Source organism: Pleurodeles waltl, chromosome 6, assembly GCF_031143425.1.
Source record: "Pleurodeles waltl isolate 20211129_DDA chromosome 6, aPleWal1.hap1.20221129, whole genome shotgun sequence".
NCBI classification, from domain to species: Eukaryota; Metazoa; Chordata; class Amphibia; order Caudata; family Salamandridae; genus Pleurodeles; species Pleurodeles waltl.
The window spans coordinates 416878099-416950187 of record NC_090445.1 but is presented as its reverse complement, the minus strand read 5'-3'; the positions used below and the strand labels follow the sequence as shown (position 1 = coordinate 416950187).

At 44.5% G+C, this 72089-nt stretch overlaps 1 protein-coding gene across 1 annotated transcript; it reads left to right on the top strand.

Annotated features, from left to right (window-relative positions):
- Nucleotides 1–20200: 20200 nt before the first annotated feature.
- On the top strand, nt 20201–61374 carry LOC138299813 (triggering receptor expressed on myeloid cells 2-like). Its single transcript, XM_069238398.1, has 6 exons — nt 20201–20860; nt 25091–25435; nt 26847–26901; nt 41622–41770; nt 46313–46481; nt 60565–61374. Exons 1-5 carry the CDS (start codon nt 20812–20814, stop codon nt 46444–46446), a joined length of 732 nt encoding a protein of 243 aa, XP_069094499.1. The 5' UTR covers nt 20201–20811; the 3' UTR covers nt 46447–46481; nt 60565–61374.
- The last annotated feature ends 10715 nt before the right edge of the window (nt 61375–72089 follow it).

Here is a 72089-nt window from a genome sequence, read left to right as displayed (position 1 = left end):
ATTCTACAATCAGCCATTTTGCCTTTGAAATAAAAAGAAAATAGGACTAGCCTATGTCCCTGTCACAGAAGTAGCTAACCTGTATAGCTTACTAACATAAAGCCCTTTCTCCCAACAAAAAGAAAACAAATTAAGCCCCCTAATTGGTTATTTTGAAGACACCTGGGTAGGCATACTGTATCACTCTGCACACAGACGCCAACCCAAATTCCAAATACCATGGTGGAATGTCTCTGGCAGCACCTTGCCACAGGAAGCCAAAACAAACAAAAGGAAGGGTTTACAATACCTTCCAATCCACACTATGAAGAACCCAACCTACACTCTATACACAAAAACTACAAATGGAGCAAAATGACCTAAAATTAGCAACCCAACCAAAAGAATGCATAAAATGCTACAATTTAACACCTTCAACGCCATGGACGTAATGGTTAAGTCCGCTGGTGCAGCACTGAGGCACCACAGACATAACCATGACGTCCTGGTACCGGCGTCGGGGAAGCACAAGCGCTCCCCCTGAGGGCCTTCCAACCCCTCCCATAGGCAGGGATGGAAGGGGAATCGCTTCCCCTTCCACCCTGGCCCCCCGACTCCACCAGTGACATCTGATGACGTCAGCACATCAGAGGTCGCCCCCATTTTCCAGCGCGTTCGGAAAAGAAATAAAAGCATTTCTCTTCTTATCAGGGGTGGAGGCGGGCAGAGAGACATGAAAGGAAAGGAAAGGCCTTTATTTTCCATTAATATCTTTCTGAGCATTTCTGCAGCCCGATCTTAAAGCAGATCGGCCTAATTTTATTAGGCACCAGGGATTGGTGTGTATGTTTTTTTTGGGGTGGGGCAGCCCCTTGGGCAAGAGTTGCTCCCCATAGGTGCACAGTACTGTTGGCCATTTCTGCCTCCCTTGGAGCAGATCAGCCTATTTTTGTAAGCCATGAGGGGAGAAAGACCACCAAACACCAGGGAAGATTTTTTTTTTTTTTAAAGATGGTGAGGGTATGGCCATACCCCCACCTCAAATAAATGGGGACAAAGTTGTTCTACCCACCAGTGGGCAGATGGCACAATTACCCCTGATCCACTCCCCGGGGGCGGGGGATAAAGCCTACCAGATGCCAGGGAATTAAAAAAAAATAGTGATGTGATGGCTACCGACCAGTATGGGCATGAAGATGTCCCCACCCCAACTGAAGGGGGTAACAGTCTTTCAGCTCCCCCCGCACACTAAAAGATCTTATCCCAACGGCAAGCAAGAGGACATTTGATTATTTGGGGTTTTGGTTTTACATTTGGGCCATGAGAGCTTGTCTAACTCTCAAAATCGTCCCACTTGGAATGGTGAGGGCTGCATTTTTTGGACTTTGGAACGCTGCCATGTAGAAAAATCTACGAGACCTAGACACGTCTGAAAACTAAACATCTGGATGAGCCCATGGTGGTGTGCTTCACATGCACCCGCACCATTTTCTTAGCCACCATGCCCTGCAAACCTCCGACTTTGCTTGGAATCACACATTTTTCCCACATTTTGGAACCTTCCGGAATCTGCAGGAATCCACAAAATTCCTACCACCCAGCATTTGTTGCATCTATATTGATAAATGGTTTTTTTCAAACTTCCCTTTTGGACCCGCTTTGGTTCCCCCTCAATTTCAACATGTTTTTGGCTCTTCCCTGTCACAGCCACTTGGCCCACCTACACAAGTGAGGTATCATTTTTATCGGTGGGAGGTAAGAAATTTTTGCCAGTGCTGTGATCCCACACAGAAATGTAGGGAAAATGTGATTTTGTAGCGAAAGTTAAGGTTTGCTCAGGATTCTGTGTAAAAAAACACTGGGGGATCCACGCAAGTCACACCTTCCTGGACTCCCTCGGGTGTCTAGTTTTCAGAAATGTCTGGGTTGGGTAGGTTTCCGTAGATGGCTGCTGAGTTCAGGACCAAAAACGCAGGTCTCCTCCCCGGCAAAAACAGGTGGTTTTGTTTTTGATAATTTTGATGTGTTCACGTAGTGTTTTGGGGCATTTACAGTCACGGGCACTAGGCCTACCCACACAAGTGAGGTACCATTTTTATCAGGAGACCTGGGGGAGCACTGAGTAGAAGGACGTTTGTGGCTCCCCTGAGATTCTGGAACTTTGCAGCACCGAAATGTGAGGAAAAGGTGTTTTATTTGCCAAATTTTTAGGTTTGCTAAGGATTCTGGGTAACAGAACCTGGTGAGAGCACCACAAATTACCCCATCCTGGGTTTCCCTAGGTGTCTAGTTTTCGGAAATGTCCAGGTTTGCTAGGTTTTCCTAGGTGCCGGATAAGTTAGAGGCCAAAATCCACAGCTAGGAACATTTAAAAAAACACAATGTTTGGGAAATGTGATGTGTCCATGCTGTGTTTTGGTACATATCCTGTAGTGGGCACTAGGCCTACTCACACAAGTGAGGTACCATTTTTATTGGGAGACTTGGGGGAATGTTGGGTGGAAGGAAATTTGTGGCTCCTCTCAGATTCCAGAACTTTCTATCACTGTAATGTGAGGAAAAAGAGTTTTTTTGCCAAATGTTTAGGTTTACAAAGGATTCTGGGTAACAGAACCTAGTGACAGCCCCACAAGTCACCCCATCCTGGATTCCCCTAGGTGTCTAGTTTTCAAAACTGTGCACGTTTGCTAGGTTTCCCTGAGTGCCGGCTGAGCTACAGGCAAAAATCCACTGCTAGGCACTTTCCAAAAAACATGTCAGATTTCAAAATAAAAATGTGATGTGTCCATGTTGCGTTTCCTGTTGCGGGCATTAGGCCTACCTACACAAGTGAGGTACCATTTTTATCGGGAGAATTGAGGGAACCCAGAATATTTTTTTTATTTTAGTTGTTACTTTCTGTAGGAAAACCTTGAAGGATCTACACAAATGGCCACTTGCTGAATTCATAATTTCTTCTACTTTTCAGAAATGATCCAGCATTGGTTTCACACCCATTTCTGTCACTAACTGGAAGGAGGCTGAAAGCACAAAAAAATGAAAAAATGGGTTATGTCCCAGTAAAATGCCAAAATCGTGTTGAAAAATGTGTTTTTCTGATTCAAGTCTGCCTGTTCTTGAAAGCTGGGATAATGGTGATTTTAGCACAACAAAACATTTGTTGATGCCATTTTCAGGGAAAAAAAACACAAGCTTTCTTCTGCATCCCTTTTTCCAATTTTCTTTTAATAAAATGAGATTTTAGCTGTATTTTGGCTAATTTCTTGGTCTCCTCCAGGGGAATCAACAAACCCTGGGTACCTCTAGAATGCCTAGGATGTTGGAGGTAGAAAAAAAAGATGCAAATTTGGGATGGGTAGCTTATGACAAAAGGTTATGAAGGCCTAAGCTCAAGCTACCTCAAGTAGCCAAAAAAAGGCTTGGCACAGGAGGGGGAATAGGCCTGGCAGCGAAGGGTTTAAAGGCAAACTCTTTATAAATAACAAAGGAGCCGATTACTTAAAAATAATAGCCAAAAGCATATTATAAAATAAATGGTATCCTACCAAAGCCCTAAAAAACTGTCATAAAATCTAAACCAACATGAAAAATAATTTGTTATCAATAATAAACATATTGTTTTATTACATCAGTCTACAAATTAAATAAAACTCCAGTTTATTAAGAATTAAGAGTGACATAATAAAATAATATATAAAGTAGTTAAACAAAAAGAATTAACCCTCATCAACTAAAAGACTAAAAAACAAACTCAACCCATCACATAACATAAATACAACAGATAAACCACACAATGCCAAATAACAATCACTTAATATTTAGTCAAACAATAAAACATAACATGTCCCACCCAAAAGAAATTAAATAAATACGACTTACTTTTTTGCAGTTGCAGATCTTCCTCTGTATCTATGTAGTACAAAATAATAATCTGCCAGAAATGGGAAAAACATTGTCCAAAAAGCCTAAAAATAATGCAAAAACAAAATGAATCCAATAGAGATCCCTCAAATCATTCCAAAGTATCAAGGAAGTATACAAAACCTGAAAAAGTATTTTCAATACAAGAAATGTTCCAGAATACCCCCAAAAATCAGGAAACCAAAGTAAAAAGCACACTCACCTAAAGACCGCCAGGACCTTGGCCAGCTTCTGCAGCGCCATCCCCAATTTCATTGCCCCACTTGCCATCAACTCCCAGCACTACTTCTTCTTCAAAAACCTCAACGACCACCGCAATGATCATGACAATACCTACACCACCAAACTCCTTGAAAGCAGGAACACCCCCAGCCTCACTCAACTAGTCACCAAGCCCATGCACATTGCAGGGCACTCACTCAACACCATCTTCATGGCCAGCGATAGTCAAGTACAGTCATGTCATCGAACCTACCTGGACAGACCACACCATTGTTCACTTCACCATCACTGGTCCCCCCCGGCACCACCGCCAAGCCACCCAGAGCATCTCACTGAAGCTTGGACAAGGTATAAGAGGCCAATGGACCAATGCCCTCCACTCCTCCCACCGAGAAACCTCAACCAACCTAGAACAGGCTGTCAAGAACTTCTCAGCCCCCGTCACTGATTGTGCCAACAGAGTAGCCCCCGTCAAGCCCACAAAAGTGAAGAGAACCTCCAGCAGGTCAGTTGGTACATGATGGATCTAAGAACTACAAAACACAGATGCAGTCAACTTGAAAGAAGGTGGCGCACCAGCAAAGACACCACAGACTGATCAGCCTACAAAACCTCACTAAACCAATACAACCAACTGCTGAAAAAGACCAAAAGAAGCGCTCTTTCTAACCACATTGAGGCCAGTGCCAACCGCAGTAAAGAACTATTCAAAATTGTCAGAGAGTTCCCCAACACCTTAGCTTTTGAAAATGGCATAATTGCCTCCCAAGAAATCTGTGACATCCTGCTGGACTACTTCCACAAGAAGATCTCCAACATCTACAAAAACTTCGAGCCCCGACCTACCATCACCGACATCCTCAGCCTCATTGCCCCCACAGAAGCAAACCTCGACCACTTGCCAACCACCAGGGACCAGTTCACCACCCAAAACACCACTGCCATCCTAATTACGGATCACTTGAGGAACAACAACCTTCTGGACATCTCCCAATCTGGATTCCGTGCCAACCACAGTACTGAAACCGCCCTGATCTATGCCACTGACAACATCAAAACCCTTTTTGACCAAGGGGTAATGTTCCTCGTCCTCTCAGCAGCATTCAACCACACCCATATCAATACAGTCAACCACATCAGAATTCAAGGAGACGCCCTCAGATGGATCACCTCCTTTCTCACAAGAAGAACCCAGAGAATCTGCCTCCCTCCCTACACCACTAAACACCAGAGCAACATCTAAATCATCCCTCAAGTTCATCCCTCAGCCCCACTCTGTTCAACACCTACATGACCTCCCTGGCAAACATCATCAGAACCAATAGACTAAACATAATTTCCTATGCTGACACCCAGCTCATCCTCTCACTGTCAAAAGAGCCACCCTCCACAAGGTCCATCTTCCACAGGTGTGTGATGAGCATCGCTGAGTGCATGAAACAACACAGAAAAAAAGGAAGAACTATTCTTCTGGAGCAGCACCTCCCTCTGGAATGACTTCCAGTGGTCTGCATAACTAGCACCTATACCCACACCAACAGACCATGCCCACAACATAGGCATTACCCTGCACAGCAACCTCACTTTTAGGCCTGACATACTTGGTGTGATTTCCCTAGACTATTTTGCCTTCTGACCTCCCATTTTGCTGACTTTGTTTTTGCTGGCTTTGGGATCCTGGGAACTTTACCACTGCTGATCAGTGCTAAAGCACATGAGCTCTTTCCCTAAAACATGGTAACATTGGCTTAACCACAATTGGCTTATTTAATTTACTTATAAGTTGATAGTAAAGTGCACTATCGGTGCCCAGGACCTATAAATTAAATGCTATTGGTGGGCCTGTAGCACTGATTATGTCACCCACTTCGGTAGTCCTTCAAACATGACTCAGGCCTGCCACTGCAAAGCATGTGTGTGCAGTTTTCAACTGCCATGTTGACCTGGCTCGTTAACCTTCTTGCCAGCCCCAAACCTTCCTTTTATATACATATGCCACCCCTAAGGTAGGCCTGGAACAGCTCTAAGGCAGGGTGCAATGTATTCAAAATGTTGGGCATCTACTGTTGAGTTTTACACAGCCATACTACAAGGCCTACCTCTCCCATAGTTTAACATTGGGATTGCTTTATTACATTTTATAAGTGTAATATCCATATGGGACCAGATAGATATTTCGATTTTGGTGCCTCTGGACTCAAAATTTTAAATCACATCTTATGGTAAAGTTGGATTTTAAGTTTGGGGGCAGCTCCACTGTTTGGCTGGAGGAGCATCGCCCCACTAATTAAAATACCCCCAGATAAAAAACAATCACAATAAACTTTATTACCATTTTGTTTTTCATTAACTTACCAAACCCGCCCCTGCGGTGTTAGGACAGTTTGGGGACACTGCTGAGTGGCCACAGCAGAGCAATGGGCTGGGCACTTTAAGTTTAAAGTGTGCATGTCACTTTGGCCGTCTGTCTTGCGATGGCCAGCCAGACATGCATACTTTAAACCTCTCAACCCAGCTGAGTTGGGAGCAAACAAAGGCTTCCAGTGCCCTTTGGAGTGCTGAGAGAGCCTGCTCCATCCAATTCTGGTGCTTTTGTCATGCCTGTTGTAGGAAAATGGCTCCCTGTTGCAGTCCCCCCCCCACTTTTTGCCTAATATTGATGCCGACTTGACTAAGAAGTGTGCTGGGGCCCTGCTAACACAGGCCCTAGCACCAGTGTTCTTTCACTAAAAATTTACCATTGTTTCCACAATTGGCACACCCCTAGCACACAGTTTGGTCCCTTGTAAAAGGTACCAGTGGTACCAAGGGCCCTGTGACCAGGTAAGGTCCCCAAGGGCTGCAGCATGTGTTGTGCCACCCTAAGGGACCCCTCACCTAACACATGCACACTGCCATTGCAGATTGTGTGTGCTGGTGGGGAGAAAAAAGCAAAGTCGACATGGCATCCCCCTCGGGATGCCATGCACACAAAATACTGCCTGTGGCATAGGTAAGTCACCCCTCTAGCAGACCTTACAGCCCTAAGGCAGGGTGCACTATACCACAGGTGAGGGCATAGCTACATGAGCAATATGCCTTTACAGTGTCTAAGTCTATTCTTAGACATTGAAAGTACAGTGTGGCCATATTAAGTATATGGTCTGGGAGTTTGTCAAATCAAACTCCACAGCTCCATCATGGCTACACTGAATACTGGGAACTTTGGTATCAAACTTCTCAGAATAATAAACCCACACTGATGCCAGTGCTTGACTTATTAAAAAATGCACCCAGATGGCATCTTAGAAGATGCCCCCTGTATTTTACCCAATCCTTCAGTGCAGGACTGACTGGTCTGTGTCAGCCTGCCACTGAGATGAGTTTCTGACCCCCTGGGGTGAGGGCCTTTGTGCTCTCTGAGGCCAGAAACAAAGCCTGCACTGGGTGGAGGTGCTTAACACCCCCCTCCATGAACTGTAACACCTATCAGTGATCCGCAAAGGCTCAGGCTTCGTGATACAATGCTCCAGGGCACTCCTGCTAGTGGAGATGCCCGCCACCTAGACACAGCCCCCACTTCTGGTGGCAAGTCCGGAGGAAATAATGAGAAAAACAAGGAGAAGTCACCTACCAGTCAGGACAGCCCCTATGGTGCCCTGAGCTAAGGTAATCCCTGCCTTCCGGAATCCTCAATCTTGAGTTTGGAGGATTCCCCCAATAGGAATAGGGATGTGCCCCCACCCCTCAGGGAGGAGGCACAAGGAGGGTGTAGCCACCTTCAAGGAGAGTAGCCATTGGCTACTGCCCCCCCAGCCCTAAACACACCCCTAAATTTAGTAGATAGGGGTGACCCTGAACCCAGGAAATCAGATTCCTGCAACCTGACGAAAGAAGAAGGACTGCTGACCTGAAAGCCCCGCAGACATGACGGAGACGCCAACTGACTTGGCCCCAATCCTACCGGCCTGTCTCCAGACTCAAAGAACCTGCACAGTGACGCATCCGGCGGGACCAGCGACCTCTGAGGACTCAGAGGACTGCCCTGCACCTAAAGGACCAAGAAACTCCAGAGAACAGCGGCACTGTTCAGAAACTGCAACAACTTTGCCACTTTGAAGCAACTTTAAAGAGACTCTCACTTCCCGTCAGAAGCGTGTGTCTTCACACTCTTTACTCGACGCCCCCGGCTCGAGTCCTGGACAACAAACACCACAGAGAGGACTCCAAGGTGACTCCAATGATGTGGACACCCTGAGTCGATCCCCCTGCACCCCTACAGCGATGCCTGTAGAGAGGATCCAGAGGCTCCCCATGACCGCGACTGCCTGGTAACAAAGGAACCCGACGCCTGGACCAAGCACTGCACCCGCAGCCCCCAAGACCGAGAGGAGCCACCTACCAGTGCAGGAGTGACCAGCAGGCGGCCCTCATCCTAGCCCAGTTGGTGGCTGGCCCAAGAAGCCCCCCTGTGCCCTGCCTGCATCGCTTAAGTGAACCCCAGGTGCCTCCAATGCTTCCTGTAGCAAACCCGACGCCTACTATGCCTACTGCACCCAGCCGCCCCACTGCCACTGAAGGTGTGTTTTGTGGGCTTGTGTGTCCCCCCCCCAGTGCTCTACAAAACCCCCCTGGTCTGCTCCCCGAGGACGCAGGCACTTACCTGTAAGAAGACTAGGACCGGATCACCCCTGTTCTTCATAGGCGCCTATGTGTTTTGGGCCCTCCTTTGAACTCTGCACCTCACTGGCCCTGTGTTGCTGGTGCGGTGGCTTTGGGGTTGACTTGAACCCCCAACGGTGGGCTGCCTATGCCAAGTACACTGACTGTGTAAGTGCTTTCCTTACCTGAGAAACCTAACCAAACTCTCCTCCCCCAGGAACTGTTGATTTTTGCACTGTGTTCAATTTTTAAATAGTTTATTGCCATTTTAACCAAAAACTGTGTGTACTACTGTTTTAAATCAATATTCTATACTTACCTGTGTGAAGTACCTTGCATTTTATGTACTTACCTCAAATCTTGAATCCTGTGGTCCTCAAATAAATTAAGAAAATATATTTTTCTATATAAAACCTATTGGCCTGGAGTTGAGTCTTTGAGTGTGCGTCCTCATTTATTGCCTGTGTGTTTACATCAATATGCTTAACACTACCCTCTGATAAGTCTACTGCTCGACCACACTACCAGAAAATAGAGCACTAGTATTATCTAATTTTGCCACTATCAACCCCTAAAGGGAACCCTTGTACTTTGTGCACGCTATCTCTCACTTTGAGATACTATATACAGAGACAACTTCCTACACTGGTTAACAGCATGAGAGCAACGGCGGAATTTGGTTAGGAGAGCTGGCTGCGGCCCGCGCTGGAGGAGAGAAGAACACTGGGTTGAGAGAGGACGTGCAGAAAGGTAAATGACTTGTATTTCCTTTTTATGTATTGTCTGTGTTTATATGTGTATCATATGTATTTATATGTGTATTTTATGTGTGTATGTATGCCCTAAATACCCGACGAGCACTAAATTACCGTTTTAAAGTTAAACATTTTAACAAAAAAATTATAAAGTAATGTATGATGGCATTAATTTAGTTAATATAATTTTGCCCGTGTTTCACCCATTTGCCCGCCCTACCACTCTCCCTAGTTGGCAGCCACCACTGTTGAAATTGATAGTCAGAAAATGCCACTTTTGAAAAATTGGCTTTTTTTTTTTTTTACTTTAACCATTCTGTGCCTCTGCCTGTCTCTGAATACACATCTGGGAGGGTGACAGCTGGGGTCTTGTGCATTCCCACTAGATAACCACACACAAAGGGGCCATAGGTATGCCTGATGGCCCATCCACATCCTGATGGGTCATCTTGGGCTCGATGGGAGGGAAGAGCTGACACTTCCACCTGAATAGGCTGGGTCCTAAGCCCTCAAAAAGGGCCCTTAGTGTGTCTGGAGCAAGGGAAGGAAAGACAGGGACTTTATGCACTTCAAAGGCCTCTTTTTGAAGTATCCCCTACTTCAAAGGCATAACTGTGTATACGTACTGGACCCCAAGCCCCTCCAAATCAGTACACTTCTAGACCTGAGGACATTCTGCCAGGGAGAAGGACTGCTGTGTTGCTGAAGGGACTGTCACTCTACTTGAACTCTACTGGACTTTGCTGGACTCCTGCTTTGCTGTGCCCGCCCTGCTGCCTGCTGTCCTCCTTCTCTAGGAGTGAGATGGACTGGACCTGCATCTCTACATTCCCAGACCAAAGTGACTCAAACGGCTTGCTGCCTTGCATCCTGTTCTGAAGTCTCAGGGACATCAAAGACTTCATTCAGCTCTGCTACAGCTTATGACCTCTGTCAACTGTGAATTCTACCCTGCCAATCGGTTCAAACCCAGTCCAGGGCCCTTGAAAGGGGGTTCTGTAGCTGTGTTCTGAGAAAATCCATGCATCGCTGTCACTGTGCCAATGGGAACTGCTGCACCTCTCCTTGACGCTGGCACATCGCCACGGCCACTGAGGAGGAGGACATTGCATCGCTGATCAGCTCCAGTGCATCACCTTTGCATCGCCAGCTTCGCAGCTTGATGATGACGCATTTCCTTCATTACAAAGGGGTTCAACGTCGCACCACTGCTCGAGGATCGATGACTGCACTGCTCAACGTCCACACATTCTGGACTGCACGGATCAGAACTGACGCATCACCTTCGCATTGTTTCCTCTGCTTCTTGCTTTGGATTCTTGACATTGACGCAACCCTCCAACCATGGTACAGTTTCAGTGAAACAAGATTGGTCCTTGTAGTCGGCCTGCGGCCCATTGCGGTCAGCCTGATCCTTAGATTTCACCCAGGCTAGTGCGAACATTTAGCCCCAGTTGGCACTTTACTTTTTTAAGCACTACAAATGCTGATATTGTTTTATAAATTCATATCTTGAATTCTTCTGATTGGATTTTTGTCAGTTTGGTCTTGTTTTGTTCATTATATAAGGATCTATTTTCTTTACTTGGTGTGGATTACTTTTGTGTGGTGTTTTCTCTATTTTACTGTTTTAAGTGTTGCACAAATACTCTACACATTGCCTCTTAAGTTAAGCTTGCCTGCTCTGTGCCAAGCTACAAGAGGGTGTGCACAGGTTCATTTATAGTGTGCATCTGACTTACCCTGACAGGACTGTGTTTCCTGCTTGGACAGGGTGCATACCTCTGCCAACCAGAAACCTAATTTCCAACACTCACCATGAAAAACCAGAGCAACGCAGTCTCCTCTGCCTGCTTCCTCACTCTTCACATGCTCCATAAGATGGCTCCCGATCAACACCAGATGCACCGTCACCCAAGCCCTAGTCACCAGCCGGATGGACTACAGCAACACACTCTACGCAGGAATCACCTTGCACCTACTGAAGAGACCACATACCATACAGAACTCTGCGGCCAGACTCATCCTAGTCATCCATAAGCGGACTCACCTCAGTAAGCTCCTCTGCCTCCCCCTGCAGTAGAGATGCCACTTCAAGATGATGATCCACACATACAAAGCCCTACATAGCCAAGGGCCAGCATATATCAACCACCACCCTTAACTTCCACCAACCCTTCAGACACATGCGTCGTGCCTCCCTTCACCTCACACACCCCTCACATATGGCAAAGCCACAGGAGAGGTCGTTCCTTCTTCTACCATGCGGCCAGGGCCTGGAACGACATCTCTCTCCACCTCCGGACCTCTCTCTCACTGCTGAAATTCAGGAAAGGACTCAAGACCTGGTGGTTCGAGTGAGCCTCCGCAATAAGTTCTTCAGTGCCTGGCTACCCTTACTGGTAAGTAGGACACGTTTGTGGACAAAAACCTGTAAAGTAGACAAGAAAACCCACGCACAAAAACATCATTACATTCCCAAAAATACATATCAATAACTTAATCATTCAAATATAAGTAGCATAACACAATTTAACATAACATAACAATACATTGCTAAAACAGTGTACGGAAATCCAAAGTCTACAAACTAGTGAACAACAATACTATTAATATAATTAAATGTACAAAAAAACACAAGCAACACTATAAACTAACCTCTAGACCTGCCCCTAAACTCTCCCTATCATCAAAACCCTTACAAAATCCTTACAAAAGGATGTTCAAATGAACAGCAACATTACTGCAATTTGAATCCAGAAAAACAGGCTAAAATTGCACAATAGAGTGCAAAATAGAAGGCAGCAGTAAAACAATGGCCACCAAATGAAACTTAGGTTATCAATCCTTAGAAATGAATGGAAAATAATTTTAAAATGTTGAATAAATGTATACAAAAATGCACAAAATTATTCAACAAGTGAAACAAGTCAAAAAAATATATACAAAATGTTAAGAAATTGTAAAATATCAATTAAAAATAATATAAACTATGTACAATTATTTAATACTTATTTAAAAAACATGTTAAAATGGTGTTTGAAATATGGATGCAAAACAATTTAAAAAATGTTTAAAAAATTAAAAAGTAAAAAAGTGAGTGATGTACTTACAACATACAACACTATTTAAATATAATGTACATATTATTTAATAATATAAATGTGAAAAAATGGTTTATTTAATTATATACGTGTATATTTTTAAGTTCAAATCTATATGTTTATAAAAGTAAAAGTACACATTAAGTATACCCCAGAAATATAAATAGAACAAGAAAAATGTGTTACATGCCTTTATTCTACAACAAATGAGATTACACACAGGCCCCCATTATGACTTTGGTGGGTGGCGGAGGCCGCTCGCCAAAGTCATCCCGCCATCAGGCCACACCGGTGGGGAACAGGGCGTTAACATTGCAGCCGGCTCCTAATGGTGCCGGCGGCAATGTGGCAGTGCAGAGGGTGCAGCAGCATCGGTTGTGCATTCCACTGCCCGTAATTCGGACAGTGGCATGTGCGACGGGGCTGTGCATGGGGGCCCCTGCATGGCTCATGCCAAGTGCATGGGCAGTGCAGGGGCCCCCAGAGGCCCCTCGTGTCCTCCATTCCACCAGCCCTTCCCTGGTGGTATGAACCGCCAGGGAAAGGCTGGCAGATGTAGACTCGTAATTCCTAGTGAAGTACAACCGCCTGGACCGCCATGCTGCAGGCTGGCAGCAGCGTAGCGGTGTCAGCGGTTGGACCGTGGCTGCTCCACCACAGTCATAATGTGCCAGTCGGACCGCCATGACTGCGGCGGTCCGACCGCCACCGTGACCCTAGCGGTCTGGTGACTGCCAGGGTCATAATGACCCCCATAGTATTGATTACAAACATAGAACGTTGTTATTATGTTTCTAAACAATAAGAGTTAAATAAACAAACTATTTCTACTACATTATAGCAATGTATTATGTATTTCTGACTAAAATTATACATTTAAGCAATCACACGCCAACATAAACCATTTTTGAGAAAGAGTTCAACACTATGGTGATATTTGCACTTCAGTCTAAACCAACTTGGGGCAATGTTGGACACTAAAAGGGTAACATTCACTCTTATCACTCCAATCTAAACCAATTTGGGTAAGACGTTGGACACTAAAGGGGTGATAAATACTAATTCCACTCCAATCTAAACCAATTTGGGGACAGTGTTGGACACTAAAGGGGTGATATTTACTATTCCCAATCCAATCTAAATCAATTTGGGGAAGATGTTGGACACTAAAAGGGTGTTATTTACTATTCCCACTCCAACCTAAACCAATTTGGGAAAGGTGTCGGACACTTAAAGGATAAAATATACTATTTCCGCTGGAATTTATACCATTTTGAAGAAGGTGTTGGACACTAAAGGAGTGACATTTACTATCTCCACTCCAAACTAAACTAGTTAGTGTAAGGGGGTGGACACAAAAAGGCTGATATTTACTATTCCCACTCCAAACTAGACCAATTTGCGGACGGTGTTAGACACTAAAGGGGTAACATTTACTATTCCCATTCCAATATAAATCAATTTAGGGAAGGTGATGAACACAAAGGTGCAGAAAATACTATTCTCGCTCCAATCTAAATCAATTTGGGGACAGTCTTTGACACTAAAAGGGTATCATTCACTACTCCAACTCCAATCTATACCAATTTGGGAAAGGTATTAGACACTAAAAAGGTACAATTTACTATTCTCACTCCAATTTATATGAATTTGAACACGGTGTTGGACACTACAGGGGGAAACATACTATCCTCACTCCAACACAAACCATGTTTATGAAAGTGTTGGGCACTAAAGAGGAGATGTTAACTATTTGCACTCCAGTTTAAACCAATTTGGGTGCGGTGTTGGACGCTAAATGGGTGATACTTACTATTCTCACCTCAACCTTAGCTAATTTGGGTAAAATGTTAGACACTAAAAGGATGTCATTTACTATTCTCACTGCAACCTACACCAATTTGGGGAAGGTGTTGGTCACTAAAAGGGTAAAATGTAAAATTCCCATTACAATCTAGACAAACCTGAAGAAGGTGTTGGACACTAAAGAGGTGGAAAATACTAATCCCACTCCAATTTAAACCCATTTGGGGACAGTGGGTGACATTTACTATTCCCACTTCAATCCAAACCAATGTGGGGAAGGTGTTGGACACTAAAAGGGAATTATTTACTATTCCCACTCCAACCTATATTAATTTGGCAAAGGTGCTGGACATTAAAAGGGAATAATTTACTATTCCCATTCTAATCTATACAAATGTCAAGAAGGTCTTAGACACCTATTACCACTCCATTCTAAACCAATTTGAGGGGTGTGTCAGACACTAAAATGTTAACATTTGCTACTTCCACTCCAATCTATACCAATTTGAAAATGGTGTTGGACACTAACGGGGTGAAAAATACTATTCCCACTTCAATATATAACAATTTTGGGAAGGTGTTGGACACTAAAAGGGTGACATTTACTAAACCCAATCCAATCTAATCTAGTTAGTGGAAGGTGTTGAGTATTAAATGGGTGCTATTTACTATTCCCACTCCATTCTAAACCACTTTGTGGATCGTGCTGGACACTAAAAGGGTGACATTTGTTATTCCTACCTCAATCTAAATAGGTCATTTGGAGTTTGGTGGATGGAAACATCTGTCCGCAAAACTCCCGACAAGGAGACCGTGGTGCTGGCAGCCTCCCCACCGGCCCCATTAAAACTTTCCCACTGACTGACAGGCGGAAACCAAGATTCACGCTCATCAGCCCAGTGGGAAAGATGTGGCAGCATTGCCGCCGACTCATAATAGAGCTGGCGGCAATGCGCCAGCACCCTTGAAATTCTTACTGTCTGCAGAGCAGACAGTGCGCCTTTAAAGGGTGCTGGACATGGGAGAGCCCTGCACTGGCCATGCCACAGACACGGGCAGTGCAGGGGCCCACCTGTGGTGCCCCACACTTGTTCTCCACCAGCCTTTTCATGGTGGTGGTACCGCTATGAAAAGGCTGGTGGAGAACAAGGTTGTAGTCAGCGCTGAGTTCCAGGCCGCCCTGGCTGATAACAACCAGGACTGCCATCGGCCGTCTGGATCCTAGATCCTGGCGGGGATAGCAGTAAGTTGGCGGGTCTGCCCACCAACCTTGTAATGGGAAGGTCGGACCGCCACAGCTGCGGCGGTCTGACTGCCACCACGAGTCTGGCGGTCTTGTGACCACCAGACTCGTAATCTCCCCAAACCAATTTGGGGAAGCATTGGACATAAAGTGTGTTTTTTACTATTCCCACTCCAACCTATACCAAGTTGCAGAAGGTGTTTGATGCTAAACGGGTAAGATGTACAATTCCCAGTCCAATCTATACCAATTTGAAGGTGGTGTTGGACACTAAAGGGGTAAAAAATACTATTCCCCCGGAAATATATACCCCTTTGGGAAAGGTGTTGGACACTAAAGGGTTGGCATTTACTATTTCCACTGCAATCTAAACTAATTAGTGGAAGGTGTTGGACACTAAAAGGGTGATATTTACTATTCACACTGCAATCTAAACCAATTTGGGAGGCAGTGTTGGTCACTACAGAGGTGACCTTTACTATTAGCACTTCAATCTAAACCAGTTTAGAGAAGGTGTTGGACACTAAAAGGGTGTAATTTACTATTCCCACTCTAATCTATACCAATTTGAAGAAGGTGTTGGACCCTAAAAGGGTGAAAAATTCGATTTCCACTCCAATCTAAATCAATTTGGGGACGGTGTGGGACACTAAAGGGGCAGGATTTGCTATTCCGACTACAGTCTAAACCAATTTGAGCAAGATGTTGGGAACTCAAAGGGTGTAATGTACTATTCTCAGTCCAATATAAACCACTTTGTGAAAAGTGCTGGACAGCAAGTGTATGATATTTATGCCCACTTCAGCCTAGCCCATTTTGGGGACGGTGCTGGACACTAGGGTCCTTATTTCGAGTCTGACAGTCAACAGACCACCAGACTCACAGTGCCGGATATGACCGCCACAGCTTTGGCGGTCTGACCATCAAATTAAGAGTTCGGCGGTCGGACCCCCAAAAGATCACCGTCCCTGCCAGGATCACTGACCCCAATGGGATGACGGCAGTCCTGGTTGTGATCAGCCAGGGCGGCGCTGAACTCAGGGCCGCCCTGCTGATACAATCTTGTTCTCCACCAGCCTTTTCATGGCAGTTCCATAGGTTTCTATGGGTGAGTCATTTTAATGGCTGCTTTGAGCAGCAGTTAAAAATGATGCCAAAAATAGAGCAGTGAAATCTTGTAAATTTCACTGCGGCTTTTTTGCGGGCCTTCTAACATTAGAACGCCCCCTTGCATACATAATGCCTGGCACAGGCATAATGTGGGGCAATGGGGGGTAAAGTGGCGCAATGTGATCATTGCGCCACTTTACATATAGAGCACAACAAAAAAAGCCTTCCGAATGTCACATTCCCATAAAAAATTATGCTAATGTGACGCAGGAAGGCACTAGGGGCTTGTAAATATGCCCCTTTGTATCCACAAAATAATCTAAATTTTAACTTACAAACACACTAACCAAAACTACAAACCTATTATATTGACATTTAAAAATTAACATATACCAATCTGTAATATATATTATAATATATTTACTACCATTCCTAAACTTAAAACCATCAAATAAAAAATACATTTATAGTCCAAAATGAACAATCATAAAATAAAAAATAAATATAACAAATTTTTAGATTAAAAAATAATAACATTTATTTTAGCATAGAATTATAATTTTAAATTTAAAAAAAAGTTATATTATGAAAATATAGTTTTCACAACAAGTATAAAAGTTGAAGCATTTATATAAAATATGTTCAATTATGTTAAAATATTAAAATCAATTTTTATATATTTTTATCTTTTTTTCTTTTATTTTTTAATTAAAAATATTTTTTAAATGTAATACCTTTAATATATTTAATAATTCGATATTATAATTTATTACATAATTAATTTAACAATATAATGGTAACAATTGAACAATATTAATTTGCATGTCTTTAAAATAATTAACATAACATTTACTTTACAATTTACACTTGTTAAAAATCTCCCCACCTCTAGCCCCTAAAAACCCAATATCTCACTTCTACAAAAAATTGAAAACTATTAGTTTTATACATTAATACTAAAAACACATATTTTACCAAATGTATAACTAACAAATTATCTTAATAAAAACACAAATAAAAAAATAATAAACATACAGAATGAAACACACTACAGTAAATTACATACTAATTAACCATATTACATACAACTATATTTTCTCAATCAATATTTGTTATAATGATATTAAAAACACTTCAAACAATATTTTCACCTGTGATATTTCTGTCGATGATATTTTTGACATCCCAATATTCTTGATGCAATACTTTTTCATCACAGTGTTCTTTTCTCAAAATTGTGTCCAAACCCCTTTTTTCGGGTGCAGGAGGATGCCCAGTATTCATGCTGATATCCGTGAGCTAGGCTGATGGGCAGAATACAAGTTGGTTCCAAGGACACATGCTGAGTAGGAGCGAGGTGAAGGGTGATGGTCAATGTTCAGCCCTCGTGCAGTCCAAAGTTGGTGACAAAAGCTGGTGCCAAGGTGAAAAGCGATGTTCGTGGCACAGGAAGCTGGAAGATGCCCAGATGCAAACTGATGCTCAGGGAAAATTCTTATTTTCAGAACACAGAGTATGCTCACGCTGCAGACTGATGCCAAGGGTGCAGGACAATAGCACAGGTTGCAGACTGACACCAAAGTGCAAGTACTTATCCAGGGTGCAGGCTCCCAGTGCAGAGACGCATTGGTTTTAGACCACTCTGCATCTTTCAACGTGTGATCTATAATCCCCTGGCCTGTGTATCTGACGCTGAGATGTCATCCTTACTGTCCAGTTCAGGCTCTCCGCTCGTGTTCAGCCAGCCTCTTAGTGGTTCACAGTGGTTCATGGTCCCTTTGCAGTCGCTTCGACGGCCGCGCATTCTTGACTCCCAGGCTCTGGAATTCACCATCCGCCACACACTTACCCTCAATCACTCCCAATTCAGGAAACAGTTAATTAAAACCCTGTGTTGCACCTCTTCCCTTACAGCGCCAGTATGTCCTTCAGTGACTATGTGTTCGCTTTAAAAATCCTCGTTCATTCATTCGCGCAATGGATGTCAATTAACCCCTTAATGCAATGTGAATGTGCATGCTGATGGTCGTATTGCAGACTGACACACAGGATGCCACTGAGGTGTGCAATGATGCCCAGTGCCTTGGATGTTACTTACAGCTCAGGGTTTAAGTAGGATGGAGGTTGATGTAGCCTGATATCCAGGACACACAGGCCAAACACCAAATGTGCAGATTGTTCAGGTGCAGGCTGGTGCCCAGGTGCAGGGCGATGCTCAGGGTAGAGGCAGATTCCCAACTGCAGACCGATGCCCAGGTGCAGGCCAATGTTCAGGGAGCTAGCTGATGCCCAGTTGTGAAGGACCGTGTTGACGGACAGGAGCAGGCCGTTTTTTGGGAGCAGGCTGGTGTCAAGGTGCAGGCCAATGTTCAGGATGCAGGCTGGTGCCCAGGTGCCCAGGTGCAAGGAGATGCTCAGAGTGCAGGCTGGTGTCCACATGCAACGATATCCTCAGAGTGCAGGATGATGCCCAGGGTACAGGATGACGTGCAAGTGCAGGGAGATGCTCAGGGCGCAGGCTGATGTTCAGGGCGCAGGCTGGTCCCCAGGTGCAGGGAGATGCTCAGAGTTCAGGCCGATGTGCAAGGGTTCAGGCAGATGCCCAGGTACAGGGAGATGTTCAGAGTGCAAGAAGGTGTCCAGGGTGCAGGATGATACTCAGGGTGCAGGCTGGAGCCCAGGTTCAGGGGGATGTTCAGGATGCAGGCGGGTACCCATGTGCAGGTCACTGTCCAGTGTGCAGGCTGGTGCCCAGGTGCAGGGAGATGCTCAGATAGCAGGCTGGTGCCCAAGTTCAGAGAGATGCTCAGAGTGCAGCATGATGCCCAGGGTACAGAATGATGCCCAGAGTACAGGATGATGCCCAGGGTACAGAATGATGCCCAGAGTACTCTGGATGATGTCCAGGGTACAGGATGATGCCCAGATGCAGGTAAATGCACAGGTGCTGAGCGATGTTCAGGGTTCAGGTTGGTGCCCAGGTGCATGCTGGCGCCCAGGTGCAGCAAGATGCTCAAAGTGCAGGCTGGTCCCCAGGTGCAAGGAGATGCTCAGAGTGCAGGCAAATGCCCAGGGTGCCGGCAGATGCACAGGTGGAGGCCAATGTTCAGGGGGCAGGATCGTGCCCAGGTGCAAGGAGATGCTCAGAGTGCAGCATGATGCCCAGGCTACAGAATGCCGCTCAGAGTGCAGGCTGCCACCCAGGTGCAGAGCGATGATCAGGGTTCAGGTCAGCACCCAGGTGCAGGCCGATGCTGTGTGACTAAGGGCAGGTTTTGTGCTTAGTGTGCAGATGTTTTGTTTACTGCAGCAGCTGATGTCAGTTTCCTTCCAGACTAATACGGGACTCTGAATTGCTCAATCCTTCGCAGCAAGCATAAGTCAGAGCCCAGGACATGTGTTTCCTCTCTGCAGAGGTTACTTTTCCCTTTCTCTTGTCAGAAGGAGCTGCCATTGAGTTTCTGCTCTCCTCGGCCACGTCCTTTCCTGACTACCAGGTCTTCGGCTCCCTTTAACCGCGTCCTTCACTGATTGCTGGATCTTCGGTTGTTACTCTACCAGCTTCTCTGACTGCCGGGAGTTTAGTTGTATCGTGGACACCGCCTTCCATTGCTGCCAAGTCATTGGTCGTCTGCTCTATTAAATCATCTCCCATTGTTGTGCAATCATCGGTTGTATTCAGCGGTTTTCTACCACCAACTTTGATGGCCAGGTCTTTGTCTTCTCTGTTATCCTGGTTGTCCTTTGACTCCTTCGACTGGCGGATCTTCAGCCCTTGCCAGCTACTTTCTTTGTTTAATACTGGGTGGTCTGCTGTCCTCAATCACGTCCGTTCCCAATTTATCAGGTCTTTGATTTTCCTTAGCCGTCTGCTTGCCTGGCAGGCACATTTTTAATTCTCTGCAACCACTCTTTGCCTAGGAAGCAGGTCATTAATGCTCTTCAAGTACGTCTTTCATTGACACCTGGGTCTTCCAACCACAACCTTTCCGCTCTCCAGTGGGCAGCAATCACTTTCTTCCTTAGAGAGATGGCACCAGTGTGGCTCCTACTCATCCTTTCCAGTATCTCTCCGACTGGTAAGTTGCTTCAGTCCAACCTGCAGGATTCAAGGTAGATATAAGGGGACCGCGGGAGGGATACAAGAGGGCCGGGGGACCAGGACGGGTACAAGAGGTGAGCGGGAGGCGAGGAGGGATTCAAGAGGGCCGCGGGGGCCATGGGGGCCAGGAGGGATATACGAGGAGAGCGGGAGGCGAGGAGGTATACAAGAGGACCACAGAATGCAAGAAGTCCGCTTGAAACAAGCAGGGGTAGAAGACAGCAATGGGAGGCGAGGAGGTATACAAGAGGACCAAAGGATGCAGGAGGGCTACAGGACTCGGACAGGAGGACTACGAGGGGCGGGGAGGGATACTAGAGGACCAAAGGATGCGAGGAGGGATACAAGACTCGGACAGGAGGACTACGAGGGGCGAGGAGGGATACAAGAGGACCGCGGGACTGCAGGAGGCTAGGAGAGATGGAGGAGTATTATGGAAGGTAGGTAGGGTTACAAAAGGACATTTAGAGATGGGGAAAAGGACCACAGGAGGTGGGGAGAAGTACAAAAGAGTCACGGGAGGCCAGGAGGGATGCACTAGCACTACAGGAGGTAGGGAGGCATACGAGAGGACCTAGGAAGGCTGTGAGGGAGTTAAGGGGAATACAGGAGACGGAGAGGGATACAGGAGTACCCCAGGTTGCAGGGAGGGATACAAAGAGTACCAGGAGTTGGGAATGGAGTTAAGAGGACCATTGGAATTCAATCAGGATGTCCTTCCGCAGATGGTACACGGAGATACTCAGTGCACGGGCAGGGAAACACTGTGTCAGACTGCTGGTGACAACACAACAGTAAGCGCACCACACAAGGTACCACACAGCACACAACCTAATGCTAGTGGTGACCTTTGCATTATGCAGCATTGCACACTGAATCCGCTCTAGTCATCTCCTGAAAGTGGGTCTGGTTGGTAGAAAAGGTGGGTGATCTGCTTTCTAAAGAGCAAGGGGTTTCCCTCAGAGTGGATGAAACCAGCAGATGCGGTCAGTCTGCATTCCTGAATTGAGAGTACTTGACTATTGATGTACCACTTGCTCTAAAGATGTGAAGTAGACGAGACCCCGTATCCCTTCAGCCCTCTACCTACTGCCCTGTACGCAGTCTTAAGTACTTCCTATCCTCCTATTGTGCACAGTGCACTGCTGTGGTCCAGTTAGATCGCTATGTACAGAGAGGCAACTACTGTAAGGAAAGGATATGACGTGGTATTCAGGAAAGATGGGAATTGTGAGAAAGTCCAGCACCAGGACCTGCTCTTCAGGGCCCTGACCGAAGGGACGTGGGGCAAGTGTAACCCCATGGCTACTTTCTTTCATGTCGTAACAACCTGTTTAAGAGTTTGAAGTGTTGATATGCTAAAGGCTAAGTTTTGTAAGTTACCTTTTCTGGTGATCGACCTCACAGGTGTGGCCTGTCCTCTCTATACTCCATCTTTAGATTGTCCGTTCCAGATGCAGAGAGACAGAATCCACCCTGTATGGACAGGAGCATGCCTGCCCTCTCTCTGTCCCTGTCCCTCTCTGTCCCTGTCCTAGTGCTGTCTACACCAAATGGAAAGGGGATTCATCTAATGTGGACAGGGGCTTGACCTGTCCTCACCAGTAACCACTCAGGGGCTACCTGTCCAAGACAGAGGGAAGGATGAGGACAGGAGCACGAGCTACCCTGCCTTTCACTCTGCCCCAAGAGCTGTCTGGCTCAAAGCAGGAAGTGCCACTATTTGACATTCTCCTTTTTATTACTGCCTGGTTTGTGATCTGCGCCCCCTCGACCTTAGGTAACAAGCTGTGCACTGAAGGTAAGGTAAAGTGAGAGGGTTTTAGTAGGTGTTTACAATACTTGGGTGCCTAATATCCACATATGCATGTCGACCTCTAATTTCCTTATTAAAGGTGATTTGTGACATCTCGTGTGAAATGCTGGTGCTGGTCATCTGTAATAAAATATTACAGTTAAGTTGCCATATCATTAGGATTACTGCCAGTTGCCAAGTTGAAAGGCATGTCTTGGGGTATCAATGCAGCTGCAGTTTAATTAAAGCAATGAAAAGGAAAACTGGGTTTTCCTTCTCCTGGTCTTTTTTCTCAAATGCACATCGATGACCAGAAAAGAGGTACTTATAGGAGCATGTTTAATTTTTGCATGCCCAAATTCATTGCAGGAAAAATGAAATATCTCTGCATTTATCTACATACAGTGAGCCTCATAATTTCTGCTTACAATAAACTGAACCCAAGATTTTTTTTGCAACAAATTTCAGTTTTTTGATGCCTGTAATTTTGCACTAGATTCTGCTTTTATTCTTAATGTCAGCAACTATACCATCTCTTTCATATGGAAGAGCAACACACCAAGGGGCATATTTATGAATGAATTTTCTTGGAATTTGCACCATGCAGTGTGGTACATGCACAACACAAACCCCAAGTGCTATTTATGAAGCCACGCAAGGCGACTTTGCAAGGCCCTTAGTGGCTTCATAAGTCTGGAGTAAAGCAACACAGCACAAATTGCAATGTTGTATTACTCTGCCTTGGGAAGGCATTTCTTGGGTGTTGTGTGAGTATTCCCATGCAACTCCCATGGATTTGGACGTATTCCCAGATTTACCAGAACTGGCAAATCTGGGAATGCACCAAAATGCTAGGCCTTCCAAGGGGAGGCATAACATGGAGGAATATTTTTATGTCTCCTCGTTGCTTCCTCTTGATAGAAGCTTCGGGAAATTGTTTTTGAGCAGGAAGGTGCCCCTTCCCGCAAGAAACAATCCTGCATGCAGCATAGGTACTGGTGCAAGGGTCCCTATGTAGGCGCTAGGCTGCCTCAAGGGCACCATCGCAGAGGAAAAGGCAGGAATGTGCCATATTGATTTAATTATGCTGCAGTCCGACCCTTTCCCGTATATTAGGTCTGTCGTTTTTCCCTCCCTCCTTGATGTATACATGAATGGGTAGCAAGAAGAAAACTAGATCAAGATGCCTCGAGAAGTACTGCAGAGCAATGCTTTAGCAATGACATTGTTTTAACGTGAAGGAGCATTGCCCCTTGCAGGAAAAAAGAAAAGGAGCTGCCCCCTCCACCCCCCACCACACAGCAGCACAGCGTGGTATATGCCGACTGTGTCAATAACCAATGTACCCCTTGCGGGTGCCAGGTGAGTTTCTCAAGTCAAGCTGGCGTCGGGCTCGGCTGCTCATCTTTCTTCGATCGGTAACAGGAGTACCTTTAAACTGGTCAGTATTTGCTATCATGTGGCATTTGCGAAGCTTCAATGCCAGAAGACGTGTGAACATGAGGGCTCTTTAAGAAACGTTCCTTCGTGTGGGATGAGGGCAGGGAAAAGGCCATGATATCAGCATTAAAGAGGCCACCAGGCACTAGCGCTTAGAGTCTCTTTCCTTCCCCATTTCTCCCTGCACTCATTTTTACTCTGCCCCTCACGTCATGTATTCCCTTTTCTCTCGGTGTTTACTTCTCTTCTCGGTTGGCACCTGGATCCCTCTCCCTTCCTTCCTCCGCGCCCTCCACCTGCGCACTATGGTGCGTCCCTGCCACCTGACTCTCCGCCTCATCCAGACACAAGCCCCCTCTCTGCCTTTGTTAATTCTTTGCTTCGCCCCCAGTTTATGACTGGTCGTTCATACCCCTCACACATCCTCTCCTCGTGCACTCTCCCTTCCTCTCCGGATTGCTCCTCTTTACTTCCAGCCTTTTACCTCTCCTTGCATTACTTTGGCCCTCAGTTCCTGCCACCCTGACATAAACTCCCTCACCCCACTCCTTCTTCCTCCTCCTCCTCGCCTCCTCCTCTCCCTTTTCCCTCTCTCAACTATGCTCCTTCCTCCCAGGTTCCCCCACTAGCCCCACCTTGACTAATTCATGCTCCGTTCCTTTTATTTCTACCCTCTGTCCTAAGCGACCCTGTGTCACTTCCTTTGTTCCTTCTGCACTCCTCATGTCACCATCTACAAACCCTCTCTTCCACTCCCTCTTCTGGACCTATTTCTCACCCGTCTGCCCCATCTCCCTTTTATATTTATCTCTTCTTTCACTATACATCCTCTGACTATGTTCATCCCTTCCTTCTGTCCAGTCCTTCCTTCGTCTTCTCCCTTCATCCCTCTTTCACCAGTGCTCCCATCCGTCTACTCTCCTCCTGTCCCACCTCACACAATGACTTGTGTCTGCTCCCTTCTCTCCCCAGCCGTGGCCTCAGCAGACCCTAACTCCACCGTGTCAGGCCTAGTGGGTGGCTCCTTGACCATAGACTGCCCCTACAGCAGCAGGGCTGACCTGTGGAAGCAGAAAGTTTGGTGCAAGGAGGTCGGTACAGGCCAGTGTGAGAAGATAGCCCGGACCAGACGGTTCTACCTGCCCTTTGTCCGAAGGAACAACGGAAACACATCTATCACTGACTATATCCGTGAGCATCGAGTCTCCGTGACCATAAAGTACCTCAGAAAGGAAGACACTGGTGTGTATCGCTGCGAGACACACATTGGGGACGAAATACACACCCTGAGGGTGATCAAGTTGGAGGTGCTCGAAGGTAAGTGCCTGGGACCACTCTTCAACATAGTGCCTTTAGTGGGCACTGGCAATACTTGACTTCTCTTTGGCAATAGACGGAGGTGAAGAGAATGGAACTTGGCCCATAGTCAACCCTTGTAATGCAAGACTCCTCGGAGATGGGGTTGGGCCCAGATCCACGGTGAGAGGTTTGGGCCCATATTTGTATGTGCAATGCTAGGATCCTCAGTGGGGGAGTGCAGGTTTGATCCCATATATTTATGTGCAATGCTAGGATCCTCAGTGAGGGAGTTTGGGCCTCTATTTGTATGTGCAATGCTAGGATCCTCAGTGAGGGGGTTCAAACCCACATTTTTATGTACAATGTTTGATTCTCAGTGAGGGTGCTTTGGCCCATATTTCTATGTGCAATGCCCGGATCCTCAGTGAGGAAGCTTAGATCCATATTTCTATGTGTAATGCTCGGATCCTCAGTGAGGAAGCTTAGGCCCATATTTGATTGTGCAATGCTAGGACCTTCAGTGAGGAGGTTTAAGCCGATATTTGTATGTGCAGTGCTAGGATCTTCAGTGAAGGGGTTTGGGCCCATATCTGTATATGCAGTGCGAGGATCCCCATTGAGGGGTGTTGCGCCCACATTTTGGATGTGAAATGGGAAGATCTTTAGTGAAGGGGTTTTGAACCCATATTTGCATGTGCAATGCTAGGATCTTTGGTGAGACAGTTTGAGCCCATAGAGGCATGTGCAATGATAGAACTTTCAGTGTGGTAGTTTAAGTCCATAATTGAATCGGTAGATCGAGGATTCTCAGTGAGAGGGTTTGAGACCATATTTGTGTGTGCAATGCTAGGATCCTCGATGGGGGGGATTAAACCCGTATTTGTATGTGCAATGCTAGGATCTTCAGTGAGGGGGTTTGAGCCCATATTTGTATGTTTAGTGCTAAGATCTTCGGTGAAGTGGTTTTGAGCCCATATTTGTTTGTGCAATGCTAGGATCCTTGGGGGTTGCGGGGATTGAGCACATATTGGTATGTGCAATGCTAACATCTTCAGTGAGGCGGTTTGGACCCATATTTGTATCTGCAGTGCTAGGATTCTCAGTGAGAGGTGTTGAGCCCTAATTTGTATGTGCAATGATAGGATCTTCGGTGAGGGAGTTTAGACCGATGTTTGTATGTGCAATGCCAGGATCCGAATGAGGGGGTTTGGGCCATATTGATTTTTTTGATGTTCGAAAAATTCATATATACGATAACACGTTACATCACTATATATGTTGCTTTCTTTTCCATTAACGTGTTTTTGTATGTCTTAGACCCGAATTTAAAGCAAGGCTTATTGGATCTGTCAATGCTTGTTTCACTGATGTTGGATCACAAAGCAATGGAAAGATATTTGATTGAAAGTTCCTCTTATTCAATCTCCAGAACTAGAAGAGATGCCAGGGGCAGAGGAATCTCGAACCGACAGCAAGAGCCACAGGTACAAAATGTGGGGTAATGTGGTACTGAAGGCCGAAGAGGGTGGAAGAGTGCATATTCCTGGGTGGGACAGGCTGGATTTTCATGGGACAGTGGGTGTGTTCAATGAAGAGTGATGCAGCAGAAAGCGTGCTGCATTACACATGTGAAAAGAAGCAGGAGGAATGGAGAGTACTCAGTTAGTAAAAAGACATGAGTTAAAAGCCCAAAGGTATTTCAGGGATCCGCCATCAGAGCTGAATACTGGTGTTGTCCAAATACTGACGGTGCCTAATCTTAATTCTTCTTGATGCTTCTTCCTTCCACCACTTTCTGTCTCTATCTCACTCTTTTCGTTTTCTTTTATCCTAGCTTTCTGTTTCTGCAACTGTTCTCTTATCTTAGTGCACTGGCAATGGGCCAGTTGCTCGCTCCATACTGCAGCGAGGGACACCTTGCAGCTCACCCCTCTCCCCTTCCATAACAAGAAAGAGGAGGCAGACACCCAGGCGTGTGCTCTACCAAGACGTACCTATTTATTCTAGTACCATTCAATCCAGGAATGGAAGGCAGTTACATACATCAGCGAAATGGAAAGCAAGTAAGTGCATCATACACACACTGTACAGCAAGTGACACTTGATAATATGCAAGATCAAAATACATTCTGCCATTACTTAGCAGTGGTACACAGTTCAGTATTGAGGATCAACTCCTCCAGTTGCATGCTTCTACCCATGGGCACATTGCAGACAGCAAAGCATCTTTCGTTTACACATCCCACAGAGGTAGGCACCTCATGCCAACAATTTCCTTTCTTTGCGAAGAGTTAGAGGCAAATAACACCATCAACAGTCATTTGTACAAGTTCCCTCCTTGACCAGGTGAGGGATGAAAATGACATACAAATTAAAATAAACGCATACAGCGCCAGGGAACCGCATAAAGCACCATTCCTGCCCGAGCACTTGTGGCCTGACCATCCTCCAAGTGAAGTACCCAGCAATAATCAATCCCAGGCAACCCAGGGTAGTGATGAAAGATCTGGGATCACCAGCAGGTCTGTCCCCTTCCCAGCCAGCCCAGTGCCCAGATATGCATTACCCCATCAAGGGGTCAAACGAGCAAAATAGCCAAATTTGTGAGATATGCGCTGGCTTTGTCTTCAAAGATTTCGATCTCTTGCTCCAGGTAAGGGTGGGTGGGTGTGTCACAAAGTGGCTCCGAGCTGGCAGATAGGTGTGCCTGCATCCTCCATCCATCGAGTCTTGTGGCCAAAGAACAAAGAGGCAGCTTTTCAATCCTGCGGTGGCACCCCGTATAACTTCATGCCATACATAGTACCTACATAAAGGTGTGGATGGAGCGCCTAGTCTCACACCCTGCGAGAAATCGGGCACAACAATGACACTCCCCACTGCTCCAGCCCATGGTGCAACCAAAAGTGACCCTTTGCTAAACGCAGGGGTCGCCATCTCATTCTTTTCCTCATTTTCCCACTCTTCTGCCTTTCTCTCTTTTGCTCTCAGTCAAAATCTGATGATGAAAAGAGTCCTGATTCCAAAACTGAGGGCTTGTGCCACCGTAAGAAAACATATTAACCAGAGCAGGAATGAAATGTGATACTTGCATAGAAGAGAAGGCATCTTGCTTTCATGCACACTTGGCCTGCAGATATGGGAATGTAAAATGTTCAGACAGTACTGAGTTCTGTCCGGATGGTCCTTAGATTGTGAATGATACCATGAAATAAATTATGATTTCACTTAGACGCGGATACAATATCAATACAGTGGAGGGAAGCATTCCACAACATTTAGATAAGCTAGCCAGGACATATCTCCATATATTTGTTGGATCTGGGTCCTTAGAAGAGATCTCTTCCACGGAATAAGAAGAACAGTATTCTTCGCTGCCCTCATTTCGTGCTTCAGTGCATTACACATGAAAGAGTTTAGACCTATCTTAGGGCCTAGAAGGCAGCAGCGGGGCCTAAACGTCCCAGTAATTGTGGAGCAGAAATGCTGTCAGTCGGCCAATGGCTCTGGACTGTCTTTATATTTTGCTTAAAATTTGTATCTCGAAATTGAGACGTCTTCAGGATCATTGAGGTTATAGCTGTGCTACAGAATTCAGCGATAGCAAGGCACCCTCCAGAGCATCACTGGAAAAAATGAAGCATAACAAGTGCAATAAAGTGAACCCACCATGCAGAGCAAAGCTTCAAAAAGTCCTCCTGGCTGATGTTCCCCTAACGAATGTTCAGGAGAGCTGTCCCTCCACTTCTATACATGTCTAGATCATAATCTAAGTTTAAAAATCATGCTCCCTGCATCGGTAGTCCCCTCTCCAAGCATCTTAAGATGGATGCACAATTGGCCCATCTTAGAGTTGAAATTCGTTTGCATGTCGGTGGTCACTGATGTGTCGTGAGCCATAGCTGGTGATGACACACTGACACTCACACTACATAGCAGCCAATGAGCAGTCCACATTTGTGGCAAACTCTTCTGCAAGGATATCAGACTTCTGTTTATCCAAGCCCCAACAGTCTATTTATTCCTTGTGATACTTTAGCTCAGTTTCTAGTGAAAATCTTGTGCCCCCTGCTATATCTTAAAGCTGTGTCTTTTCTGTCCTTGCTTTTATTACCTCACCTCATTGTCTGAGCCTTTGTGTTCTTAAACAACTCCTCAGGTATTTGAGTTTCTAAAGTCAGTCCTTTGCCTGCAGTGCAGATAAACTGGAACCTGACCGAGGCTCTGAGTGCAGAAAGACTTTTAATGTGCAGCACTTGAAATGTATGTCTTAAACCCTGCTTGCAAAATGGCTTACATATATAAAATGAGACAGAGACTTCATCTAACTTCTGCCAGGATATAATGTAAAGTTGGAAAGTGCAACAAAGTTGCAAGGGGTCCCAAAACAAATATTTAACCTGATGTTTCTCGTTCATGCTAAAAGCTCATTTTCTTCACCGACCGTGGTCACCTTCTGTGGTAAACGTCCTGTGGAACAGAAAAGCGATTGTTAAAACTTATATATATTTGATTTGGAGGGTTTTATAAGTTTTCTCAAGTGTTCGTAGAAGTAAATGTACATTTTGAACTCTTAATGAGAAGTTCATTGACCGGCTGGGCCGTACACTTTGCTCATAAGAGGATATGGCCTTAGGGGCAGAATTACCGACTTTGGAACTGGGGAACTAGATTAGAGCCTCAGTGTCGGTTCAACACCCTCTATTCTGAATAAATCACTTAATTTCTCCTTGCCTAAACAAATTAATGTGACCTGCTGTAATGTAAATGGGCCTCTTATAAAGCACTCCAGGACCTCGGGGTCGAGCTCGCACTATATAGAACTCAACGAACAAAAACGTTTTATATAGTAAAATTCAGTGACTGCAGCATTTGTCCATGCATTTCTGTAGGTGACGTCTATATTTTTCCTCCAAAATGGCCGGCTTTAGCCTCAGTAGTACAAGTGCACATATTGTCTAGCATTGTTTAGCCAAGGTTCTCTACTGTGTCCTCCATTAAATGAGCAGGCTAGCGCCATCCTAATTCTTAATGTCCACCCACATGGATGAGAACTGACAGCAACTCGTTTCATACGGGAGGTGGGGCTTGTCAATCTCAGTACAAAGACACATTTTTCTAAGAGTCACGTGTGATGCCAAAGAGCTGAACTACCTAACTTGTCCCCTCCCTCAGATTCCAACAAGAGACACAACACTACACCACTGTTTACCTGAGTGTTGAAACAAGAGTGTCCCCTGCATGATGCACAGGTGTGGTCCCTTTCCAAGTGCCCAACTAGTAGTAGCTCTCATCCTTTATTTTGGTGTCACACTAATCTAATGTATATGCAAATGCCTGTATCTTGACATGAGTGGGATCCTGCACCTGTCCTTTGACCTGGAGGGGGTGCTGCAAACGTACCCTCTTTTGACTGGCTGTATACTGACATCCTGTCATGACTTTAGCATGCTGAGTAGTGGTGGCACAGTACCGTGCTTGTGAATCAATAGTTGTGATCAGACCTTTTTATCAGTGTCACTGGTCTGCTTGTGAAACGTTCCACATCGATGCACTGACCTAGATCCTAGTGCTAACATTCTGAGTGCATGTTATGTATGTGCATGAGTGTGGCCTGTGTGGAACATGCATTGTGTGTATGAGAGAAATAGAGTAATGGAAGCCTGTGGTTTCCATTTTGGAAGTCCCTTACCTTGTGCACAAGATGAGGATCAGATTTATTTTGCAGACACTGAAAATGTATTGTTGACAAAACCCTGAAGGTGGAGGGAGGAGAGCTAGACACTAAAGAGGGCAAAGATGAAACAGCACTCCTTTAGAAATTTGATTAGGTCCTGTTGTTGTGAGGGGCTGCTGGTCTTTCTGAGCATAGCCCTTTGGTAGATGGTGTGGGTGAAGGGTGGGGATGTAGTTTCTGTTGATCAGAATGAGAAGGGTCCTAAATGAGACCAAATAATGTCTCTCCTCTAATCCCTGCTCAGTGTGGCTATTGATAGCCAGGTGCAAAAAGAACACACCTCTGTTGTGAGTACTCCGGACTGAAGATTACACTGCTGTGAGGAGCATCAGTCTACACAAAGGCTGTTTCTGGAGAAGAGCCTAGAAAGGACAGACGAAAAAAGAACCAATCCAAAACTATTCTGAAAGTGCAGAGAATCCACACCCCCATCTGCTTTGCTTTATAAAAGCGGGAGTCATTGATCCACTTGTTGTTTCTGTTCCAAGTTGTCTCTGACCAAGGAAGTGAGTGCTTTGTAGAGTACTCAGAAGACTGCTGTGGAACCAGAGCTGGTGCCTGTCTAGTAGCCGGCTTCCAAGACGTGAGAGAACATCATCTGTAGCCATGCCTTGCTGGAAGGAGCTGATCTTCTGAAGCACCTTCAAGCCAACTTGGTGCTGAGAGAGCAAAGAAGCCTGGCAACCCTACAGTGGTGAGATGGATCTGAAGTGTCTGAGCAGCTTGACCCCACTAATGTGGGTCCACTGGCCAAATGAAGACTGAGGAGAGGGATCAGTGGGTTCAGAGATGCATGGAATACAGTCTCTTCACCTGTATAGTTACCATATCAAGAAGCATTCTCAAGGGAAGTGTGATGCTACACTAGAGAAGCATGCTTGAGCAGACTGTGTAGGGCACCAGAAAAGTGGACACGAGCGGACTGCACTGCTAAACCTGAGAATTGTGGTCGGTCATACTGTGCCACTGCGACATGAGAAGTATGCCTCAGTGGATAATGCTGCTTCATTCCAAAGAGTGTGCCTGAGGGTATGCCACTGCAAGGACTGTGGAGAGGGTGACCGTGCCCTTTGACCTTTGCTGCCCATACTGGCCTCTAGAAGTGGCTTCATCATCAAGAGGATCCACATTACCACTAGAGCCACAAAGCTGTGACATCCACTGTGCCTACTGTGACCCTGCCAAATCCAGGAGGAACCTCTACCTGGCACGTCTCTTCCTAGAAGAGGGAATGAGAAGGGTGCAAGCGCAGGTACCTGCTGGCTGCTCAACAGGGACTAAAGAACCGCTGCTGTGCTGACATCTAAGAAATGGAAACAGTTTTCAAATAACTGAGCACACAGTACATCAAGGAATAATTGACTCCTGAACGTTGATATCTGCCCTAGAACTCGAACCAAAAGAGTCAACCTGCTAAGTACCAAGAAGGAGGGACACCAGGAGAAGGGAAGTGTCAGAGACTAGGGCACAAGGTGCAGTGGCCCAACCATCAAAAAAGTAATTGTGCATGTAGCCTGTTGTGTGTAACATTCATTTTTATCTGTGTTTTCACATACTGTTTTTTTATCGAAATAAAGCACTGGTTTGGACAATCAGTTATTGCGTTTCTAGGTGATTGTTGAGTTCTGAGTTTACGCAGCCCACACTGCATCCACTTAGAAAACCGTGACTGCTCATCATCACTACTTCTAAGAGTCAGGTGCTGAAGGACTATAGTCCCAACAGCTAAGGGCCAATGCCCACTCTTGCTCCATAAACCCTACCCCTACCCCAATGGGGTCGGACAGAGAACCAGAGTCCTGAAGGTGTGAGCATGGATCGGAGATTCAGGTTGCAGCTCTTTGAGTGAGCAGAGCATCTCTGAAGCCATGATACTTGTGAATTTCTCAGCAGCAGGTCCTGTTGGGACTCGGTCCAAGGCAAGCACTGTAGGGGAAGATGTAGGATTTGCTGGAGCAAAAGAGATGGCACTAATTATATGTTTAGGACGTGTTTGAGGCTTTCCCACCAATGACTGAGCCACTGGTACATTTAAAAATGTGCCAGACTATAATTTCATTGCCTGGGACTAGGCTGCTTATGGGAGGGGTAGCAAGTGCCACTACTTGGTTTACTAGTTCTTAGTGCACCACCACTTGATGACAAATTCATTAGTTCTCAGAAACAAGTGGCAATAGTCTGAAATAAGTGTTGGGCCGCAGTCCTCCCAAACACAGGACATTTTAAGCACAGATTGAGCATATAATACACTGTCACAATACACTTTGGAAAACACTCTGAACCAGAAGCACAGTTACAAAACCTTGAGTTATCTGACAGTGTGCCTTATTTTTAACTCTTGCTGTGTTTTCAGCACTCCACTCAATTAAACCTTAATTTCACAAATGTTCTGCTAGGTTATGCACTGGTTCTGGTCATGTGGAATTTAGGAGTGCGTTTATAAACTGAATATAATTTTACTCTTTGCCTTTGCAGATTTTCATGCCATTGTGTCTCAAAGTTTAGCCTACTAAACGTGTGTTTTATCATCAGGAAGGCTTCCAACCAATTACGTTTCACAGATCTTACCACGTTTAGAGATGCAAGCACATGGGTTGCAGGAGGACCACAGAGAAAAACATAAAAAAAGATTACTGTCCCTATTTATGTGTCTGGTATATAACAGCATATTTAGATAGTTTACAAAGCAGATTGCAGCCTGCTGCCCAGGTTTAAAGTGTATCGAATCAGTTGGCAGGTCCTTTTATGTGTACAAGAGCGGAGGGGCCAATACAGGTGTTGGATATGGCCTTATTAGGGAGGTTTACCTGAAAATGTTTGCTTTTTGCTGAATCTCTTGGCATAGCCTTAGAACTTAAGGCACTTTCCCACTGTACTGCAGTGAGAAAGTGCTCATGTCCTTCCCACATAAGCCAGGAAGGGGTGCGTACGTGGGTGGTTGAGGTGCTGTACCCAGGAATGCCCTGTAATCACATACCTGAGGCAGGTACGGCCCTGGCTACTGGTCGGGTGCTGCATTAAGTGTGCCACTCATTAGTATAGCCTCACCCACAAGTATCAGGCCTGACAGTGCAGACTGTGGAGGTGCAGGTGCGGCTGTACCCAAAGTGGCATCTCTCATGCCTTGACCAACCCTGAGAACACCTTAATATGAAGGGCAGTGAGGGTGGTATGCATAAGGCAGGGCAGGGACACCAGAGTGTTCCCTGCCCAAACAGAGAGGGACCCCCACGTGGGTGCTTCTTAACTAGGGGGTTAGCCCCTCCCTTAGATTTTGCTGATTCCGTGTGAGTGGCCTTCGGGCCCTGGGCTTTGTCCCACTGTGAGTACACTGTGGAAGTGCCAGCGTCCTTCCTACACATGGTGGGAAGTGGCGCTAACTAGTGTGTATTGGACCTGCCACTGCGGGCCAAAGTGGGCACATTTGCAATGATATTTTTTGTGCTGAACCTGGGCTGGCAGGTCAGGATGTGCACACTTGCGCAATGGTGTTTCAATGTTCACTGAGTTTGAGACAGCAGGTCAGTGAGTGTGCACTTGCACAATGAGGTTTAAAGTGCACATGTGCCTTCCAGGAAAGTAGCGCTGACCAGTATGTGCAAATATGCACACTGGCGTGCCTCTATGTACTTAGCCTGTCACCGCAGGCCTGAACAGGCATACTTGCATTCATGTGGTGCCCTTTAACCTGTGTCCAGCCTGCCCTGCATGCTTGTGGGAGTGCCAGGGCACACGTGCCCTTGTAGTAAAAAAACACGCATGTCTGTTTTCACTACACATGAGGGCTACTCTGCCCATAGGTTAACATGGGGATAGGTTACAATTGATCCTGAACTGCAACAGTGAATTGCAGTGGAGCAGCCTCATGGGGCTTACTATCATTGGATTCACAATGACAAACCCCTTCCCAAGGTAAATGTGGTATAATCAGTAATGCTCTAGAAATGCCACTTCGGAGAAGTGGCTATTTCTGTGTTTTAAAAACTCTCCTTTTGTGCCTTTTAATTCAAGCTTCATTGGAGCCTGGGGAAAGCACATCTTGTGTTTGTGATCGGAATCGTCTGGTGCGACTCAAGTGCCTCCATCCAGGGAGGTGCAGATTGGTATGTCTCCATGTGCAATCGGGATTGCTGGGGCTTCCCAAGTCATTGCGCCTGAGACATTGCTCCTTCTCCTAGGGAGGTGTGGGATTTAGTAACTATTGGGTATTAGAGTGCCTGGCTAGGTTGGGCGCCACTGTGACCAGCGTGTGTCCCCCAACAACCCTTCCCTGTGCTGTGAAGACCTGGGCCCGTGCCAGAACACACGGTGTGGAGAACTCTCAGTGAACATCCTGAGTGTTGGCCAAACCTTGATTTGTTGACTAGTATCTGCTCTGCTGGCATCTCATCCTTTCCCCATACTGTCCCAGAGTGCCTGAACAAGTGTGACTCTGGCAGTGTGCGGCCTAGCACCCGGGGAAAGGGTGTTCACATCTTCAGCCAGTGGGAGGCAGGGTAGTAGGGCCAGTTGTAGGGTCAAGGAAGGGTTTGGGGCCCATGGTGGGGAGTCAACGAGCATAGGGGCAGCTAAACTACTGGATATCAGTGCACAGCATAAGAGTGCTATGTGCAAGTGTATGCGAGTATGTAATTTAGGTGCCGCCTGATATCTGTGGCACTGCTTGGCAATTCTTGCAAGAGGACTTACACAGTTGACTCCCTAGGGTGGGTCTCATGCTGACAATGTTTGGCACCTCAGGTGGGTAGTGGGAGGGAATGTATTATTTTTCTCTCGTGTGCATTCTGCAAATGTTGTTTTAGCACAGTTGGGCCTAGTACAGCTAGTGTTGTTTAAAATGGTGAATCCTGCCCAGAGTTACAATTATTCATGCTGTGTTAATTAATTAATTAATTAATGTGTTTTCTGAATACAAAATCTATTTACATACACCTTGTGTGAATTCTCTTTTGTGACGCTCAGTGTGATTGTTATGTGTTATTGCTGTGCCATTGCTTTACACATTGCCCCTGTGATAAGCCTAACTGCACTGTGCCAAGCTAGCCAAGGGTGAGCGCAGGTTATACAGTGAGTGTAATCACCCACCCCTGATGGGAGTGATTAATTCTGCCTGGCTAGGGCCGAGCCTCAGCCAACCAGAACGTGCCACCTCCAACAACAGGTTTACCAGAAAGACTCTCAGCACCCATCCTGCAGTCACAGAAACTTTAGGAGACTTTAAACAGAAGACCTGATGGAAACGCAAATATCTGGATACGTGTGGAGCAAAGCCTGAAGATGTGGAGCCCCACTAGGGCTTTCGATTTCAGGGTAGAAAGAAGTTGCCACCAGCCCAAGCTATAAGAAACTTCGATAAAATGTGATGCAATGCTCCGAAAAGAGCTGATCTGAAGACTCATGACTGATAAAAAAAACTGCAACAGGCTCTAACCACCAACAACACCAGTTCGATACATTGTCAGTCTGCAGCATTGTCTCTACAGCCAAAGGCAGAGGAAACCTGGCATCCAGCATCACCAAAGTGTACCACGAAAGAGGCAGGGCCAGTGGTCTTATGGCTGTAGCTTAGTGAAGTCAAACCTAAAGAATTAAAAAAATCAACAGCTTATTCTTTTATCACCACCAAACTCTAAGTGCCAGGCAGTTATATGTAGCAGTGCCATTCTGTACGTGAGCATATGTAGTTCCAGACAGCCAGGCTGTCCAAGGATCTAGATTTGTAGATCTCCCAAGGGCAGCAACTCACCCCTACACACACACACACGCGCACACACATCGTGAATCTATCACAGGGTAACTGTCCTTAATGGTTCAGCCTCTACTGGTGACTGACCTCGACCCCGTACAAATGGCTGGGGCTTGCTGGTGCACCCTTGAGGAGTCACTCCCACCCATGAGCTAGTAACAGGTGCAAAATCAACGAAGTGCAAATAACATTGACACACGTTTTCAGTTGTGTTTTTGCACCTAATTACAATCTCGGTGGTAAGTAACTGGGAATACCCATGAGAAAATATGTATTTGTGCACTTTTTTGCTCAAACTACCACACCTTGCACATTGAGTTAGATGGGCTGTTATCGTTAACTACAAGTTCGTGGTCACTGGCTTTGCTAAAACAGAAGCATTTCCAAGGAGGATAAGTTCTAAAACTGGCCACAGTGCCAATTGCACCCCTTTAAACACTTTTGCAAGGCTCTTTGTGACCCCATTACACTTTTGACGAGTCTTCGTTCTGGTGAGATTTCCACCTTTTGGACTGTTTTAAGGGATCTGTATACTGTTTGCACTACATTCCCTGACTTAGATTTCTGCCCTTTATGTGCCTTGGGTTGCTCTTATTTTCAAACATTAGCCTGCTCTTATAGATCCACTTTAATGTCCTCCTCAGTTCCTTTGCTCAGCTCCTCTCTGCTGCCATTCTCCAGGATGCAGGTAATTCATAGACCAGCATCCAGGTCATTCATAGACCAGCATACAAGTTATTCACAGACCCCTTCTGATATATTTTCATCCATATTGTCTATAAAACGTCTTATCTTGAAGCTACCATGACAGGTTTTCTGTCAACTTGTAACCCATCTGCTTTCTTTCATATTTTTCAAAGCTTCCTGGACACCTTACACTTCACCAACTTTCAGATTTTCTACATCTGCTTCGCCTTTGTTGTCTTTATCTTTCTGACAGCAACCACCTCACATTCTTTCATCCAGTGCTTTAATTGTAAAAGAATGGGTGCAAACGCCCATAGCTCTACTCAGAAGGCCAAGGCCAGTGCTGTTAACTGTCAGTGCGCCAAACACAAAGGCTGGTAATCTTGAATCAACCTCATGCCTCTTTAATCCACAATCAGATATTCTCTGCACCATTATAGCACTTGCGTAGGTTCGTACTTTCTTCTTTTGTGATGTTTTCCCCACCTTCTATTCCTCCTTCATTCCCCATTGTGGGGCTTCTCTCTCTTGCTCTCTTAAATGTTTGATGAGGAAAAATAACTGCTAGTCCCCAAAAATTAGTTCCAGTGCTCCCAACCGACAACGACTGGCTCAAATTAAGCACTGCTTCCATCACACTAAGTTACCCTGTCTTTTAAAAAAATATATTTTCCTGTATGCTGCCTTTAGCAAAGCACATCACCTTTTCTCTTCCGTCCCTGGGTAAATAAACAGCATTCTGATTCCAATGTTTCTTACTATTCTAGAACTTGTGCTAATCTCTCCTCTTACTACCTGTTAGACTCGGCATCCTTGGCGTGGTCTCCCCTAACTTTTTGCCTCTGTTTTCCAGGTTGCTGATGTGTGCTGGACTCTTTGTATGCTGTTTTTGTTACTCTGGGCACTTTACTACTGCTTTCCAGTGCTAAAGTGCAAGTGCTCCTATGTAAAATGTATGTGTAACTGGATTTCCATGATTGGCATATTTGATTTACTGGTAAGTCCCTAGTACAGTGCACCAGAGGTGCCCAGGGCCTGTAAATCAAATGCTACTAGTGGGCCTGCAGCACTGGTTGTACCACCCAACTTAGTAGCCCTATAAACATGGCCCAGCTCTGCCACTGCAGTGTCTGTGTGAGCAGATTTTAACTGCCAATTTGACCTGGCAAGTGTACCTACTTGCCAGGCCTAAACCTTCCCTTTTCTTACATGTAAGACACGCCTAAGGTAGGCCGTAGGTAGCCCCATGGGCAGGGTGCAGTGTATGTTCAAGGTAGGACATATACTAATGTGTTTTATATGTCCTGACAATGAAATACTGCCAAATTCGGTTTTCACTGTTACAAGGCCGATCTCTCTTATAGGTTAACATAGGGGCTACCTTTAAAAATGATTAAAGCATAGATTCCCTTTGTGAGCAGATAGACATGTGGAGTTTGGGGTCTCTGAGTTCACAATTTAAAAATACATCTTTGCAAAGTTGGTTTTAAGATTGTGTGTTTGAAAATGCCACTTTTAGAAAGTGGGAATTTTCTTGCTTAAAACATTCTGTGACTCTGCCTGTTTGTGGATTCCCTGTCTGGGTCAGTTTGACAGTTGGGCTGGTTGCACCTCTCTCTAGACAGTGACACAAAGGGAGCTGGGGTGTAGCCTGCATATCCTGATGAACCGTCTGTGCTAGGAGGGAGGGGAGAAGTGGTCACTGCCCTCACACATTGCAGTCTCCAACCCCCTGGTGTGTGTCTGGGGCCTGCCCTGGGCAAGGCAGGATTTCACAAACAAGAGACACTTTCCTTTGAAGTAAGCCTACTTCAAAGACCAAAATGGGTATAAGGAGGGCACCCAAAACCATAGACTTTAGATCACTCCTGGACATCAAAAGGAACCTCTGCCCGGAGAAGAGCTGAAGAGCTGAGGAGAAGTGCTGCCTGCCTGTGACTGTGCTTTGTGGAGCTATCCTGCGGTTGCTGCTTCTGCCTGTGTAAGGGGACAAAGACTGGACTTTGTTGTGCATTCCTGCTTGTGAAGAAATCTCCAAGGGATTGTCCTGAGCTTGCCTCCTGTTGTTGCAGTCTCAGGGCCATCAAAGACTTCTCCTGCCAGCACCTGGACTCTCGACTGAGACTTCTGCCCTGCCAAGTTGTGCCCTATCCATTTCCTGGGGCCTTGTCAGGTGAAGCAGACAGACCAAGATTAAAAATCCACGCACAGAGCGCCGTGTGGGGAAAATTTTGATGCACCTTCCAAGACGTGGCTGTAAAACGACGCGCTGCCGGCTTCGCAGCAGAAATCAACGCTCCACCGGCATCGTGGCTGAAAGATCTACGCACGCAGCTGTAGAAACGATGCACAACACTCGCTGACGGAGGCTGGCAACGTCGCAACCCACATTGCGTGGTTTTGCTGATATCGCGCAGCAGGATTTTTGACGCAAACCTTGCTGGGTGCGGGAAAACAACGAAACACCTGCCTGGACCCGAGTGCTTCCCCGGATCAATGCATCACTCTCCTGCAGAGAGGAAAAACAACGCATGCCTACCCGACCGGAGAAGGAGAAACAGTGCATGGTCTTACTTGCGGGTGAGAAATCGACGCACCACTAACCTTTTTCGCTGCACATTCACCCGCACGTGTTATTTTGACACTAACCAGGTACTTTTCAATGCTAACAGAGTTTTTACTGTTTATTAAAGGATTTAAGACTCTTTTGCTTTTAAAACTAATAACTTGACTTGTGTATGTTGGATTTTTGTTGTTTTGGTCTTGTTTTTTTTAGATACATATTTCCTATTTTTCTAAACCTCTGTTGTGTCATTTTGTAGTGTTTTCACTGAGTTACTGTGTGTGTTGGTACAAATACTTTACAGCTAGAGTCTGAAGTTAAGCCTACCTACTTGTGCCAAGCTACCAAGGGGGAAAACGAGGGTTAACTGAGGGTGATTCTCTTTTACCCTGACCAGAGTGAGGGCCCTTGCTTGGACAGGGGGTAACCTGACTGCCAACCCCATTTCCCCATTTCTAACACTACCACTTCATCCAATGTATCATCCCTCAAGACTTCTCCCTATTCCTCTTGTCTATCTGACTCCACTATATGTTTTGGTCCCACACATAAAAATTCTTCAGGAGCGAACTTGGCACAATAAATGTTACAGACGGGAGGTAACTCGCTTCTTCCATAACCTGGAGCAGAGAACTGTCCTAATCTACACAACAGTGCCCTCAGATGTTTCTTCATGCCATAGCATTGCTAACTCCTAACAACGTCTTTAGAAAAGAAAAGTACCACACATCCAAGTGAGCTCTTCTCAAGCATATGGTGATAGCAGTGGCACTCCAGCTACTAGCTGTGTTAGGATCTCCCGTTTGTACACAACTACGCAGGATCTATATATAAATTCTACACAAGGCTCAGCAACCCCCTTTCTATGGTACACCTGAGACCGATCTGCAAAGCTGCTGAAATCTGCTTAGCACCAATAGATAATTAAAGATTATAGTGTGTAGTGCGTAGAAGTGATAAGTGACAAAGTACCTCCACTGAAGTTACCAGATCTCCACAGTCACCTTCCGTTGATGATCACACGTCTCCCATAAATACTTGCTATCGAAGTGAACAAACCCTAAATAGCAAGCACCTGATACACATATTCACCAGGTCCACATAATCATCTGCCCATTATCACTGGCTTTTGTAAAGTTATAATGCAGTATTCCTAAACTTTTACTTTATTGTTCAATAATAAATTATTGTTTTGTTTGTTGTATTGTTTTGCATTGTTTTTCAAGGATTGCATCTGGAAATCAGGGTGTGTCTTGTCTTTTGTTTATTTAATGCAAATAAATATAAAATACAAAATCATCAGACACTGCAGATTACCTACATCCATATCCATCCCATTAATCCTTTGTCTTCCATGTCCATAACATCTTTGTAAACATCTTCACCCATAATTAAATTCCACCAATATTAATTGTGCATATAAACCCCTATCTCCCATAATTAGTTGTTTTGCATGTTTCGTCTTCTGCAGCTCACTGTTGGTGATGACACCTGGGATGGTGACTGCTATCTTTGCTGGGATCCTCCTCTGTAAAGTACTGGTGGCCCTTGCGGTGTACATGACGGTGAGGAGGAGACCAGCGATGGACAGAGGCAAGAGCACAAGAAAAAGAGAAATAGGTAAGTTTTCCAAAGTACCACAGTCCAATTTAATTGTAACAAAACAGTTTTTTTGGAGCCACAAATAAACATGTATAGGACTCCTGGCAACAGTTGGCAGCTGCCACTCCCCCGTTCTAGGGCTCTGGAATCCTCACCCTGAAAATGTACAACCAATCATAAAGAACATAACACATCCCCTTTTCTTGAACAAAACAATAATATCTAAATACATAAATATTTAAATAAAATGTAATAAAATAGTACACAACCCTGTATGCACAAACCAAAAAAAACCATACAACTGTATTTTTACTATTGTTTCAACTGGTCTACATATACTAATATTATTATAATGGATCGGCTAAAACTAACCATACAAATAATCATTCCACTTCTTTGGTCTGACCCTCATCCTTTTTTCTTCCTTCAGAAAATGCTCTGATATTTCCACTGGCAAAGAACCTTTCTAATTCCACTTTTTTTGGTAGAAGCTTTTACATCCTTTACATAATCTTGTTTCCATCTTCGTTGTTCTTCATCAGCACACAATTTGACTTTCCTTACATATCACAATCTCCTGTTACTCAGTTCAACCATGTTACCCCTCAACTTTATCACCATCTTGGCCCAAGACCATTTAGAATATCCTTTCGTACCAGTTGTCGCAGTATACTCCCTCTCTAAATTTCATTCGGTGTACACTCTTATTTTCTTGTCAAATTATTACTATGTCTACTAGCATACCAATTTTTATATATTTCAATCTTGTCATACAATGCTGGTTTATCAAAAGTAGACTGATTAGTTCTATCCGTCCATCCAGGAACCACCAAGTTGTATGCCACTCTACCCTTGGCTAAGAAAAATTGTGTTTCTCCACTGACAGTATGAGGTGTAGTTCGGTAATTCCACAACATATTTTTTACCTCTTGTTTCCAGAATAATCCATTACATATAGCCAACTGAATACATTTGGTCAGTATGGATTGAAACATTCAACCAACTCATTTCCACGCGATGATAAACTGCTGTTTTGAGATGTTGGATTCTTTCTTTTTCAGGAATATTTCAAACACTTCATAACAAAATTGTGGGCCATTATCAGATACTATTTCAACAGAGCAACCCTCTCACCTGAATACTTCAAACACTACATTGAAAATCTTAACCCGCTAGTAAAAAAATCTCAGGCCATTTTGAATAATAATCAATCATTATAATGGCAAACCTACTTCCTCTACTATACAGTCAAAAGGACCACATATATTTATAGCCACTTTCTCCCAAGCGCTGTTCAGCAATTTTACAGGTATAATGGGAGTCTCCCCAGATGAGTGCATCTTATCACAGTAAGTTTAAGGTATGCAGTTGCAAATCTTTCAATTGCTCGGTTCATGATAGGCCACTAAAAATCAACTCTGGCCTTCCTCTTCATGGCTGACATGCCGCCAAACCAGACATGCAGTTGTTCCAATAACTTATTTCTAAAAAAAGGGTGGAACTACTAATCGGTCACTCCTACAACAATGTCATGCTCTACCGATAACTCATCTCAAACCAGAAGAAACTCTTTAAAACAACTCTTATGATCCACTTGTGATACCTTCCCACCTGTTAACTTTGTTATCACTAAATGCAACACCTCATCATCTTCTACAGCCTTTTTCCATTCCCCTTCGCCAATAGCCACTACACACACACACACACTTCCTGCACACTTGCTACCATTTATCATCCTCCTCACATAAAATGTCAGATGATGGCTATCGTAACAAACAGTCTGCATTAACATTCTTAATCCTAGTACATACCTGACATCAAATGTGTATTATTTTAACTTATATATCCACTTCACCACACGAGGAGTTGCCTTGCTAGCCCCTTTAGCAGAGAACAGCTAAAGCAATAGTAGATCTGTTCTCTACTAAGGGGGTTAGGAAGGCAACTTTTTGTGTGGTGAAGTGAATATATAGGGTACAAGACACCACATTTGATATCAGATATGTACCAGGGATATTCTTGTAACCTATCTATCCACTTTGCCACAGGAAGAGTTGCCCTGCTATCCCCTGTAGTAGAGAACAGATCTACCAATGGTCCATGGTTGGCGTGCAGTTCTGAAAAGTTCTGGTATGTTGTACAGCCCACCATTACATCAACAGTTCCTTTTCTATAGTTGAATACATGCTTTATGCTCCCTTTAACGTTCATGAAACATATGCCACTGCTCTTTCAACACCCTCACTTTTTGTATTATTACTGCTCCCAACCCATAAGTACTGGCATATGTTGCAACAATTCTTCCATCTTCTGGACTAATCAGATTTGATGCCACCACCTTAATTATGGACACCTTGACATTCTCAAATGCTTGCTGACATTCACTTGTCCCCTTAAAATTCACCACCTTCTTCATGAGTAACCTTAATATATATACCTTGTCAGAAAATTGTTCTACAGACTTGGAGTAGTACTCCACTAGACCCAGGAAGTAAAGTAATTCTGCTTTGGTACTAGGAAAAGGGGCTTTTTAAATTGCATCCAACAGCTTCATCTTGGGCTTCACTCCTTCTCCAAAGTATGTCCTCAATAATCAACTTCACACACCCCCAATTTGCACTTCTCAAATCCAGTAGATAATTCTGATTGCGCTAGTCTTTCCAACATGCACTCCAGCACACTATTATGTTGCTCAACATCAGAACTCCAAACAAGAATATCATCCTGAAAGCACAGGACACTGTCTAATCCACACAACACTCGCTAAGCTAACTAAAGCAAGTCCGAATGGCATGTGTATGAAATGAAAGGCTCTATGTGGAGTTATAAATGAAGTCAGATTTTTTTGGTTTTAGATGTAGTTGTACCTAATGATTTGATAAATCTAATCTAAAACACTTGCCCCCCTCACGTTCATCAGCATCTCATTAATATGGGGTAAACGATGGCAATCAATCCATATAAACTCATTGAGATCCCTGAGGTCCACACACATGTGTGATTGACATTTCCTTTTCTCACTAACACAACATGACTCAGCCACTCAGATGATTCAGTAGGTTCTATGATCCCTTACTTACACAATCTGTCTAGTTCCTCCTTCAATTGATCACGCAGTGCTAATGGTACATTGAAAACCCTGTGAACGTTTGGTGCAACACCTTTTTTTAACACAATATGGTGTTAAATTTTTTCCCAAGATCCCAAATTGCCAGCAAAAAGTTTTGGAACCCTAGTACTCCACTTTGAGACCTGACTTTATTTCACAAGTAACGTGCTCTGGATGATTTGGATCCGAAATCATCCCTAATGAATGTTACTCTCTCCAACTTAATAATTATTTTCCTTTCTTGGCTACATAGATTTTACCTTCAACCCTTCTGTTTCTAAATTCCAAATGGGTTAAAAAATACCCCATAATTGGCAATTTACCATCAGGATACCCTTCAAGCTCATTATCAGCAGGTATTGTTTATTTGGCCCAGGTCTTTCTAAACAACTGGTTTATCAAAGTCGATGGTGAACAGGAATCCGACCTAATTTGCCTTAGTTTACCATTCATTTTTACATCCCATTTTGGGGGCAACTACCCTGCCCCACTCACTTCCTGGGACATTACACACCACCATCACTTTCACCATATTAGCATCAGCTCTCACACTTTCCTCTTGATCAATGACCCAATTTACTCTCAGTTCCTGTTTCTTTATTCCATCCATCCTACAAACCATGGACAAATGCTCAGTTTGCTTACACTTATAACACCTAGCCCTAGCAGCAGGACATGAATTTGATTCAACCATGTGTTTCGAGCTACCACACTTGTAACAGTACTGATTTTCATCATCCATATCTAAACGTGTTCCACTGGAATTGCAGATTTTCCTATTACCGTATGATGGTTACTTTGATTCTAAATTAACATATTTCACATCATAATTTCTTGACATGCCATAGGCTTGTTTCTTCCTTAATTCCTTAACATATTGTGAAGTATTTTCTATTCGATGGGTAATGTCAATCATTTTTTCCAAAGAAGAATCTTCCAACTCCTGTATTTTTTCCTGTATTTTCATGTTGTTGGCTCTGTTTATCATTTGAACCCTGAAAATATCTGCTTGTAAATCCCTACACTTGCACGAGAGGTTCTCAGCACAGCAACACACTGCTCTATAGTTTCACCATGCAATTGAGTATGTGAAAAGAATTTGTCTTTTAACTAATAGTCTTAACTTTTTTCCAACATTTTCCTCTAATGCTTTCATAGTATTCAGATATTCGTCAGCCAATTCATCCATATCACCTTCAGACCCAGCATCAGTATTTACACTTTTTTACACTGGCATTAGTAATGTTTTCAGCACTTTTATGCCTTCCACCCCCAAACTGTGCTACATTTAGATTCAAAACATCTCCCCCATCAGCCTTCCTAAGACACAGTCCCTTTTATCTATACCTTTTCCCATGAAGTAGTTCGCTGTTAATCTTCCCAATGACTAAGTCCTATTTCTCTCTTCATTGGTTAGTAGGCTGTTTTCTATTTTTTTTCAAAATATGCAGGTTCGATATATGAGATTCCTGACCAGTCATTGGGGTGGAGCATCCTCCTTTCCTCACCTGACGACAGCCGTCCTTGCCGGAAATTGCCCTGGATGAGAAACCACGATCAGTACCAGCCACGATCTACATGCTAGAATAGCTTTCAACACTGACCCAAACTTTGCACCAGGTACGCTCACGCCTCTTCCCTCCAATGCAAAAGGTTTTCCTTGATCCGAACATTGCAAAGCAAAAGTGGACACGAGCCCGGTGCTTCCTCCAGAATGCATGTCCTGTTGGCACAAGCTCAAGAAGTGTGCTGATCTCATCGAAATGACCATTAAATCACAACCAGTAAATTCAATTTATTAGGTGCAGCACAAGGGCAACCACACTCTTAACAAAGACAGCCAATTCACACCCGATTCCTGTGCTTCACTGACCGATACGCATGAATTCCATCCATTCGCAAATTTTCCAAAGTAACACAGTCCAATTTAATTGAAATAAAACTGACTTTACAAATATACACGGGTTAGGACCCTTAGCAGCTATTGGCAACTGACACTCCTTAGTTCTAGCATTCTGGAATCCTTACCCTGAGATTGTACAACCAGTGATAAATACCATAACAGTAAAGTCACAGGAAGGAGAGATAAACATGTATCCGCTGACAGAGAAAGTAGGACCACACAGCAACACAAAGAGAGAGATATGATACCTGGCAGCAGCCAGAAATAGAAAGAGAGAGAGGACACCTGACAGTGCACAGAGAGATAATATTCTAACACAAGTATTTGCAATGCAATGGGTCTCGTGTTTGCTCGAGTTAGAGCTATCAGCATTGTAAATTCTTAATTGGACTTTTTTTGCCACTTAAATTGAAAATGAAAAGTAAAACAGTTGATGTAAGCGAGCAGATTCAAAGCGCAACAGCCGAAATGACCAAGGAGAGCCAGAAAAAGAAAAAAAAGTTCACTTGCAGTCAAACGTATCGGCAGTCGTGCAATTATCCATGTAACAGGGGCAGTCTGCAAGGTGGTAACAAAATCGCCCAAAGGAGCGAAAAGCATGAAGCATTTACCAATGATAACAAAGGATTTTCGAAAGGCAGGCCCAGGAATGAGTGAAAGTGATAGGCGTGGTTAAAAGCCCATAATACTAACAACAGGTCAAATCGCTTGCGCACTCGACCTAAAAAATCAAGGGAGAGGAAAGGACAAGTCAGAACAGAGATGGAGGCAAGGACTCTCACAAAACCCAAGAGAGAGAAATGGACACATGATAGCAGAAAGAGTGGTAAGGACACATGGTAGTGGGCAGAGAGGAAAGGAAGGTACGAACGACCAAGATAGAGGAAGAGCCTGTGATAATAGACAGGGAAATAAAGGCACTCACAAACAAAAACAAGAGAACAGTTAGAACATATCACAATAGACAGTGAGGTAAGGACACTCACTAAAACCAAAAGAGAGGAAAGGACACATGACAGTGGGCAAAGAAGCAATGACACTGGTTAGAGGCAAGTGAGAGGAAAGGACACATGATAGTGCACAGAGAGGTGAGGGGACAAAAAGAGATACCATCTGAGCAAAGAGAGATCAACATACGTCAGCTGATCACATCTGCACAAAGAGCGAAGTATGGAAACATGGCAGCAAGCAGAAATAGAAAGAAAGGAAGGACACATGACAGTGGACAGAGAGGCAGGAGCACTAAAAAAGATGAAAAAAGATGAAAGGACACCTCACAATAGTCAGAGAGGTAAGGACACTCACAAAAAACAAGACTGATGAAAGCATGACACATGACAGCGGACAGAGAGGTAAGGGCACTTACAAAGACTAAGATGCAAGAAACAATGCATCACAATAAAGAGAAAGGTAAGGCCATTCACAAAAGCCAAGAGAGAGGAAAGGGTGCATGGCAGTGGGCAGAGAGGTAAGGATGCTGACAAAGACCACAGAGAGATAAGGACATCTCACACTAGACAGAAAGGTAAGGACACTCCTAAAAACCAAGGGAGATAAAAGGACAAATGACAGTGGACAGAGAGTAAGGACACTTACAGAATCCAAGAGAGAGGAAAAGACACATCACAATAGACAGACAGGTAAGGACAATCACAGAAACCAAGAGAGAGGAACGGATACATGACAGGGGATAGAGAAGACAAAACACTCAGAAAAAGCAAGAGAGGGGAAAGAACACATCACTATAGACAGAGAGTTAAGGACACTCACTAAAAACCCAGAGAGAGGAAAGGCTACATGACAGGTACCAGAGAGGTAAGGACACAGGGTAGTAGACAGACAGCTAAGGGTGCTAATAAAGATCAAGAGAGAGGAAATGACAATGAAAATAGAGGTAAGGACAGTCCCCAAATCCAACAGAATGGAAAGGACGCGTGACAAATGATGGGAATTTAAGGGCACTAACAAAGACCAAAAGAAAGGAAAGGGCACATTACAATAAATAGAAAGGTAATGACACTCACAAAAACCAAGAGAGAGGAAAGGACATTTAAGAATTTATAGAGCAGTAAGAGCACTTGCAAAAACCAAGAGACAAGAAAGAACGCTTGAAAATCGAGAGAGAGGTAAGGATACGTCACTGAACAGATAGGTAAGAGTACAAACAAAGACGCAGAGGAAAGGACGCTCACAAAAACCAAAAGAAAACAAAGGGCACGTGATAATGGATAGAGTGATAGAGAGGTAAGGACACGTGACAGGGAACAGACTCAAGGACACTAACACCGATCAAGAGAGAGTTAATTACACAGATAAGAGAGAGAACTGACACATAGGTCAGCAAAAAGATGAGTGAGGTAAAATGTAAGGGTATCTGTCAGGAGAGAGAAATAAGTAATGAATGGGTTCACAAAGGGGAGAGACACTGACTTGAGTTCGGATGGAATGCTGTAAAAAGGCAACAAAAAAAATCACACACTATCTGTCGTATTCTCCAAAAGCATGTAGAATTTCAAGGTGCACACAAGTAGAATGACAAGCATGCAGACCCAGGGGGCTGACCATAAGGAAGAAAACCGGGGTCGACCATGTAACAGTTAGTGAGTGTAGGGATAGCATCTGTTCCAGGCTCACAGTTACCACAAGTATTTCATGATAAATATGAGGGTGCATGCTTTGATAACAAAGAGACGAAAGACCACCGATAAGAGTCACATCTATATGTGTATCACACTCACAATTCTCAACCATGTGAACAGGTGCCCACCAAAGTCACACACGTGTACGAGGGTGAATCTGAGCCACATGGGTGCCTGCACACAGCAAGTTACCTCACACGTGTATTCAGAAGACGTTGCACGCAGAGGGCATGTTGTTGTGCCAGAACACACCTGCATGTTAATTTTCTTCAGTCTCTTTCTTGGGGTTTCTTCTGTTAGCCTTTCAGCATGAGCCCTGTGGTGACAATGAATAGTTATTTGCTGGCCTGGAAACCAACCAATAACCTCAATTTACACAGGCACAACACATGCAGCACCTGAGGAAATGTAGCCAATATTACCTCCTTGGGATGGAGGCCTTATTGTTCTATCATTATGGACTTTTGGATCTTAGAGGCCTCCCAGCATTGGGCGAACATTTTGTAACCCAACACAATGTGAAGTTGGATGCAAACAAAATAAAAAGCAGAAAGATAAAAGGCACAAAGGGGCTTATCCTGAAGCCCAGCCTAGTTGTCAACGTTTGTAGCTTTGAACATGTATTATGTGTCTGTAGAGAAAATCCCAGCTGGTACCAATTGCATTGTGTGAGTACCTAGGGGAGAGACTGAAAACTGATCTCAAAATAGTAACGGGGGTTTTGCGTGGGTGGTACTGCACATGCATGCAGACAAACAATCAGGTAGACCCTCCTCCCTTGCAGTGCACACCCAGTAGTTTCTTTTCATTAAGATAAGTTGATCAATGTTGCAGGACTATGTTGGGAATTGGAGAGGCATTTTGGATAAGGAGTAAAAAGAGTCACCACAAAGTTCCTGGGCCTCTCTCATTCCTAACCCATTGGTAGATGTCAAAGCATAAGCTCATTCATGTTGGGAGAAGCCATTTGTTAATGTAGATATTTAAATGCCCCCTTATTCTTGGTTTCCTTAGATAAATGAAGAGAAGCAACATTCCTGTAAAGTGTCACTGAAGTGATTCGTCTTATGGCTCCACCTGTGCCTAGCTGCATAAAGTTATTTCACCATGTTTCAGAAACATTATATTTAAATAGAAATAACTACTTCCCTCGTCCTGCATTTAGGGAGGAACACTATAGGCGTTAGCACATGATCTTATTTAAACGTGACTGTCGAAACAATACAAAACATATTCTAAAAATATACTGATTTAATTTAGTAATATATTTTTCAATATCTTTTTTTAAATAAAAACTACCATCCTTAGAGAAAAATAAGCAAATCACGGAAATATTATGGTGTTAGTTCTACGAATCAAACTTATACAATATTTGCAGTAATAATACTTTGCCATTACACTAACAACATTCAGCATAGAAGCACAAATCTGATAAATGTAAATACAACTGAAATAAATAAATACATATAACTATAGTATATAATAATATACATCTGAATATAACTGATAAATATAAAGAACTGATTCCTGTGTATTCACATTACTGAGACTTTAATATAGCGGTTCATTCTTATTCACATTATATAGAGAGTGATGGTGGATGGTCAAAGCCGTGTTTTGGTGGCTACAATTAATTTATCCCACCTTCTTCGGGAGACAGAGAAACATACTAATTCAATAAAGATAATAATAGCTCAGAATGTCGTGCTCTCTTAAACTCTTTCACGTGTAACATTCACTGAAAGTTGAAGAGATGCTATACATTTTTTGCCTCCCAGTGCAACGTTTAGTGGAGAGCCAGATGAGGTCTTCTAAAGTGCTTCGTTTCGTTAAACATAGCCATCCATACGTGCCCTCATTACAGTTGTCACAATATTGCAATGTGTGCATATAATACACGTTTATTATACAAAACAAGCAAAATCGGTGACATGGCAGCACAGCATGACAGAGCGTCACATCCCCGAGCATTTGAGAATCTAAAACTAACCCACCCCCAAAGTTCCTCTATATTTATACATTTTCTTCTATAGAGAGCGGAAGGAGGATGCTCGTGACTGAAGCGAAACTTTAGACAGCGGTGCTAGCGCGTGCGTGACTTTCAAACAATAAGGCCCATATTTATACTTTTTTTAGCACCGTATTTGCGTCATTTTTTGACGCAAAAGTGACACAAACTTGCAAAATACAATTGTATTTTGTTAGTTTGCGCCTTTTTTGCATCAAAAGGCGGCGCAAGTGCGGCGCTAAAAAAGTATAAACATGGGCCGAAGACAGCAAAAAGACCTTGACAAAGATACAACAAAGGAGCTTTAGAAGATGAGCTAGCTTAATTGAGATTTCTCGCTTTACTGTGCCAGGCATGAAAGTGAGGCAGGGCACGTAAGTAGCGAGGAGGCCAAAGCTGCTTGAATTAACATGTACATATCAAATAGGTACAGATCAATCAACATGGTATTCAGTGAATGTGCAATACATCAACATAGTCATATTCACACTACCTCCTGATACTGAAGATATCACAACTATGAATGATGCCTTCTCATCAGTGACTAAAATCCTGGAAATTCTAGCAGCTACCAGAATATTGACATTGTAGCAAGGGCTTTATCACCAAAGGCTAGCTCCTTAAAAAGTAGGCCATCAAGCTGAGTGGTCTTAGAGAGGATATACAAATCCTCTTCTCGTCCGTTTGACCACAGGGCAAGATGGGTGACATCATCTCGAAGAGAAGTGCAAGATTTCTAACAACTAGGGGTCACATTTGCCAAGAACCTGTGTTGCCCTTGCAATGCGCAAGTCGTGGCAAGGCAACGTAAATCCTTCAGTGGGTTTTACTAAGCCACAAAAAGCCACCTTGCTTGGCTTGGGTGGTTTAGTAAATTCAAAGTAATGCAAGGCAGTGGTTTTCGCTGCCTTTTGTCAGCTTGTGGCAGGGAGATGTTCTTTGGGTGAAGTATGGGCGTTCCCACTCATCCTCCTGTGGTTTTTGACACAATCCCGGATTTTCAAAGGGCTGTAAATCTGGGATTGCGCCAAAATGGTGCGCCTCTCCCACCTAGGTCTTAGAAGGAGAAATATTTGTATTTCTCCTTGTTACTTCCTCTTTGAATGTGTACTGCATTCTGCAGCATTCATTCAAAGAGGAGAATGCCTTTAAGGAATGTTTTTGTAGAGGAAGATACCCCTTCCTGCACAAAAACAATCCTGTCTGTAACAGAGGAACCCTTTTACCATGGCACAAGGGTGCCTGTGTTGGCAGCAGGCAGCCACAAATTCGACAGCACTGGCAGACAGCAGAAATGTGCCCTATCTTTGTAAATATAGTGCATTTCAGCTGTCCTCCTTTCATGCCAAGCAATGTTGGAACCACTGCTATGACCAGGTGCTCTGGACTGTCTCTAATTTTTTGAAGGAGTCTAAACTGAGACTGCTCCATAGTTCACTCTTATTCGTATTCCAGTAGATAGTTCTTTTTCAATGGTCATTCAAACTGGATCCCAGTGCCTAGGAGTAAGGAACCAACACCTCACCTCCTTGGTAGCATCCCACTGGTCCCAGTACCCAGACTTTCACACTGAGACCTACCATCAGTCACTGCACATATATGCACTCAATACGCACACAGAACACCAGTGTAAGGGGTTCACATTAAAGCAGAATTTTACACAATAGCAATCATTAGACCATTCCTGACACAGTAATAAAGGGCTAGTCACACTAGAGATTCACATGAACTCGGTAATGTCCACCACCACTTTATGTGACTTTCCCATGGCAAGGACAGTAGTCCTGTGCTTGCTATGATGGCATGCTTGGCTTACCTCTCCAGGTCACAGAACAAGGTCTGGACCTCGTGTTACCATGGAAGATGTTGCCTATGTCCACATGCTAGATTAGTGTTATCTGGATACCACTTTCACAGCTTCATTCAGGGTCCTAGGGCCCAGAGACCTGATGCAGGTACATATGAATAAGCTGGAAGGACTGAGATTCTCCAAGACGAGTATCACAAGCACACACAAACGAGTATCACAAGCACACACAAACGTTGTCCCATAAGGAGGTTGGCACGATGACTATAATTACACCTAACAGCCACATAAGGGCATTAGTGGCATTCAGCAGGTGACAAGGAGCCAAACAGAGAAACAATATTAAGACACACAATAAGGACTAGAAAAGAAGATTTATTAGATAGTGGTGTGTTCTAAAGTCGAGTAGAAAGTGTAGGAAGAAGTAAAGGGAGAAGCTGATGTTAGATTATATTAAGGAGACTTGAGACTGAGAGGGAAGCTGTGAATGTAGATGCTACCAAGAAATGAGAACTGGAATCTAAAGAGACATTAGGAAGAAGCAGCGGTAGCAAAACAAACCTAGAGCTTGGTACATGGTTATTTTATTTATTTTCAGGTTTTGTCTAGCCACATAATTTAAAGACATAGATTTTTATAACATTGTAAACATTGTCTGCACAGAGCAAAATCACCTTAACGTTTCAACATTAGGTTTCTGTACACGCTCTCTTGATCTTCGGGATTCTTCTTCAAAAGTACTGAAGGGGAAAACTGATTTGTACTCACCTTAGGACTTGCTGTTCAGGTATCACATAAAAGAGAGTGGGCTTAGTTGAAGAACGTGGGCACAGAAGGCATATGGCTATTATAGAGCGGGGGGGGCGACCGAACCAAGCCCTGAATGCCCATGCAAGCAAAGCTAATACCTCCTAACCTTTAGACAAGGACATATTAACTGGTGTTAGTGTAAGAGGTGCAGCTCATTTAGGGCTTGCTTTTACTATCTAACCTCACGACATTTTCCATTTCTCCATTAGAGCCCAGATATCTCTTGCTAAGCTAGTTCCTTTAAAGAGTTGATCAGAAAACCCTCCTTGGTGTTAACAGGCACAGAGGTCAGTGGGGAGATGAAGGATGTCATCAGATCATGGTTAAAAGAACATCCTTTCCAGTAATGGCCCTACTCTTGGAGTTACCAAGGCTCCTTTCCGATGGGTGCGTGTGTAGATGTCAGCAGGGAGCAAGGCAGCCCTACCCTGTGGGCGGGAAGGGATGGTGCGGACCTAGAAGTAAACGTGTCTCACTTGCAGAGGTGTTAGAACAATTTTTCAGAGTGGGGCTACTGGCCGTCGACATCACACTACTAAAGTCATATGAGCTGTGAAAATCGAAGTGCTACTTAAAGATAGTACCATGTGAGCCAAAACCATTTCCTTGGAGTTGCGGAGGTCCAGTGCTGCATTTTGGAGAAACAATTACAAGTGTACAGTGAACATTTAGTAAGGTATTGTCATTATTAGACAGATTTTCCATCGAAAAGTGCCTCTTTGTTTATCTAAATCAGTGGAAGTAAATACTGGGCTGAAAACTCGCCTTTAGCTGGGAAAGAGTGAGGCCTTAATTGATTTTCACAACATGCAATGGTCTGGTTTGAAAATTCACCCCTGGGGAAGCATAGTAACTTTTAGCACAAACTGACATTGTGCCAAGAGTCTTTCCCCCTTCAGATAAAAAAGGTTCCATCACACCCTGCACCAGTGGCTACTTTCTTTGACTGTTAGAGTATTAATGCATCTTCCTACATAGACCTTCTCTCCAGTTTAACACATCCAAAAATGAAGTTGATTGTGCCTCAGCCAAGTAGCCAGGGCTGTATTGTTCCTCAGCCAAGTATCCAGGGGTTACTGTATGTAATAAAGGAGTGTCCCCACTCTCTCTACTGTACAGAAATCCATCCTTTCATCAGTCCGTAAAGTGAAGAAGGTGCACGAAAGATACATCAAGTCACATTTTATTGCCAGAGCAGTTGCAGGAACAACGTTCGAATAATTGTGTTAGTGGAGGTGTAATAGTTCTCAGGCCTCACTATTTGTACCTCTCCAGTGCACACACAAATACTTCCAAAACCTTGAAAAAAGGCAAATCGTATAGTCACCTTAAGAAATCATCTAATACTTAATAGTTTCCACATTTACCCTGGATACATTAGCCCTTTGCAGCTCCCAGAACTATTATAGCCTCTTTACTACCATTTTTGCAGCTTTTTGTGTCATTACAGAAGTCGCTTAGTTCTGAAACAATGAGCCTCAGCAGATGCACTGCCCATGGTAAATACTATGAAAAATGGCCATTGGTCCTATTACTCTACACTACCTTGTAGACTGAAGGATTATTTGACGGTACCATCTCTGCTCCTTAAGCTTGTTTTAGGGGCAGCCCTGCTGACACAAAGTTTGTAGCCAAGAAAGATTATTAGTGCACTTACTGCGCGTTGTGATAACCTGTACAACCTTTTTTTTTTTTTTTTTTTTTTTTTTTTTTAAAACATGGATTTCTGGTTTCTTTGAATTTGTTCATATTGTTCACAGTTCATAAGTACTTTGTCGGCAAAACATAAACTTTTTTCTTAGCGAGCCTTAAACACTTTCCTATATTATTATTGTGTCTCAGATGGCGAGTTACAATCAGTTGCTTTCAGTAATCTCTTAAGTAACTCAGTGTGTTTCGGGTATACATTACTCTTAGCCAGGAGACTCGCGTATGCTAGATGTAAAAGTTATAGAATCAATACACACATTCACTGTGATTTTAGAAGATGCATACTGTACACTCTGTAAGATCAAAATATAAGAAAAGAACGTCATACCTTACGAATACAAGTTTGTCAAATACATATAAACAGCTAATGTTTATTGTTAGATGTGGGGTTGCTAGTTGGCAGTGGTTTGCACTCTGTCCAAGTAGGGACCCTCACGCTAGTCAGGGTAAGGGAGTCACACAGCTAAGATAAACCCTTCTCACTTACTCGGTAGCTTGGCTCAAGCAGTCAGGTTTATCTCAGAGGCAATGTGAAAAGAATTTGCACACACACACAGTAACACAGTGAAAACACCACAAAGTACTTCACACCAGTTTAGAAAAATAGCCATTATTTATCTGAGTAAAACAGGATCAAAATGACAAAAATCTAACATACACAGAAAACATTTTTTTTTCAAAGATTAAATCTTAGTATAGTGCTTAGAAACAAAATAGCTCCAACTGGGGCTATCACTGCATCTTGACAGAGTCGCTTCCAACAGTACAACACCACTTGTGAGGAAGTGCAGGACAGTCACAGAATCACACGGACCCTAGGTAAAGTACCTTGAAAAGCGATGCGAGAACAAAGACATTGCATGGAGTAGGGAAGGTGAGGCGTTGAAGGAGCTTGTGCGGCGTCCGTTTCTCATTGCTACCAAGGAGGTGAAGTGTCGGTTCCTTACTGCTAGGCAGGGGAGGTGAGATGTTGTTTCCTTACGGTTACAGGGGAGGTGATGTGGCATCGGTTACGAGGCGTTGGTTCCTTATGACAAGGCAGAGTCGACAAAACCAGCATGTCAAGATGCAAAGCATTGACTTTATGGTGTCGCAATCACACCACGGGGCCACAGGTGCTGCAGCGGAGATGGGTGTCATGGACGTCAATGACACAGCACTTGGACTCACACTGTGGTGGGACTTTGGAGGTGCTGTGGCGGCATCGGGCCTGTGTTTCAGGTCATAGTCTCTGCACTCAGCAGGGACCATGGCTCCAGTACAGGCAGCAGCTCAGATTCAGAAAGCTGCTCTGGTTCCAAAGTCGCTATGGAGTCAATGTGCTTAGTTTCTTCTTGGTTGCACCAGAGCTCACTTCCAAGGGCCTTATAGAAACTGGATTTGGCACCACTTGGCAAGTCAGCACTCTCAGTCAGAGAGCCCAGACACTGGCAGGTGAAGTCTTTGATGGCCCTGAGACTTCTTAACAGGAGGCAAGCTAAGTTCAAACCCTTGAAGAACCTTAGAAAGCAGGATGTAAAAAGCAAAGTCCAGTCCTTTCACTTCCAGGACAGAAGCAGCAAGCCTGCACAACAAAGCAACAGGCAGAGTGGCAGAACCTCCTACCACATCCTGCTCTTCTTTCTCGCAAAATGTCCTCAGTCCAGAAGTGTTCTAAATCTGTGGTGACAGAGGTAGGCAAATTTCAAAGAGAAGTCTTTTTAGTGCAAAAGACGCTGCCTTCTCTGCCGTGGCCCCAGACACATTCCAGGGGTTTGAAGACTGCTTTGTGTGAGGAGAGGCACAGCCTTAGTCACGTGCTAGTGTCAGCTCCTCCCACCACTCTAGCTCAGGAAGACCCATCAACCTGGTGATGAGACATCAAGATATGCAGGGCACACCTCAACTTCCTTTGTGTGACAGTCTAGAACGAATGCACAAATAGCCCAACTGTCATCTTGACGCAGATGTGTATTCCACTGAAAGGCAGAGGCACAGAAAGGTTAAGCAAGAAGATGCCCACTCAAACCTACAATTCAAAAACCAACTTCACCAAAAGATGTGTTTTTAAATTGTGAGTTCCGAGCCCCCAAACTCTAAATCTCTATCTGTTCCCAATGGGAAATTACACTTAAAAGATATTCCAAGGAAATCCCCATGTTACCCTATGGGAGAGACAGGTTTTAGAATAGTGAAACCGGAATTTAGCGGTATTTCACTATCAGGACATGTAAAACGCACCTGTACATGTCCTACCTTTTAAATACACTGCACCCTGCCCATGGTGCTGCCTTAGGCCTACTTTAGGGGTGACATACATGTAGTAAAAGGGAAGGTTTGGGTCTGGCAAATGGGTGCACTTGCCAGGTCGAGATGGCAGTTTAAAACTGCACACAGATACTGCAATGGTGGGCCTGAGACATGTTTGCAGGGCTATTCATGCTGCAGTGCTGAAGGCCCACTAGTTGCATTTGATTTACAGGCCCTGGGCACACATGATGCACTATACTAGGGACTTACTAGTAAATCACATATGCCAATCATGAATAAACCAATCACCAATACAATTTAGACAGAAAGCACTTGCACTATAGTACTGGTCAGCAGTGGTAGAGTGCATAGAGTCCAAAAGCCAGCACGATATTCAGCATAGGATCAAAAACAGGAAATCAGAACCAAAAAGACAGGGGAAACCACACCAAGAGCTGACAGATCTAACATTTATGTTGTGTTATGTGATCAAATATTTTCACTTTTAAGTTAGTTTGCACAAAAGGACACATGAAGGGAGTCTACTTTCTGTTGTAAACATAGTAAGGAGGAGGTCCCTTTTCCTCTAGGTGTGTGCATGTGTTTGTGTGTGTTTATAAAAGCGATGCTCAAAACACCTTTTCAAAACTCAAGTGCTCCATAAGTAATCATGTTCAGCATTAAGCCTAGTTTCTTTTGTATACACACACACACATGCACACACACACACACGCACACACACACACATACACACACATACACATGAAGGGAGCCTACTTTATTTTTTAAAAAAAAGTATGGAGGAGGTCCCTTTTCCTCTAGGTGTGTGCATGTGTTTGTGTGTGTGTATAAAAGCAATGCTCAAAACATCTTTTCAAAACGTAAGTGATCCATAAGTAATCATGTTCATCACTAAACCTAGTTTCTTTTGCATACACACACACATACAAACACACACACACACACACACATACACAGACATAGAGACACATACATACACATGTGGGGTCCGGCTCAGAACACAGGAATAGGAAGAGGAGGGCATATGTTGATTTGGCAATTGTTTTTATTTCTATAATCTGCTGCACTCTCTTTTGTTCTAATTAACATTGCAAACTCTTTACTCTTATGCATTAAATGTAGGGAGGCTCTCCATTCCCCTTCAACCTCTTTAGTGGGGTGAGCTCTCTTGCTCTGTGTTCACATTTCTAGTGTATTCTTTTTCCCATCTTCTATGGAGTGAGTGCCATTACTCTGTATTCTGATTTCTGGATTGAACGTCCGTCTCCTGTGCACTGATTTCTGCCTCTCCCCTTTTCTCTTTGTCGTTTTTTCTGGAAGGGCTTCCTTCTCCGCTTTACTGATTCAGCTCACTCACCCCTCCCCATTCTCTTTCTCTTTTTTTTCAATTGGCTCCCTTCTCCTGTATCCTGATTCAGATCCCCCACGCATCCCTCTTTCTCTTTTTTCTGGAAGGGCTTCCTTCTCCCCTTCATGGATTCAGACCCCTCCCAAGCCTTCCCCTTTCTCTTTGTCTTTTTCTGGATAGGCTCCCTTCTCATGTGCACTGATTTCAGAATCCCCCTTTCTGTGTTTGTCTTTTTTTCCGGATGGTCTCCTTCTTCTGAATTCTGATTTATGAAATGTTCTTTCTTCATCTATATTGCAAACTATTTACAAGCTCCTTATCCATGGCTCTTCAGGACAGGAGGGATCTCCATTCAGATACATTCTCCTTTCTGGATTAAGCTCTCTTGCATGCAGCTCACATTCTTGAAGTGTGCTATTTTCCTCTTTGTCCTCAGTTTATGAATGAGTTCCATTGCTCGTCTAATATATGAAATGAGCTCAATTCTAGGTTCTGATTTCAAGGATGACCTCCATTTCCCTATGTCATCTTTTCTGGAGCGAGGTCTCTTTCCCTATGCTTACATTTCTGAAGCTGATTCTTTCCCCTCTTTCCTCAAGCAGAGATTGAGTGCCCATCCTCTGCCCTATTCCTTGCAGAAACCTGCTTCACATTATGTGCCCTCCTTGCCCATGTGTTTTCAATTCTGGAGGGATCTCCAGTCCTCTACACTATCTTTTCTGATCTGTTGTGATTTCTGGAGTGAGCTCCCTCTCTCCATGCCCTCTTTTCTGGAGTAAGCTCCATTCCGGTATGCCCTCTTCTCTAGAGTGAGCCCCCCTTCCTTTATGTACTCTTCTGGAGTGAGCTCCTTTCCTCTATGTCCTCTCTCCTGAAGTAATCCCCCTTCCTCCATGTCCTCTTCTCTGGAGGGAGCCTACTTCCTCTATGTCCTCTTTTCTAGAGTGAGCCCCTTCTTCTATGCCCTCTTCTCTAGAGTGAGATCCCTTCCTCTATGTCCTCTTTTCTGGAGTAAGCACCCTTCCTCTATGTCCTCTTCTCTGGACTGAACCTCTTCTTCTATGTCCTGTTCTCTGGAATGAGCTCCCTTCCTCTATGTCCTCTTCTCTGGGGTACGCCTCGTTCCTCTATGTCCTCTTTTCTTGAGTAAGCTCCCTTCCTGTATTATGTCCTCTTTTCTGGAGTGAGCCCTTTTCCTGTAACTTTAACATATATTGTTTAATCATAGGGGTTCTGTGAAATTCGCACAAGGACGGAGGAAACCTGTCTCTGGGAACTGCAGCACCTGCACCCTCATCACTTCATGGCTCAGTTTCATCATGCTTTCTGCATTGGGCCATTCCAAATACTGGTATTAAAATGCAGCCAAGAATGAACTGACACACAACTGCCCTCTGAGGCTCCTCACCTCAGACCAAAGAACACCAGACATCGGAGAGTATTAAAAGACTGGCTCACTGAATCTAGCACCTATGGGAATGTTTACATTACACTCATCTGCGTCCAAAATACTCAAAAGTCACTTAACATGACTGTCTCTGTCTGTGCTGGTACAGTGGAGTCGAGCTCAGCCTTTTTGCAATGAAAAAATTAAAACAAATGATGGACCATCAAACAAAAATAATGTATAGAAAATAATTAAAGTATCCTTTGAAAAGGGACAAGTCTAGAGTGAAGGGATTGAAAGGATTTACATACTGAAACAAATATATTATGAAAAGAATTAAGGGTCACTTTTAAGAAAATCTGTTTATCTGGGAAAGGTGTTTTGATGTTCTGTTTGTTCCTTGGCTGAGCTAGAACCTAAAACAATATGTTAAGATGCCCAGACACCAGGACCTTCCTATATAGGACAACATACAATAAACCTGAACAGAAAAGTTAAGATAGACAGCAGATTCTAGACTAAGAGTCAAAAGAATAAGCAAGGGATGTGATGCTGTCTGTGCTGTAGGGTTATATCTCAGCTACAGACAACTTTAACCATCTTGTATTGACAGACCTCTTGTTTTCAATAAATATCATATGTTTACAGTGAGCTTCTGGTCAGCCCCATGCTTTTGACTGGATGACATTGTTGTCTGTCTTCGATGCCTGCTGTTTATTCAATGTTACGTTATGTTGACTTGTATAGCACACTAATCACCTGAGAGAGTATCCAGTCTCTTGGGCAAGGTGTGTAGGTGTGTGTTCCCAAGGAGCTTAAATGAAGAGACAGATCTTCAGCTTCTTGTGGAACTCAAGAAGTGAGGACGAGGCTGTGATGTTTTGAGGGAGGTCGTTCCATATCTTGTGTGCGATGTAGAAGAATTAGCAACCTTCATCTTTGCTTTTGTGGATGCGGGGAGTGTATGCAAGTGAGAGTGATGCAGAGCATTGGTATCTGGTTAGTGAAAGTTTATGCAGCTGTTCAGGTATTCTGGTCCTGTGTTGTGTAAGACTTTTGTATGTGTGGGTGAGAAGTCTGAATTGGCTGTGCTTGTGAATGGGCGAGCCGGTGAAACTTCATGAGATGCAGTGTGATGTGGGTCCAGCATGGGAGGTCCAGTCTGAGTCTTGCAGCTGCGTTCTGGATGGTCTGGAGTTTGTGTAGGAGTTGTTTAGAGATTCTGATGTGGAGAATGTTGCCATAGTCGAACCTGCTGTTGATGAGTGCTTGTGTGATGGCCTGTCTTTTGTTCTGAGGCAATCATTTCAAGATCTTTCACAGCATGTTCTTTCACAGGATGTGGAAGCAGGAGGTGCACATTGCATTCACTTGAGGTGTCATATTGAGCTTGTCACCTAGGATGATCCCTAGATTTCTTGCATGGTCTGTAACTGTTGGTACTAGCTCCGATGGCCACCAAGTGGAATCCCATGGCGAGGTCTTGTGCAAAAGACCAGTATTTCCATCTTGTCAAAGTTGAGCTTCAGGCAGTTGGTTCGCATTCAGTCTGCTACCACGGTCTTGCAGTTGATGAAATTAGTTCTGGTAATGTTTGTCTTGTATATCAGGAAGAGGATGAGTTCAGTGTCATCGGCGAAGGAGATAATGTTGATGTCTTGTTCCCGGATGATTTTGGCAAGCAGTGCCATGTATATGTTGAAAAGAGTGGGGCTTGGGGACGATCCCTGTGGTACACAGCATATTGCTTTCTTGGTCTCTGATATGAATGGTCGCAGCTTGACCCTTTGGGTTCTTTCCATGAGGAAGGAACAGAACAATTTGAGAGCAGATGCATGTATGCCAATTTCATGGAGTCTTCTGATAAAGGTGTTGAAGGCCGCAGAAAGGGTCAGCAGGATGAGGGCTGCTGTTTCTCCTCGGTCCAGGATGCTTCAAACGTCATCTGTGAATGAGATGAGTGCTGTGGTTCTTTCTGAATCCTGGTTGTCCTGTTGTCTAGAAGATGTTGAAATTCTAGGTGGGTTGTGAGTTGCTTCATAATGGTCATTTCAATCACTTTGGCTGGATAGGGGAGCAGGGAAATGGGTCGGAAGTTGCACAGTTGATTTGGGTCGGCTGTGGGTTTCTTGATGAGTGCGTTGATTTCTGCAAATTTCCATTCATCAGAGAAAGTGGTGGACATGATGGAGGTGTTGATGATATGGGTCAGGGTGGTGCTCATTGGTGATGTTCCCAGGTTGCAGACATGATGGGGGAATGGGTCCAGTGAGGCTGTAGGATGGTTCACATGATTGCAGCTCTGGCGTTTCTGGTGAGGTTCTCCATTCAGTCAGGTGGCCGTCTTAGTTGGCTGTGGGTAGGTTAGCAATGAGTTCTCTGGGGTTGGGTCGATGTGCGAAGTTGCTGTAAATTAAATGTGTTTTTGCTGTGAAGACATTAGATAGATCGTTGCAGAGTTGTATGGAGGCAGCAATGTTGTTGATAGTGGATGAGGGCGAGGTGAAATCCTTGTCAATTGAGAAGATCTCCTTGCAGTTCTTGGAGCTTCCTTCGAAGCGGTTGACAGGTGCCTTTTTCTTGGTGTCTTTAATTGCTGGTGATAGCATCTGAGTGAAGCCTTGTAGGCAGTTCCGTTGGAGGTGTCTTGGCAGGCTCTCCATTTCCTTTCCAACTGTTTAAAGTGTTATTTGGCATCTTAGAGGTCTTCTGTGTACCAGCTGGCCTGCTTGTTTAATCTACTACGCATGTTGGGTTTGATGGGTAGGTTAGTCCAGATTATTTTACTTGGCTACAGTGCACATTCTGTCATAAAGTCTGGCCAGTCACAGAAAATATACAGGATGAGCTGCTTGGTGGACAGGAAGCCGGGTTTGCTCCATAAACACCTTGGGATGTCCAGTCTCTGGTCTCTCCAGTCACTCCCACTAGCCTTCTGCTGCTCCCACCAACCTTCCTGCAGAGTAGAAAGAGGAGGAAAAAATCTCCAGAGATGCTTACTACTTTGGCTTTGAAGTATGAATTTGAAGGTAGTATACATTGGTGGTCTTGTGCTCCTTGTCAGTGTGCTGAATTTAACTCTGTGGCAGACTTTCGGACACCAGTACCTTATACTCTTTAGGACCTCAGAAGAAAGATCTGTGATAGCGGGTGAGGGGGTTGACGCAGCACAGACAGAACACTTTGCTCAATTATAAGGTTAGATGACAAAGTTAAAGCTGATGCCGTTTTTTAAAAGTCAAAGATTTGAACTACCCTATGAGGAGAGAGCCTGTATTAGCAAAGAGAGTACAGAACCAATGCACAGTTCCTGAGACCTGGAGCCATGGGCACTTGGAGCCCTGCTGACCAGGACCCACAGGTGAGTTTAAAACCACACAAGAAGCCTAACGTGCCTGATATACCAATAGACTGTGCTCATAGGTGAACCTGAATTCCTTTATAGTTCTGAACTACAGTTTGCAAGCTATCCATACTCCTGAAATGTGCCACCGTGACAAGTAGATATTTCTGGTTCCCTGGGAGCCACCAATACTGAAAATTGTGACCAAGAACAGACATTTCTGTGTTAAAGGCACCTGAAGTTTCTGAACACCTTCGATGCAAAGAGTGAGGTGCACATGTATGTTTGGCCAGCTGTCATGGGCTGGCAAAACACACATGCGCACTGGGCTCTTCAACCCAGCAACGCAGGCACTGTATTGCTGTGTTGGAGACAGTAGGCAGAGACTTTCACTCTTTCACGGAGTGCCATGGCTGGTCAATCAATCCAATCCTAACGCTGCTACCAGCAGCATGAGAGCTGCGTAAGGATTGGCGCAGGGCAGGCTGGGAGCCTGTGCCTGCAGTCCAGTCTAGGAGTGGGTGGGAGCGGCGAGGAGCGGAATAAAAAGGTAAGTTTTTTTTCATTATATACATTTTTTTTTTAATGTTATGTTCCACCCCACCTCACCTCACCAGCCACGTGCCACGCCGCCCCGCCCCTTTTCCCTCCCGCAAGCCGCTACTGCTAACTGTGGGGGAATGGAAATTCAACATGGAGTGGTATGGATTGGCAGAAGAGACCATTTATCGGGCAGGGTCTGCCTTCAAAAGCATGGGCACATTTGGAGAAAGTAGTTGGAATATTGGGAGGAGTGAAGGTGTTTCAACGTAACAGACTGCACACTGAGGGAGAGCAGTTTAGACTCTTCAAACAGAGGGGGAGGGAGCCCAATGGGGCTGATGGGAGTAAACTGGTCCACATAATACTAAGTAGTCTTATGCTGTAGACAGGCATTTTTTATTTTCTTTTGGGGTTTTGACACACACTGTGGTAGCTGGGGGAGGAGGGTGCAAATGTTGTTGTTTTTTATTGTATTGGTTTTCACATATGCAATTAAAATATTTTAAAAATTGTAACTTCCCCTAGAACTGGGACTGGTTCATTAACAAATCATGGACCAGAAATGTGTTGAGTCCCCCATTACTGACACCAGATGACAGGTCCCTGTACACTTGAGACATTGTACAGTGCCAATCAGTAGGCCCACCTTAAGTTATTACACTTTTGGATGGCAGGTGTTCGGGATTGGACATGGGCGATTCAATTTATGATTAAGCCTCTCAACTACCTGGAATTCTAGACATCCTTTGACTGGAGCCACAGTGATGCTCCCTTGTACTAAAATGGATAGCTCTCAGGTAAAATAAGGAAAGGGATTCGAACTAAGGGACCGATGTACGATGCAATTCTGTGGTTGCAAAAGGTGAATTTCACCTTTTGTGACTGCAAAATGGCCTTTTCTAATCTACCATCCCTATTTTGTGAGCCAGCATGCAAACACTGACTTGCAAAATAGGGATTGTGACCCGCAATTAGGAAGGGGCGTTCCAAGAGTGTCCCTTCCTAATTGCAAGTCACAGTGGCATGCGTGATTGTTTTGTAACTGTAATTGTGGTCGCAAAAAAATCACAGTCACCACAAATTTCAAATTGGTGGTATCCTTTCGAAAATGGGAAGGGGTCCCAAAGGGCCACCCTGTGGGCCACCCACCCACATTTCCGGGTTTCTGCTGCCACCTCGACCCCCTGCCCCACAGTGACATCTGATGACATCAGTATATGATTGCATGCTGACCTCATCAGAGGTCGCCTCCATCGCCGATCCGAGGAGAAACTGATTAGTTTCTCCTCAGACGGGGGCAGGTCAGAGAGGCATGAGATCTCTCTGAGCATTCCTGCAGCACGACTGCATACCAATTGTGCTGCAGGAATGTCCACTAGACACCAGGGAGCTTGTTTACTTCTAGTAAACACATGAGGGGAGCAGCACCTTGGGCAACGGTCGCTCCCCTGGGGAGGGTCAATATTATTTTAGGCCATTTCTGCTCCCCCTTGGGGGAGGATCGGCCTACTTTTATTGGCCCTAAGTGGGACAGAAACCACTAGACACCAGGGTTTAAAAAAATATATTTTACATAAGAGAAGCGGCCCCTTGGGCAAGGTCCATTCCCTTTGGGGGCATTTTATTCTAGACCAATTCTATTTCTAATAGGCCGTTGGGGGCAGAAACCACTTAGGCACTAGGGATTGTTGTGTGTGTGGGTGTTTTGTTAGGGGGACTGTCCCTTGTGCAAGAGTCACTCCCCATAGGGGCACAGTACTGTTGACCATTTCTGCCCCCCTTAGGGGCAGATCGGCCTATTTTTGTTAGTCCTATCTGCCCACAAGGGGGGCAGAAAGGCCACTAGACACCAGGGAGAATTGTTTTTCAAAAAGAGGGTGAGGTATGGCCACCCCCCCACCCCAAATAAATGGGAACAAAGTTGTTCTTCCCACCTGTGGGCAGATGGGGTAATTACCCTTAATCCACTCCTGGGGGAGGGGAGCAGGTAGGCCTACTAGATGCCATGGATTTTAAAGAATAGAGGGGGGGGGGGTAGGCAACTAATATGGGCCTGTTTATGCCCCCCACTCCAACTGAAGGGCGTAACAGTCTTTGGACCCCCCTGCAACCTAAAGAATTTATCCCAACGGCAAGTAAGAGGGCATTTGATTATTTTGGGTTTTGATTTTACTATTGGGCCAAGAGCTTGGATAACTCTCAATATTGTCCCACTTGGAATGGTGAGCAGTTGCACTTTTTGGACTTTGGGGCGCTGATACCTAGAAAAATCTACCAGACCTCATCTGAAAACTAAACAGCTGGGTGAGTCCAGGGTGGTGTGCTTCACATGCACCCCACACCATTTGCTTACCCACAATGCCCTGCAAACCTCTAACTTTGCTTGAAATCACGCATTTTCCCTACATTTTTGTGGCGGAACCTTCCGGAATCTGCAGGAAACCACAAGATTCCCACACCCAGCATTGTCGCATCTATACCGATAAAAATTCTGCTTCAATTGTCAGCCTAAAAACATATTTTTTTTCAAACTGCCCTTTTGGACCCGCTTTGGTTCCCTCTCAATTTCAACATGTGTTTTGGTCCTTCCCTGTCACAGGCACTTGGCCCACCTACATAAGTGAGGTATCATTTTTATCGGGAGACTGAGGGGAACGTTGGTGGTAGGAAATTTGTGCCTGTGCGGTGATCCCACACAGAAATGTGAGGAAAATGTGATTTTTTTAGATACATTTGAGGTTTACTGAGGATTCTGGGCAAGAAAACACTGGGGAATCCACGCAAGTCACACCTCCCTGGATTCCCTTGAGTGTCCAGTTTTCAGAAATGTCTGGGTTTGGTAGGTTTCCGTAAGTGGCTGCTGAGCCCAGGACCAAAAACGCGATAATTTTGATGTGTCCATGTTGTATTTTGGATCCTTCCCTTTCGTGGGCACTAGGCCTACCCACACAAGTGAGGTACCATTTTTATCCAGAGGTGTGGGGGAATGCTGGGTGGAAGGAATTTTGTGGCTCCTCTCAAATTCTAGAACTCTATAGCACCGAAATGTGAGGAAAAAGTGTTTTTCAGCCACATTTTGAGGTTTACAAAGGATTCTGAGTAACAGAACCCAGTGAGAGCCCCTCAAGTCACCCCATCCGGGATTCCCCTAGGTGTCTCATTTGAAAAAATGGACAGGTTTGCTAGGTTTCCCTAGGTGCCCAGTGAGCTAGAGGCCAAAATCCACAGCTAGGCACTTTACAAAAAAATGTAAGTTTTCATTATAAAAATGAGATGTGTCCACGTTGTGTTTTGGGGAATTTCCTGTCATGGGCACTAGGCCTACCAACACAAGTGAGGTAACGTTTTTATCAGGAGACTTTGGGGAATGCTGGGTAGAAGGAAATGTGTGGCTCTTCTCAGATTCCAGAACTTTTCATCACTGAAAGGTGAGGAAAGATTTTTTTTTGTCAAATATTGAGGTTTGCAAAGGATTCTGGGTAACAGAACCTGGTAAGAACACCAAAAGTTACCCCATCCGGGATTCCCACAGGGGTCTAGTTTTCAAAAATGCACAGGTTTGATAGGTTTTCCTAGGTGCCAGCTGAGCTAGATGCCAAAATCTACAGCTAGGCACTTTCCAAAAAACACATCAGTTTTCAATTAAAAGATTTGATGTGTCCCTGTTGCGTTTTGGGGCATTTACTGTCACAGGAACTAGGGGTACCAACACAAGTGAGGTACCATTTTTATTGGGAAACTTAGTGGAATACAGAACAGAAGAACAAGTGTTATTGCTCCATGTCTTTCTCTCCATTTTTTCCTTCCAAACGTAAGACAGTGTGTAAAAAAGAAGTCTATTTGAGAAATGTCCTGTAATTCGCATGCTAGTATTGGGACCCTGGAATTCAGAGATGTGCAAATAACCACTGCTTCTCAACACCTTATTTTGAGCCCATTTTGGAAATACAAAGGTTTCCTTGATATACATTTTTCACTCTTTATATTTCACCCAATGAATTGGGTACCTAGGGTTCTTGATGAACCTACAAGCCACATAGATCCCTGGACCAAGAGGAGACCAGCGGACATAATGGTATATTGCTTCCAAAAATCTGCCATAGTTGGTGAAAGTTACAGAAGAAACCGTGGACAGAAATGACTGTTTTTTTTCAACTCAATTTCAATATTCTTTTTATTTCAGCTGTTTCTGTAGGAAAACCCTGAAGGATCTACACAAACAACCCCTTGTTGAGTGTAGAATTCTGTCTATTTTTCAGAAATGTTTAACTGTCCGGGATCTACCATTGGTTTCACACCCATTTCCGTCACTAATTGAAAGGAGGCTGAAAGCACAAACATTAGTAAAAATGAGGTATGTCCCAGTAAAATGCCAAACTTGTGTTAAAATATGTGTTTTTCTGATTCAGTTCTGGTTGTTCCAGAAAGCTGGGAAGATGGTGATTTTAGCACCATAAACTCTTTGTTGATGCTATTTTCAGGGGAAAAAACACATGCTTTTTTCTGCAGCACTTTTTTCCTTTTTTTTTAAAACAAAAACATTTTTGCTGTATTTTGGCTAATTTCTTGGTCTCCTCCAGGGGAACCCACAAACTCTGGGTACCTTTAGAATCCCAAGGATGTTGGAAAAAAGGACACAAATTTGGCCTGGATAGCTTATGTGGACAAAACGGTATGAGGCCCTAAGTGCGAACTACCCAAAATAGCCAAAAAAAGGCTAGGCACCTGAGGGGAAAAAGGCCTGGCAGCTAAGAGGTTAAGGAAAACGGGCTGCATTTAAAAATAAAACTGCTTTATTTAAAAAACAGTCACAGACATGGCAGTCTCCTGTCCCCAGCAGGCCACCGTCCCTGTGAGTGCAGCCATTCCCAATAGGGTCTCAAATTGCGACCTACCTCATGAATATTGATGAGGTTGGTCATTTGCGACCCCATTGCGAATTGCAAACAGCTTTTTTCTGCGTAGGTTCTCCTATGCATTATGGCATATGGCCACTAAGATCCTACCGGCAGTCCCAGAAGAACTCTGCACCAACGTGGCACAAACCATTCAAGATGGTTATAATGTGGCCAAGTATTTCATGCAGTCAGGCCTGGACATGACCGGCTGTTTATGTAGAGTGGTTGGCACTCCATACCCCACCCTACGTGGACGAGATCCATTGGCCTTTTTTTTTTAATAATGTTCATTCGTAGCACATGGATATGCCTTTTGATGTGTTGCCATTTTGGTGAGAAAGCCAACTTGCCCTCAAATGCTTCCAAGTAAGTACAGCCACTGCGAGCTCCCTCGGTCTCTTCACACCCACAACAGTGAAACTCAAACAATTTCACTACTTTCGAAGCATCGCTAGGGTTTCACCTATAGGCAGCATCAAAGCCAACCACCCCAATATGAGGCACCTCAGTTCTTTCAGGATTGAGTTATAAGATCCAGCAGACAACATCCAGGCTAGCAGGGACAGGGAACCACTCGGTCTGTAGTCCCTCCAGCAGCAGCCTCCAAGTCAAATTTAGTTTGCCCTTAGTGGCACAAGACCACCCTGTGTGAGGCAGAATCAGCCATTTTCTCCATGTCTGATAGGTGGGTCCTGCAGATGGTTCAACAGAGCAGCTTTCAGAGGTGCATTTGTTAATTTTCCTGAAGGATGTTGAGTCTCTTTTGGAAAAAGGAGCCATAGAGAGTACCCCGGACTCACAGATCATAACTGGATATTACTTGTGCAGAAAAAGGGTGGAGGTCTTCCCCCTATTTTAGATCTTCAACCTCTCAATTTCTACCTGCAGTATGGCAAGTTCAATATGCTCATGCTGGCCCAGGTTCTATCTGCCCTAGATCCAGGAGACTCAATGGTAGCAATGGACCTGCAAGCTGCCTATTTGCATATTCCTATTTTACAGGCCTACAGGCACTACCTGTTGTTCAAGGTGGGTCACACATGTTTTCTGTTTGCCGTGCTGCCTTTTGGCCTCATCAGTGCCCCTCAGATAATCACAAGGTAATGGTAGTGGTATAGCATACCTTCATATGTTCAGGGTACCAGTCCTCTGTGTCAGTGAGGTTGCCTCTGAGGCTTCTTAACCCATTGGCCTCCTGCATCTGTTCATCAACCAGGAATGCTGGCACATGTAGGATCTGCAGTGGGATCTGAAGTACCAGTGGGTTCCGCACCAAGGGTACCTCTCAGATTCTACCATGGTTTCTGAGGAGACATCATAAGATCTGGAGTGGTGGCTATCCACTGCTATTGGAACAGCAGCAGACTATTCTGCCTACACCACCCAGAACTGATGTTGGTGACAGAAGAGTCACTTCTGTGTTGGGGAGGTCATCTGGGAGAGATGGAGATCAGAGTACTCAGATCTTTGGCAGTGACCCACCCCAGATCAATCAGCTGGAGTTGTTTCCCATTTACTTGGAGTTTAAAGCCTTCATGCTATCCATCCCGGAGAAGCTGGTCCAGGTCCTCATGGACACAAGCACCGTAATGGGGTATTACAAAAAGCAGTGCAGGATGGGGTCCTGGACTCTGTAACTCTGTAGCTGCCTGAATCTTTGGGCATTTCCTTGATTGTGCAATATCTGGTGGAATTTTTAAATGCCAGGGCAGACAAACTCTGCTGGCAACACGTAGAGGATCATAAATGGCATCTCCACCCAGAGGTGGTGCATGGCATCTTCCAGCAATGGCGAGTGCCTTGGCTCAATCTCTTCGCCACCACGAGAATACACAATCTCACTTTTGGACGATGGATGTTCCAAGAAGGGTGTCTATTATAGATGCTCTCTGCTTAGACAAGAGCACAGGATTCCTGTATACCTTCCCACTACTACCTCTCCTGCCCCGAGTTCTGAAGAAGATTATGAACAACCAGTCCTGAGTCAGTGTAGAGGCTTCCGATTGGGCAAGAAAGGTGTATGTAGTACATGAAATGTCTGGGAATGTGCATCTGTCCTCTGATCAGGCTGCCACTTTGTGAGGATCTTCTGTTGCAGCAGCAGGGCAGGGTTTGGTACCCCAGCCTGCACAATCTACACCTCCATGAGTGGAGAATGAGAGGTGGCAGTTGGTCGCTGTCTCTCTCCCAAGGTTGTTGATGTCATTTTTGCAGCCAGGCATCCTTCTACAAAGTATGTGTACACTGGGAAAATGTAGGGCCTGGTGTAGCACCTGTAACAAGGACCCATTGCAGACCAAACTGTTGGATGTTTTGCTGTTGTTCTGGCTTTTGCATAGCAGGGACTTGCAGTGGGCATAGTTAAAGGTTATTTGTTGGCCTATTTGCATTTATCGGAGCAGCCACCCTTGTTCAAATCACCTGTCGTGATGTGATGTCTCAAAGATTTGATACACATATTTCCTTGTAAATCCTTTTGATGCCACAGTGGGATCTTAATTTGATCCTTATGCTACTTATGTATATCCCTTTTGAGCCACTGTCCAGCTCTCCTCTAAGTCTCCTGATCCTGAAGACGGTCT

Coding starts and splice junctions, on each gene's coding strand:
- LOC138299813 (XM_069238398.1), top strand. CDS start 20,812: ATGGCACCAGTGTGGCTCCTACTCATCCTTTCCAGTATCTCTCCGACT. Junction 26,902..41,621: donor ACCGACAGCAAGAGCCACAG/GTACAAAATGTG, acceptor CGTCTTCTGCAG/CTCACTGTTGGTGATGACAC. Junction 41,771..46,312: donor CACAAGAAAAAGAGAAATAG/GTAAGTTTTCCA, acceptor CAAAATATGCAG/GTTCGATATATGAGATTCCT.